Source organism: Nyctereutes procyonoides, unplaced genomic scaffold, assembly GCF_905146905.1.
Source record: "Nyctereutes procyonoides isolate TBG_1078 unplaced genomic scaffold, NYPRO_anot_genome, whole genome shotgun sequence".
Taxonomy (NCBI): Eukaryota; Metazoa; Chordata; class Mammalia; order Carnivora; family Canidae; genus Nyctereutes; species Nyctereutes procyonoides.
Window position 1 is genome coordinate 37,925,194 of NW_026575082.1, and position 72,089 is coordinate 37,997,282.

Here is a 72,089-nt window from a genome sequence, read left to right on the forward strand (position 1 = left end):
AGTATAAATTAGTCCACCCTACTCAAGCCAATGGTCATTCCTGAAATAGGAATCTATTATTCCCCTCATATTGTGATGTATCCCATGAAAGGATATTGCACTGGACAGTAGGATGGGAGAGTAGTCTCTGAGGAAAAGAAGATCATAGATGGGATTCTTGAAAATCCTGCTCAAATGTGTCCTGTTCAAGAAATAAATTGTCTGGTAAGAATTGTTTTATATTCCCTCAAGTAATTTCTGCTGCTTAATTTTGCAGTTACGGCTCATTTTATCCTATATTATATTTGTTTTCTTGTCAATCTCTCTTAGTTGTCAGTAACCACCGTGAGTGCTAGACTATCTTCTCATTCACTGCCACTTTCCTATTGTACCTAGCCCCTAGACCTGTGCACAGGTATCCAAACAAAGCCAACCCCTGACAATCACTTCCTCTCTGCAGTAACCCCAAGACTTGAGAGTCTTAGTTATTGTGATTATATCCATGAAAATGCTTAATTTGGGAATTGGGGAGATTTTTCAGGTAACTGTGATTAAATAAAACCCCATTTTGAGGTAAGAAAGATCAAAGCTTGTGGAATCAGTCACCCTGTAATGCAGAAAGGCCTTTCTGGTCCTGCTGCCTTCTACCTCCTTGGCTGAGAAATGGCATAGACTGGTAAAGCTGACTTCTAAGCCAAAGGCACACCTATTTACACAGCTGTGGTTATTTATCTGAGTATTACTTTTGCTTCTCCAATGTTTCTCTCTCTTCTCAATAATGTTTTCTCACTGTTCCATGTAAATTCTTCTATTTTTCAAATTACTGATCTGAAAAGGGTAGGAGAGAGGCATGTTGCATGAAAGGAAAAATCAATTGGCATATATGGTTATCTTGAATACCTGACACTTGAGTTAGTTGTTACTCTCCTAAAAATTAAATAATGTCTTTTTATGGCATAAAGCTGGGACTGCTAAAAACTCTGATTTTTAAATAGCCATAGGTATCTGGGCCAGATTTGAATGTATTATTCTTAGCAGGAAATTATTATGTCTTACAGTTCCCTTCAATACTATTGTGCACAAGCCAGCAGATCTCTGTTCTTTTTTGATTGGAAAATGTAAATCATACTTAAGAATTGTTCCAAAAAGAGTCTTGAGCTGAGTCCTTGGACACAAAGTTGCAGCTCACTGCAGATTCTGGTAGTTGAGTTACAACTCACTGAAAATCAGGGGTTTAAAATGGAAGCACTGACAAACCTTCAAGCCAGGGCAGCACAAATGGCGCCTTGATAATTTATAGTCTACAGGCAGCTCTTGGGTTTATTATCACAATGACAAATGCACTGTCATTGTTAATAGGATATTTCCCAGCAAGGACTTCTTGTTATGCAAGCCAGGTTCGGTATGTCATGCAGCATGATAGCAATAAAGTCTACAAGAATTTGTAATGAACTTCAATTACTAATAGATTATGGTTAATGGGAAATATGTGCAGTAAAGATATGGGTTTTTATATGCGCCTTCTGGTATTCTACAAGGCAATGATTTATGCTACAATTTATGTTAACATTTTCTGCTATGAAAAGGCCCAATTTGGTAGAAAGCCACTTCATCCATAACAAATATTCAAGATAATTTTGCACATAATATAAATGAAAGTATAAAATTAGATATTAATCTATTTAATTTTAGCATTTTTATTTTATTTTTTTGAAATGGAGACTTTTTTCTCTCCTGAGTAGTACTGTTGGTTAAAAATTCTTGATATAAAACAAAAGCATGAGATATATTGATGTCTTTCAGTTAAATGTAACATTTTGTATGTTAATTTCTTTGTTTAACTTCCTGTTGTAATTAAGGACCCAGTTAAGATTTGATATATGCTGGTGTCTTGCTTATGTAAGTATTATTTTAAATTAAGAAAACCCACAAGTATTCATGTTAACATGAATTTATAATTCACATCATGGTTCCTCTCAATATTAAGATTGACAGCTGTGATAATAAATGTGGAAGTACATATATAAATGATTTCTATTTGTGTGTATGTGTGTGTGTGCACATGTGTGGCATAAACAGACACAGTCTTATATACATATATATAGAGAGAGAGACAAAAACAGACAAAACTGAAAAATGCAAACCCCAGCTTAGCCAAGTATAGACCCAAAAATGCAATAAAATTAAATTATAAAAAATAAAACAATTCACCAAAAGATTTTGAATTAAATGATAATTAATTTAAAATTTTGAGTGTAGAGTCAACACAGTCTTGGAAACCTACTGAAAACATTTTACCTCTTTAAAATGTGTGTGTATGTGTAAAAGATGACTTTTAAAAAGATGAATTTTTAAAAACCTTGGTCTTTAAACTCAGAACACATATTTTTAATGCTCTTCCTTTTCTTTTAATCCCTGAAATCATTTTTTCCAAAGGTCCTATATGATATCCTGCAAATGACAGGTACACACATAACATTTGTACTCACTACTGTACTTACTTGAATAAATTTTGACTGTGGTTTTTCCCTCTGACCCATGACAGTGCTAAGAATGATGAGCAACCTTAGTGTCCAAGAGTTAAGGTCTTGGACTCTGGAGAAGAGACCCAGTTCTGCCACTTTTTAGCTTAGATTATGTGTAAGTCCATCTAAATCTATCAAACCTCAGTTTTCATCTGAAAAATGAGAATAGTTAGTAAAAAATGCCTTTTTATTTTGAAAATTAAATGAAATAGTGTCAAAGATTTTCATGGTGCCTAACATATAATGAGCACATAATTCATTTTAGATATTATTTTTATTTGCAGTATTTAGTGAAATACTGGTCTAGATATGTCAGTGAGTGATTTAATATTTTTATAATTATTGCTATCATTATCAATATTCTTTGCAAGCTTCCATATCTTATAGCTTTTGAGGCTCTTGTGATCCAGAGGGTCACCTGGTCGATTCATAAAAAGGCTTCTAGGCTTCACACACAAATCTAGGGTAGGACCAAGAAATATGCATATCTAACAAGACTCCCAGGTGAGTCTTCTGCCCAATGAAATTTTAAAAGCAGTGCCGTGGTACAATTTATAGAATTTGTTGGTGTTCATATTTCTGTTACTTGTTGAAACATAACTGAAATACCATGATGACTGACTTGATCATCTGTTAGTTGAGATTTGACATCATGCTGATTAAACATCTAGAATCCAAGTGATTGATAAAATATGTATACTTCTCATCTTGATATTTTGGGCCTATTTGGGAAAAAAATGCTTTTTCCTTAAAAATATCCATCTACTCTCCTAGACCCAATATAACTTGTATTTTTCAAAAAAATTTCTCTTTTCTCAATGTTCTTCTTGGTCTACTTTATAGATTAGAAAAAAGATTCTAAAAACGATGGGAAAGACTTGAATTAGATTAACCTTCTTGTGTTAGGGCATTATCTTACTCCAAATAAGTTAGCATTGTAACACTGAGGGTAGAATGTTGCTTCTTTCTCATGTAACAGTCTGAGGATAGGCAGTACACACACCACATCAAGATTCAGCAACTTCTACCCGTTGCTCTGAATTTCCTATGGCATTGGTGCTCCTTCTGCACAGTCTGAGATAGCACACTCCCACATTCACATTCTAGTCATCCAGAAGGAGAAAAAGGAGAAGAGGAGAACATAATTCTTGCTTTATCAGCATAACCCACAAACTGTGTTGCTTCTTCTCACATCCCCTTGGCTAGAGGGTAGTCATATGACTATATGTAGCTCAAAGGAAGTATCAGAAATGCAGTCTTCATTTGGGGAACCAGTTATATCATTAAAAATTAGACATTATGTTACCAGAGAAGAAGGGGAGAATTGCTATTGGGAAATAGTCTCTGCCACATTCTGTTATAATTCTCCAGCCAGCTGGAGTTAGATAGGCCTTATCATTTGCCATTACCAAGTATCTTTTGTTATGGATACTCAATAACTGATAATATGCTTACTGAAGACCAGAATACTAGATCAATTCACTAGAATTGTCCTCCCCTGCCCAAAAGGGCAGGCCACAGTTATATAGGAGTTGCTTGTTTAAGGTAGTACATTGTAGGATCAAAGTTGACTAAGTCAAACAGGTGCTGTCTTTGTGCCAAAGTCACCAAGTGAGATCAGTCCCCAGGAAATAGAATGAAAATTCGGCATCTAAGAGGTAATTCTTATAATGAAGCTTGGAGAGAGAAAGGAACAGAGAATTAACAAGGATTAACATTAAAGACAGCCAGGATGTGGTGGTTAAGAACATGGTGCCTGGGGTTCATCTGTGTGGGTTGGAATTTTGTTTCCACCAGCTGTGAGAATGTGGGAGAAGTGATACAAGCAGCTTAAACCTCAGCTTCCTTCTTTGTGAAATTGGGATAAAAATAGTTACTAATCCATAAACCTGTTAGGAGGATTAGATTAAATAATATAACACAGTGTCTAATACATCATAACTGCTCGATAAATATTACTATGGAATCCTTATCTTTAAGGTCTGTTTTTTTTTTTTTAAGCAGAGAATCTTTTTCCATGATCAACCCTTTTTCAAGCTGGAAATCTATAAATTAGACACACCAGAGAAAACCCAGGGAGCCAATGTTTACTCCACCATTCCTAGGACACACAGATGGGAAACCCATGGGTTGCCAACCTTGCCCAAATAAATCTGTCCCACGAGGTTTATTCTGAAGCAGTAAGCCCTGGCTAATTTCCTTGTCCTGTTTTCTGGGTATGTTTTGTAAAAAAGAAGAAGAAGAAGGAGGAGGAGAAGGAGAAGGAGAAGGAGAAGGAGAAGGAGAAGGAGAAGGAGAAGGAGAAGGAGAAGGAGAAGGAGAAAGAAGGAGAAGGAGCCCAAAGTCTTTTCCCAGACCTGGAGAAATAAAAATAATAATAATAAAAAACTAATAAAAGTAATAAAGCACAAAAATTGTAAAGCACCTCCCATGAAAAGCTATTGTGAAGTAGGTTAAACTTGGAAAGCATGTAGAATGGTAGCAATATCTTGATAAATAAGCCAAGGCTGCAGTGTGCTTGTGCTGATAATAAGTAGCATGGTAGAACTGTCTCTTCTACAAAACCCTGGGATTTATGTCCAGTCTGCCTGCATTGGAAACTGGAGAATTAACTCATGAAATCCATCTATCAGCACAGGTAGAAAGAAGAATCACAGTATAGAAATGAAATTAGCATGAAATTAGTTAGCTGTAGGACATAAATATAAGTACTGACATTTTCCTGCATCTTCTGTATCAAATGTCTTTGGAGAGCTCACCAAGCTTGGACTGTAGTTGATGGCTCCTATGATTTATTTCAACATTTTCTACCCTAGGCAGGTTGTTTGCAAAGTCCTTCAAGTATCATTAAGACAAATCAGGAAACAGATAATTCCTCAAGAGAAGAATATGATCATGGGAAGACACCACTTATACAGAATATCCACAATGTGTCATTGCAGCCTCCAGAACAACGCATTACTGTATTTATTAATCTATTGCTACAGAGATTACGGCAATCTGACATGGAACCCTAATGAATTTTTGGCACATTTGAAAATTGTGACTGTTGTTGCCCGGGGAGCCTCTTAAATCAACTTCCACCCCTTTACTGCAGTTGCCTTTTTACAGTGTATATCATGTTGAGAAATGGATTACACAACCTGCAGCTTTAACTAACCTGCATTAGTTGATTGTGTACTATGGATGTGTGTGTTGCCTGGCATATGAATCATAGGGGAACTAGGATATGGGTGACAGATAATTTAAACATGAAATTGGTGATGCCTGGGACCTGGTAGGAATAGTGGTAGAGAAATAAAGGCAAAAATCAAGGCAAATGGTTGGGAGAACCCAGGTATTTGGGACTTGATTAAAACAAACTAAATAATAATAATAATAATAATAATAATAATAATAATTTAAAAAAGCAAACTCACTAGTGAAGGATAGTGTTTAGAAAGAGTATTATTTTACCATTCAAAGAAGTGAGTTAATACTACCCTTTGGCCCTCTGATGCTTCTTCTCTTCTATGATAGGATCAACTTCCTTCGATTTGCAGATGGAACTTTGGGGCAAAAGGAATTTCGTTCTATGAAGTCTTACCTTTTAAGACAAGCTACATCTAAGATGAAAGAGCATCATTAACTTAATTTTCCCACTGTACAGACATATAGCGTAAAGTCAGAAGATATAGAGTCTTGCTTACACCCTGTTACAAACTTGCTTTGAGAATTGGGCTAAATCATTTAACTTATTAGTACCTTAGCCTCCTCACCTCCAAAGTGGGATAATGATAACCAATCTTTCAAATTAAGTAAGAATCAAGTGAAATGTTTTATGCTGTTCTATCTAGGACATCTGAGTTGCAAGAGGCAGATATGCCCTAGGATACTGCAAGGTAAATGGTATTTGTTTTCAGGATAGACATAGACAGAGATTGGAAATGGCAAGGGGCATTACTTAAGACAGCCAAAGCTCATCTCCCATTCAAATGCCATGTGGTTTTACACTCCTGGTATCTCTCATTCCTGTATATGCCCCATTCCTGTCTTTCTAACTAACATCTTGAGGTCCTGCATATGGTCTACAGTAGCTACTCTGGATTGACTCTGTCTTAAGACCTTTCATCTCATCTACTACAGAGTGCCACCTAGCCTCCTGACAGTCCTTTGAATATGTCAAGCTCATTCTCACATCAGGGCCTTTGTACTTATAAGTCCTTTCTGAAATGTTCTTCTCCCATCTTTTTGCATGTCTTTCCCTTGCACTTCATTTAAACTTCTGTTCAAATCTCACTTCTTTAAAAAGGACTTCCTTCACAATTCTAACTAATATTATACCCTTTGGTACTCTTTTCTCCTTATCTACTTTTATTTTCTTATTAGTGTCTATCACTATCTGACATATCTATTTTTCTGTCTTCCCTCCCACTGCGTCTAGAAATCACACCAGTAGCATTGGGAACTTTGTTTTCTTTACTGCAGTATCACTCTTGCTAAGAACAATGCCTCACATGATAAATATTATTGAATGTATATTTCATGAGTGACAGTACAAATGCCAAATCTCCCTAGATTTCTAATTTTGTTAAAGATTTTATTTATTTATTTGAGATAGACTGAGTGAGAGCATGAGAAGGGGGGAGGGGCAAAAGGAGAGGAAGAAGCAGGCTCCCCACTGAGCAGGGAATCCTATGTGGGGCTCCATCCTAGGACCCTGAGATCGTGACCTGAACCTAAGGCAAACACTTAACTGACTAAGCCACCCAGGCGCCCCTATAATTTCAAAATTTTTAAGAGAAGAATTAAAAGGATCCATTTGATATTTTTCAAGAGAAATCATTCCAGTCAATTTCTGGCCAACCAGTGAGTTGCCACCTTGTATTAGCTTCCCACCCATTGGTCTGCAGACTAGGTTGAAATGGGGCCACTTCAGACAGTACAGAGCACAGGCACTTACAGCATCAGATGGGCAGGTATCTCAACGTGGGGCTAGAGTGGCCCAACCCTGATGGCACCTTTGGTTTCATGAACCACCAGCTTGGCTCCAGTAGACACAGAAAGCCCACCAGTCTTTGGCTAGAAATATCAAGGTTATGAATTATTAGGTTGACCTCTCTAGGTACCAGCTCTCTGGCCTCAGTCATAATTTTCTTTAATTTTCATTTTTTATCTGCTCTGCATTTTATACTGAATTGTTATAAGCAATTAATAATAAGCATTGCTACTATTTTTGAAATTCCCTGAGTCTGCCATTTTATGAGTGTATTTATGCAGCTTAACTCCTGAAATCCTTATGACCATCTTCTGAGGTAGATACTATGATTATATTCATTTTGAAGGTGAAGAAGTGTGAGAATCAAGAAGAAATCAGTTACCTGAGATCACTTAGTAAGTAACTAACAGACTAGGGTTAACCCAGAAGTCTGGTCTGCCTTTCATCTGACAAGATTATATATATTCATTTCCCTGCAGGGCTTAGCAAGAAGTCCTTATTTTCTCAGAAATAAGGTTCTGATGGGGTAAATACATGTATATATGCCTTTAAAATGACAAAATATTCTGTGTAAGCTACTCCTATTAAGCAAACATTTGAAACATTAAATATACATTCAGGTCTATGCAGTTTCACAGACTTAAGATCTAGTATTCTTTGTGACCTTTGTGTATGTTTTTATGGAGATACACCAGAAATCATTACTATTTTACGTGTGCACAGATTGGCAGAATTTTTTATTAAGAAAATTGCCAATTTTTATAATAAGCAAATATCAGAACCCTGTAATAGTGCACTCCACTTAGCGTTTTCTCTGGATTTTGGCAATACTCCCTAACAACAAAATCAAAAAAGTGTCCGAAATACTTTAAATAAGTTAAGGTTTATATAAATACTAAGGGCAACAAAGAATTTTATTGGGTTCTTGAGTTATACTTTCAGTAAGAATATAAACACACAGGCAGAAAAAAAAAGAATATAAACACATGGTTACAAGATGAATGCTTGAGAAAGAAATCATTCACTAAACACCCATTACTTGGGACCCATATGAATGGCACCATATTAAACACTGGGAAATAATATTTTGTATAAACTAGCATTCCAAATTCATGTTACAGGCTTTTTTTCTGAACCAAAAGAACAAAATCAAAGAGTCAATAGTTTCATTCCTTGTACCTATGTAACTTTCTATCACTGCCTGGTAAGTACTCATGGGGATTTTTGTTTTAAAGGCTCAAGTGTTCCCGTTACCTTAACAAATTGAAGCAGGTGAGAAGTTTTTTTTGTTTTGTTTTTTTTTGTTTGTTTGTTTGTTTGTTTGTTTTTTAGTAAGTGATGTTTTTAGGGATGAGAAAGGCCATTTTTACAAATATCCCTCTATGGAGTACTATTCTTTTCTATCTGTAAGTAGCATATTATTCAGTTCTTGTTTTGTTTTGTATGTGTGCTTTTCAGAAAAGGCCATAATTTGCTCTACAGAGTCTTGATTTCTATCCTTTTGGGGACGTTGTTCAAGGTCGTCATGGCCCATATCCATCAATTATGTCTGCCTCACAGATTTCCTTTGTCAGTAGTACATATCAGTATGATTAATGGTTCAGGGTTCATATTCAGGAAACTGATTGGTTAACTGTCATTTCATTTGTTGTCACTGATAATTCAGAAAACATTGATGAAGTTGTCCAAGAAAAGAGGGCAATGCAAGCCAGTTTTACTCATAATGAACAACAAAGTTTGGTCTTTTGTTAACAAAAATAGGCTGTGCACTCCCGTATACTTCCTGGGCCTCAGCAGGAGATTAGGGAGAGGTGTTAACTCTGTGATTATCCTGCAACGTTAAATGGTAGCTCTGTAATGTGAAAGAGTAAATACCTTCTATGAATACCTTCTACTATGTTGAAGGCTTCATCCCTGGGAGAATGAGGGTCCATGAGCTCTTCAGTAAAATCTAACTGTTGTTCTGTATCTAACAGAAAGTAGTAATTGTTTACTTACTTTAAATATGTCTTTACTTATTAATTATAAATTACTGGATTATTTACTTATTTAAAGAGATGTACTGCTTTTATAAGAATGATAGATGTTCACCATTAAAGATAAAACACATTCAATACTCTCAAAAATCCTCTGAAATCCTGTCCAAGAATGACTTTTGCTCTTAAAAGAGATATTAGAGGAATATAAGAGACTCTAGAGGATTAAAATAGATTCAAGATTTTCTGGAAATTTGATAAGTGATACAGAATGCATTTTAAGTCTGTGGAGTTTCCCTCCCTCCAAGGAAATTGTGTATAGCTACCTATCTTTGTGAGGATAAACAGTTTGTTCTCTTTTTCACTCCTTACACTTATGTAAATTTCCTTTTTTTAAAATTAAGTTTTAAAATTTTAATTCCAATATAGTTAGCATACAGTGTTACATTAGTTCAGGTGTACACTATAGTAAGTCAGCAGTTCTATACATTACTCAGGGCTCATCATGATAAGTGTACTCTTTAATCCTCATCAGTTTGTTCTCTATACTTAAAAGTCTGTTTCTTAGTTTATGTCTCTCTTTCTCTTTTTTCTTTTTCTTTGTTCCTTTGTTTTGTTTCTTAAATTCCACAAAGGATTGAAATCATTTGATATTTGTCTTTCTCTGACTTATTTCACTAGCATTATACTCTCTAGCCCCATCCATGTTGTTGCAAGTGGCAAGATTTCATTCTTTTTTATGGCAATAATATTCCATTATATAATGGAATAAATATATAAAATCACTTCTTTATCCATTCATTAATCAATGGACACTTGGGTTGCTGTCATATCTCGACTATTGTAAACAATACTTCAATAAACCTAGTAGTACATATATCTCTTTAACTTTTTGAGGAATCTCCATACCGTATTCCACAATGAGTACAGCAGTTTGCAGTCCCACCAAGGGTGCTCTAGGGTTCCTTTTTCTCTACATCCAGTCAACACTTGTTTTTTATGTTTTTTTATTTTTATTTATTTTTTTATTTTAGCTGTTCTGACAGGTGTGAGGAATATTTTTTGTAGTTTTGATTTGCATTTCCCTCATGATGGGGGATGTTGAACATTTTTTAATGTGTTGGTCATATGTGTTTTCTTTGGAGAAATATCTGTTCATATCTTCTCATTTGTTAAGTGAATTTTTTTGGTGTGCGGTTGTAAAATTTTTTATATATTTTGGATACTAACCCCTTATTGGGTATATCATTTGCAAATATATTCTCCCATTCAGTATGTTGTCTTTTAATCTTGTTGGTTGTTTTTAACCAGTTTTGCTGTTCAGAAGTGTTTTATTTTAATATAATCCCAAGTTTTTTTTTAATAATAAATTTATTTTTTATTGGTGTTCAATTTACTAACATACAAAATAACACCCAGTGCTCATCCCGTCAAGTGCAAGTTTGTTTTCGCTTTTATTTTCCTTGCCTCAGGAGGCATATCTAGAAAAATGTTTCTGAAGCTGAAGTTAGAGAAATTACTGGCTGTGTTATGTTTTAGGATATTTATAGTATCAGGTCTCACACTTAGGTTCTTAATGCATTTTGAGTTTATTTTTATGGTAGAAGAAAATGGTCCAGTTTCATTCTTTTGTATGTTGTCTGGTTTTCCCAACACAATTTATTGAAGAAACTGCCTTTTTCACATTGCATAGTCTTGCCTCCTTTGCCAAAGATTAATTGACCATATACTTATGGATTGATTTCTGGGTGTTCTGTTCCATTGATCTATATGTGTCTGTTTTTATGTCAGTATCATACTGTTTTGGTCTATGCTTTGTAATATAACTCAAGGTCCAGAACTGTGATGCCTCCATTTTTGTTTTTCCTTTTGAAGATTGCTTTGGCTATTTGGGGTCTTGTCTGGTTCCATATAAGTTTTAGAATAGTTTGTTTTAGTTCTTTGAAAAATGCTGTTGGTATTTTGATGGGGATTGCATAAATGTGTAGATTGCTTTGGGTATACGGACATTTTAATATTTGTTCTTCCAATTCATGCACATGGAATGTCTTTCCATTTATTTGTGTCATCTTCAATTTCTTTCATTAATATTTTATAATTTTCAGAGTACAGGTCTTTCACCTCTTTGGTTAGGTTCATTCCTAGGTATTTTATTGGTTTTAGTGCAGTTGTAAATGGGATAGTTTCCTTAATTTCTCTTTTGCTGCATAATTATTAGCATATAAAAATGCAATAGATTTCTGTACATTGATTTTGTATCCTGCAACTTTACTGAATTTATTTATCAGTTCTAGTATTTTTTTGTGGAATCTTTAGGGTTATATATAGTATCATGTCATATGCAGTAGCCCCTTTTAACAGGGACTGTTAAAGGCTGGTTTGGCGGTCATGAAGTTCTTTAGTTTTTGTCTGAGAAATTCCTTATTCTTCCTCCTATTCTGACTGCTAGCCTTTCTGGATAAAGTATTCTTGATTGTACATTTTTCCCATTCAGCACTTTGCATATATGCCATTCCCTTCTGGCCTTAAAAGTTTTTGCTAAATAATCCACTGATAGCCTTATGGAATTTCCCTTGTAAATTATTGTCTTTTCTCTTTCTGCTTTAATTTTTTTGTCTTTATTACATCTTTTTGCCATTTTAAGTATTGTCTGTCTTTGTGTGGACCTCTTTGGGTTGATTTTATTGGGGAATATCTGTGCCTCCTGGATCTGGGTTTTTGTTTCTTTCCCAAGATTCAGGAAGTTTCAGTTATTATTCCTTCAAATAAATTTTCTGCTCCCTTTTCTTTCTCTTCTTAGGGATCCCTATATTGCAAATGTTATTATCCTTGATGCAGTCACTAAATTCTCATTTTGTATATTTTCTTTCTTTTACCTCCTCAGCTTGTTTGCTTTCCATTACTGTCTTCCAAGTCATTAATTTTTTCTTCTCTTTCCTCTAACCTATTTATTCCATCTAGTGTATTTTTAATTTCATTTATTGTATTTTTCATCTGTGATTGGTTCTTTTTTTATCACTTTGTTAAGGGTCTCTTGATGCCTCCACTCATTTCTCAAGTCCAGTGTCTGTCTTTTGATCATTAAATTCTCTATCAGGCATATTACTTATATTTGTATTGCTTAGGTCTCTTCCTATGGTTTTGTTCTCTTCTTTCATTTGGAACATATTCCTCTGTCTCCTTATTTTGTCTAACCTTCCATGTCTATTTTTATGTGTTAGGAAAGTCAGCCACATCTCCTGCTCTTGAAAGTAGTGGGTGGAGCACACACTTTTAACAAGGTGGTGCTAGTTCTCTTCCATAGGGTACATGAAGTTGCTGTGAAGACCAGAGCTGGCCAGTGCTGCTCTGCAAAGGCCACGTGGGCAGGGAGTGCAATTTTAACCAGGTGTATGTGGAGGTCACCTGTTGCTTGGAATAAGGCCCCCAAAACACACAGGACTCTCTGTTTTGGCAGGTATTTTTCAAACTACTACTTCTTTGCTGTATTTACATGGGCTATTTGTTGTGCTGTTCTTTAAGGGCAGGAACTCAGTTTCTTATAATACATTGGACTTACCCAGAGCTAAGCCTGCTAATTTTTAAAATTTCAGGCTTTACATATTGCTGATTGTAAGAACTCATGAAATTCAGCCCCTTTCACTTTCAAAGGCGAATGTCTTGGGGATTCTTCTTCCCCATGGAGGCTCCCTGATGTAACTGTTTCTCATCCTTCTCCATGCCTTTGGTTCCCTCTCAACTGCAGACAGCCAAGGGTCTTTTGGCTCCCCACCTCATATTCACCCTTCCTATCCAATTACATGTGGCCTCTCCTTTACCTTTAGTTGTGGGGTTTTTCTCTGCCAGTCTTTGGGGTATTTTCTGAGTTATTTTATGCTGATATGAGTTACTGTGGGACTAGGTGATCTTAGAGCCCTTCTACTCGGCCATCTTCTCAGACTTCTACACTTAGGTAAATTTCAAACATAACCAAAGATTTATTTTTTTAAAGTGAAACTATAACTTTTTATAATAAAATATGTAAATATTCTAAAGCCTTGTTTTAAAAAGGCCTTTAAAAATGTGTCAGAAGCCCAGAAATTAAAAAAGAAAAAAAAAACTTAAAATGTGACTGAATAAAATAGAAAAATAATTCAGTATATCAAAAAACAAAATCTATAAAGTCAAAGATAAAAGATAATAAAGAGAAAAGAGAAAATAAAATGGAAGCAAATGGAACACATGACAATGAATTTTCTAATATCCTAAGGTGCTTACATCTAGTAATCAATAAAAACAAGATAGAAACTACTAGAGGAAAGTACACAGGCAAATAATTCTTAATAAAAGAAGAAAAAATCAATAAACATATACTTTTTCATATATATCAACAAGTACATACTTTTTAGTATTTAAAGAATCCATGGTACATGTTTTATTAATATTTTGGGAAATTCCAGTATAATCAACAAATGGAAAAGATTTTCTTGTCAATAAGCCAGTGAAACTAGTTGTCTCATTTCTCTAGCTTATGTGGTATTTAACCTGAATGTGGCCTTTTGATAGGGAGAATGGATAGGATAAGACAAAGAGTATCCTATAGGATTCTGCATGGAAATCTGAGAATGTCTTGGAATTTTCTAGATTTTATATATAAGAGACAATGTTCTACTTATACCAAGATGTGTTTGTAATTTTAATACAGAAATAAATGATCAACATTATTCAAAATATAATTTTTGAGTACACTCTCATGATTGATATTTATGCCTCAACCACTATGAAACTCAGATTATTATTAAAAAGAACCTTTCCCTCTTTCTTTACACTGAATTCAGACTCTTGCAGATCTTTCATAATTTCTGCTTTGAGATCAGGTGGTGCTGTTGTGTTAAAGTTGCAGGTTTCTGTCAAAAAATCACAAAGCAGTTCTCCATTTTCATTGCCATCAGTAAAACAATCAGATATGTCCATGGTGGACAGAAGGTCATAACACTCATACTTAATCCCCAATTTGTCCAGCATCTGCGTGAGGTCAGACGATGTGACATACTGGCAGAGGTCATCCTGAGGTAAGCGGGTTCCATACTTTTTCCATAGCTTGTCCCAGCCACTGTTTCCTATGAGATAAAACAAAGTTCATGCTTTTACTTATTCTTCTTTTCATTTTCCTACTCTGCCAGGAAGTATACTAGATGTTTAGATTAAAACAGTCGGTAAAGAAATATTCTTGCCTTTGGGTAGCTTAGTTTAAGGAGTGTACAGCAGGGGGAAAGTTAAAAACAGAAGTAAATAAATCACATATCAGATGGTGCTAGATCCTAATGAAAAACAAATCAGAGCAAGGAATAAGGAGGGTCCAAGAGCTGGATGTGTTGCTGTTTTATATAGGGTGGTCACAGAAAGTCTCTGTAATAATGTGACATTTGAGCAGAGATATGACAAACCATGTAGGTATCAGAGAGAAAATGACCTTAAGTAGAGAGAATAGGAACTACAAAGGACCTGAGGCAGGAACATGCTTTTGGCATGTTAAGAACTAGCCAGGAAATCAATGAGATTGGAATTCAATGAGCAAAGGGGAGAGTAGAAGATGAAGTTTGATGAGTGGTGGGGGAAGTGGATAGGGTGCCATATCATGTGGGGTGAGATAGGAAGTCATTGTAATGGTGTCTGAAAGAACTTTCTGGATTGATGGACATATTTTATATCCACATTGTCCAATATGGATGATAGCCACTAACTATCTGTGGCTAAGAAGCATTTGAACTGTGGTTAGTATGACCAAGGAAATAAATTATAAGTTTTACTTCATTGCAACTCATTTAAATACCAATTTCAATAGCCAAATCTAGCTTTCATATTAGACAATGCAACATTGAAGTGACTTAACCTAATTTACATTTTAATAAAGTTATTTGGTCGCACAGATGAGAATAGACTATGGGGCATTAGGGCAGAAATAGAACAGTAAAGAGGTTATGGCAATAATCTGGGTGCCAGGTGATGGTAATTGGAACAATTAGCTTTTGGAAGTGAGAAGTGGTTAGATTTTTTTTTTAATCTATTATGTTCCTAGATCTAGTGAGATTTGCCAACAATTTGGATATTGGGTGTGAGTAAAAACAGAGTCAGTGTCCCCCATGATTTTGGCCCAACCATCTGAAAAAAGAGAATTGTCATTATTGGAAAATGGAAGAAAAAAGGCACCTGGGTGGCTCCATGGTTCAGCAGATGTCTGCCTTTGGCTCAGGTCATGATCCCAGGGTCCTGGGTTCAAGTCCCTGCAGGGAGTCTACTGCTCCCTCTGCCTGTCTCTGCCTCTCTCTGTGTCTCTCATGAATAAATAAATAAAATCTTTTAAAAAAAGGAAGTGGGAATAATAAGGAAGATAAGTTTTAAGAGTGTCATCAGGTGTCAAGTTTTGGAAATGTAAATGTGAGATGTCTATTGATACGTATCTCTTGGATATTCCAACAGTGATAGGAAGAAGGCAGTTGTTTACATGAGTCTTGAGTTCAGAGGAGAGGATCTAAGAGTAAGAATTGAAATAGAAAGAGCATAATAAATACAATGCTGATTTTCTCAAACAAAAAATGGGGTAGCCTTTCATGTCTCCACTTATGCTGCCTTGCACTGCCAATAACTAGGCTGATTCTTACAAATTTTGTCCCCAGCTTTAGAAGATATTTTAGCAATGTCTATTGTATTTAATTGAAAACTCAGCCCAGTGTAGAAGCTAAGAGATGCAACCTCTAAGTGAGAGAGACACAGGTTGGAATGTACTTTTGACACTTCAAGAATAATATGAGGTTTGTTATAAATTTCTCAGAACCTCAGTTTTCTCATCTATAAAGTGGAATAACCATGTTTACCTCAAATGCAACTGCAAGTATTAAATAAGATAATTTAAGTGAATTATTGCACAATGCTAAGCACATGGCAGATGGGTAAAAAGTACTTAAAAAATAAATGAACATACTGTGGAATTAGTTTGATAATGTATTTTCATTGGTTGTAATCTTGAGGCTGGAAAAGCAAACTTGCTATTCAGAAATCTGTAATACTGATACAGCAATACAAATGAGCATCTACTTGTGGATCCTCTAATACCTGCATATAATAATGGGATGTTATATACACAATTGATACAGTGTAGTAATTAAGAGGGTCTTTAAAGACAACCGCCTAAGTACAAAGCCTGCCTTTTCTTCTGACTAGCTTTATGAAACTGCCTCAGTTTAATCATCAGCAATACAGGGATAACAATAGAATTTATGCATAGGATTGGGGCAAGAAAAAGTAAAGGAACTAAAAAAAACCATGACTGGCACACACAGTAAATAAATATTGTTGACATATTAGGGAATTAATTTGGACTTGGCAAAACAATGCAAGTGAGAACCTATATTTTCTATGAGCTTCCGGGATTAATAGTGAAGATTTCAAAGTTTAAGTTTTTTTTGTTGTTGTTGTTCCCAAACCTCTTTTACAGTCTAATGAAGTAATTAACTTTCCAGGAAAGTACACAAACAATAAATACCCATATTATTAATTATGCATATAATTATTAGATGCTCAAAGACCCCTGGCCCTCATCCATGGATTGGGCTAAAATGTTATGATTGAACTCAACAAAAGAGACTATCTAAGGCAGAAAATGATAAAATTTAAAAGCTTAGATAATTGACATTCCACTAATATTTCAGAAGAGGGAGCAATAACTGCAGGGTGTGCTCTAGAAGGTAAATTGGAATGAGGCAGTAAAAAACAAAACCTCAGTCCAGTGAAAAAAAATTAAGATCATGACTATGTATTAAAAAAATCTTTAATTACAAAGATAGTGATTACTCAAATAAGGATATGCCTACAAATAAGACTTTATAAGAAAATAAATATTTCAATGGTTGAGGAGAAGCTGTATTATCATTCTTATTTTTATTTTTAACCTGTCAGAGAAAAAAATAACCAGACACTGATTGCTGGTGTTAGTGTTGTGTGACTTGGTGCCATTTCTGAGCTGAGCAATTATACACTTTCTAACTGATGCATTATCATAATGGCTCTCAGTGGGCACAACATATGGCGTTACTTTTGTTTCCAACATGATATAAACCAGATTCTTTTTCTCTCATTGTATTAAAAATAACACACCATGATTTTCCTCCTTCCTTAGGTAAGGAGAGGGAAGGACAAAAACTATTGTCTCCTCTGGCTAAAACCCCCTTAACTAGAAAAGTTGCATTTTAACTAACAACTCTCAAAACTAATGCCTGGCTACTGCATTTTTAGAAAAGCATGCTGCTACTGATATCATTTTAGTGTGAGAATAACTCATTTTAAAAATCTACCTCTTTCTCTTTATTTCTCTTCCTTTTCATCCCCAAATCAAATCTTTTATCTTTATATAATCAGGAACTTCTGCTTGTTCTAATTAAATGAATATTTACTGAGCTGGGCTAGTTCTGTAAGTGATACTTATGATCACAGAGAAAAGTCTCTCTTCCCTCAAGCAACATGTATTCTAACAGTAAATGCTGTCATTTAATTCTGAATTCAATGTCTTTCTTTTCCTAATGAGTTTTGCTTGCCCACCCTTCATCAGTCTTCTCTGCCTGTTCCAGTGTGTGCTCTAGTGTATATGTGTATCTTCTATATTGAATCTTTTACTCCTGTTTATTAAATTTACCTTCAAATCTCCAGAATGATTCCATGCCATCATGTAGTAAATTTTAGCCAAAACATGGTCTCTTTTTTTAGACAGACATTCAGAAGTAGTAAAATATTATAAGGCAGATATAATAAATTATTAAAAAATAACTTACTCAGTTCAATTCAAATATCTATTAAGTGTACTCCAGCTGCCAAAGAGATAAGAAGTAGAACTGCTCTCAAGGAGCTCTCCTAAACTCCTCATGTGCCTCTGACAAGAAACTTAGCACACTGCTCCAAGTGTTTACCTGTCTCAGTCTTCCATTACATAAGAGCCCTTCAAAAGCAGAGGAAAAGTAGTAGTCATCTGCCTCCTTCAGAGCCTAGCAGTGACTGACTGTAGAAGCTCAAGAAAAGCTGAATGAACCAAATCTACACAATAGCTATCCCCTGTGCAGCCAGTATGGGACTGATAGTACAGGCTGTCCACTGTTTTCAGTATAGCTGAACACACATGGCACATATGGAATATATAGCGAACCTCGGTCTCTGCATAATTCTAGAAACTGATCCCATATTTCCTTATACTATGACTAATAAATTGCAAAAGTGAGTGTCCATATGGTACTCAAGTAACAGTAATTCAGTCTATTCAGAGTAATAACTTGTTAATAGATCAGTGTCTGAGATGGACAAGAAACAGTCTTACTCATGTGGCATATTTAAGATGACTCTTTAGAGTAAGACATACCATTATCTGCCTAGATATTAGCTAGATAAGTGTTCTTGGTAATTTAATTTAGTAACTAGTTCTAGGCTTGTCTTAATTGTCTACAATGAGTACCCAATTTTCTGCATTGAAGTGTAGCTGTGGATGACAATACTGCCTTAAAGCAAAGGCTTCTTCTCAAACAGGTTTCTTCACTTCTAGGTAATTATGAAGCAAATTCCACTCAGAAAGTGACTGCAGGGATGCCTGAGCAGCTCAGGGGTTGAGTGTGTCTGCCTTCGGCTCAGGGTGTGATCCTGGAGTTCCATGATCGAGTCCCACATCGAGCTCCCTGCATGGAGCCTGCTTCTCTCTCTCCCTGTCTCTGCCTTCTCTCTGTGTCTCTCATGAATAAATAAATAAGATCTTTAAAAGAAAAGAAAAAAGAAAATGACTACAAAAGTCTTGATAATAACATAACTTACTCTGAACCATTTTGATATATGTGTTCCAAATTTTAAGGCAATATTCAAGCTTAAGGAATGTTTTCATGAGTCAAATATGGAGAAGATGGTTTCAAGAATTATAGTTTGGGCCAAGAAGGCAGGTTAGAGCAATGGCTTTTATACAGAGGTGAAGGGGGAAGTTGTTCAGGCACCTCATGTGACCCAGCGAGCATTCTCAAACTTGGTTGCTATCTATAGATTGGTCTGAGTAGATAGGGATTTGAAGCGATATCATCAAATGAAAAAATCACCAATAAAAATGTGGATCAATCCTATACATGTTAATTGACAAGAATATAAGGCAAATCTGATTGCAAATTTCTTGTGATTAAATTTGCTTTCACTACTGGAAACTGGCCATGATCTATTTTTTTTTAATTTTTATTTATTTATTTATGATAGAGAGAGAGAGAGAGAGAGAGAGAGAGAGAGAGAGAGAGAGAGGCGCAGAGACATAGGCAGAGGGAGAAGCAGGCTCCATGCACCGGGAGCCCGATGTGGAATTCGATCCTGGGTCTCCAGGATCGCGCCCTGGGCCAAAGGCGCGACCCAGGGATCCCCATGATCTATTTTTCTAAAAGCTGACTCATATATTTGTATTGCCTTGGTTCATGCAACAAAGAAGTTATTGTTATTTTTTTAAAAAAAGATACTACAGCCACTTCCATACACTGAGGGGCAATACAGTTTATCCTAGAGATATATTCTATGGTTAAGACAGGTTTATAGGTGCACAGGTTTATCCATGAGAGAGATAGAGCAAAAGGGCATTAAACTGCACCATGTAACAAAAGGGATGCAAGAGGAAAGTAAGGAGTGGGTATCTTAGGAAGAGTAGTCAGCTACAAGGATATGGGTGAGGTCTGGGAGAAGTTATGAGTAGGTGCAAGGGAGAAGGGTACCAATGAGCAGGAGAACAGCTAGAAAAAGAGTGGCTGTGGGCCTTTGTGCTAAATTCTGTTTCTGTTGTTCTTCCATCCATCAATATTGCCATCTCCCCAAATCAAAGAATGGTGCTTTGGAGAATGAGGGAAGTAGGGCTGTGTTTACATTTGGAGCAAAGCAGAAGAGGATAAGAAAAGGCAGGTGAAGGACTTGCAAGGTTTGGAGATAGGAAATCAAAATTTGAACCAGGAGCAGAAGTTTGGAGCAAACAGTGGTTGGCAACCATCATGAGCATGTAAGCATGACCCCTAGGATCCTCAGGAGTCAGGGGGCAAGGAGTGGGTGATCCAAGTCACTTGGAATAAGGGGTCCCATCATTTTTCTTTTCTGGATTTGTAAGAATTATGAGTGAGCCCTTAAGACTGGGGAATCTGGAGTCATTCAGATTATATTAAATTGGTGACTAGATCAACATATTTGACAATTTTACTTACCTTTTCAAGTAGAATATTTTCTTTACTGAAAAGGAGACTATATTGAACAAGGTTGATTATTTTTTTAATTACATATATTTAATTTATTTACTTAAAACTCTTCTGATAGAAGCAATAAAGCTATAACTTTAACATCAGGATAGAATTGGAAAGTCCAAAATAAAATACCTAAATTTATCTTCTCTTTTGCTAAGTGGTTCTTTAAGAAGAAATATATGTAATGATATTTCTCTTGTAGCTGTGCAAATCTCTTCTAAGAAAGAAATGCATGTGATAAAGGCAGGGAGTCATTAGAATCCCTTTAATAACTGTACTTCTGTTATTTGTGCATTCTTATGTGTAGGAACTATGTTTATGAACAATGTTTTCTTCTTTGGGATACCTGTCTTCCATGCTGGGTACAGTAATAAAGAGTGTTTTACTGCATACAGAAAAAGTGAGCAAATCTTTCCACCATCAAACTACATTGACTGAATAACTTTTGCCTCAAAATACTTTTTTAAAAATATTTTATTTATTTATTCATGAAAGACACACAGAGAGAGAGAGGCAGAGACACAAGCAGAGGGAGAAGCAGGCTCCATGCAGGGAGCCCGACGTGGGACCCAATCCTGGGACTCCAGGATCATGCCCTAGGCCAAAGGCAGGCACTAAACCACTGAGCCACCCAGGGATCTCCTCAAATACTTTTGAAGAAAGAGCTGATATTTGAGTCTTTTCTCCCTTTCTTTGATTTTTCTGTGTTAATGAATGAATACATAGTACATAAGAACCACATATATGCATAGATGAAATGTAGGTATGATTATCTAGAAATAGCCCTTGAATAAGCTAAGACTTATAGACCAAGTTCACAAAGCTAGAAGTGCCTCAGCATTCCTGCTGCATGTATCATCATATATTTCACTGCACCTATTTTGGTTTGCACATTTCTTGATGCCAATGAGCCACGGATTGTATTAATGTATTCATGAAATAGCCAACAGAATACTGTACTCATAAGGGCACTTAGTCGATTATCAGTTGTTTATAACTACTTATACCACTTTCTTAACCTTGGGCTGACTTTTTCCTATTGGTAGAAATATACTCATAGAAAACTGCTTTCTGACTCTGAAATACTTAACTTCTGAAAATATTTAAGAATAGACCAAACAGGGGCACCTGAGTGGCTCAGTGGTTGAGCATCTGCCTTTGGCTCAGGTTGTGATCCCCAGGTCTTGGGATCGAGTCCCACATCAGGCTCCAGGCATGGAGCCTGGTTCTCCCTCCGCCTATGTCTCTGCCTCTCTCTCTCTCTCTCTCTGTGTGTGTGTGTCTCATGGATAAATAAATAAAATCTTAAAAAAAAAAAAGGATAGACCAAATATAGAGTGGATCTTCTATGGATATGAAACATATCCTAAAATCAAACACACATGACTTCTGGATGACTTATTTCTATCTGTAACAGTTTTTCTTTATTATTGATACAGATTATCAAGAATAGAGTGTCCTCACTGGTGACAACCAAGTTTCCCTTTGTATTCCCAAATGTAGTACAATGACTTCACCTAAGTGTTTTAATTTAGATAGAGGTTAGTAGCAAGCGTCTAGTTTGCATAAGTCCTTCTAAATGGGAAGACAGAATTTTCCCACATAAATGAGTATTTTTAATTAACCAGAGATAAAAATAGTGTATCAAAATGTTCCTTGGGGGAAATGTTGTATACAGGAGCTCTCATGTGCAAAACTCCTGCATGAGTCCAAACCTTGGATTACAGGCAACAACCTTGTTTGCCATCCTTGAAGTCATTCCTCATACTTAAGAGTTGATGAATTTTGTGATTTATAGTTTTGAGTATGGAGTGTGCTATAAGCTTAGGAAAATAGAGCTGTTGTATATCTAGAATTAATCTGCCTAGCACTATGTAAACAATCCATGAAGATTGCTGAATGAAAGAAGTGATGAATTAATGAACTCAACAATGCCAGTGTTTCATTGATTAACATGTTTGCTTACATTCTGTAAGTGGTACTTATTATATACTGGAAGCAACATGACATCAAATGCTGTCTTTGGAAAAAAGAGAGTAACATAAAACAAAACAAAATAATAATTTTTGGTAATTATTTGAGAAAATCTATATGAACAATATTGATAATGGCTCTCGAAATACAAATTAATCAAACATGAAAGCTTCTCAAATATTTATACCTTTATTTATGTATTAATAAACATCAGAGAAAGGAAAGAGACATTCCAGAAACAAAATGGAGGTAAATAGAAATATTTACTATTTTTGGTCTCATTAAAAAAAATCCTATTAGCGGTATTTGTTCTGTGTTATTGAGAAAAGGATTTATATATAGACAACAAAGATGAAATTTCCCAAGAGAAAGGAGTATATAGACATTTAATTCCACTAGACTCCCTAAATTGATAGCCACTGTGAAGGACTTTCCTAATACTGTGTTAATTAATTGACTACGATCAGAAGCCAAGTCAAGAATTTCATAATGAAGACAAAATATAGCAGCTGCCTTCAAACACATGATTCTGAGCACATATGCACTATTACTGTTTTAAAATTCAGAGTGAATGTAAATAATTTACCTGACACAAGAATAATGAGCATCTTAGCATTGGTAGCTAGGAGACTATGGAAGAATTTCAGGGTAGCTGGGATATCTTTTACATAATACAGCATCTAGAAATGAAGAAAAAGAAAAATTAGACACTTTTCTATGTCAATGTCTTTGTTAATTGGGCTAGATACTTATTAGAAAGTTTGATTTTCAAATTGAGATTTTTACTCAACAAAACATTTTTAGAATTTAAAAATTAAAGATGTTATATAGAGAAAGAAAATAATAATGTGATAAAATATCTGGGAAAAGGGAAAACTATGGTATATGCTCAATTACAGCCAAATAGTTTTAAATTTACTCTTTCTGGCTTCAATAACAGAGACATTTATAGCTGGAGATACTTAGTCTCCAGTCCACATTGGGGTATTGATTGTATGCTTACTCTATATTTTGTGAATTATAGTTCTTCTGGAAGAAGATAGTACTGGCACCGTAAAAACAGACCCCATTTCATGGAACGTTGCTTTAAAATTAAGCCCTTTGCACTAGCTTTACCATATGCTCACAGATGCTTTCTTTAAATCACAGAAAATATGTCAGGCTTTGATGCTGACAGATTCTCTAGGAAAATGGACTGAATAAAGCATGAGGTTACATGCTTGGTCACAAGGTTCTAGGGGTCAACCCACCCCTTTGTTGTTTTTTTTTTTCTAAACTACCCCTTTTTAATAACTCTGGAACATCTCTGAATTCAGGGGGAGGCCTTTCCACTCAATGCAGGTAGAGCTAAGAAGTATACATTGCCAGTAGAAATTTTTCCCAAAAGGCTTGCATTCCTGGAATCTACCCTCACAGATACTTACTTCTTATATCTTATCTCCATCTCTCTTGGGCAAGAATTCAATATTCTAGGTAGATGCCCATGATACAATTTGTTGCATAAAGCAAATACAACTTAAATTATGCTCCTCTCACATGAATGAATGAAATAAAATGGACCTGCATATGGCCTATGCTGCTTCAGGGCCATATTTAGTATCATGTCACTCCCTGCTGTTCATGACAGGGATAGATACCCAGATACATAATCCATAAGATGGCTAATAATCTATTATGTGATCTGGCTAAAAAAGAGGAGGTGGGCCATAACAGATGCTCTGAAATTTGATCTGATAGACACAGATTCTCTGAGGTTGACTGTGAACATTAAATTGAAAGAATGTCATGAGAATATTAAGACTATAAAGAACAATGAAGAGACAAAGACATAATATGGGAAAAATGCAGAATAGACAGGGAGGAAGAAAGAGGAATAGACTAATAAAGCAGAGGAAACAGAATTGCTCTAAGAAAGAAGGGAGAAAAAGAATGGGATCTAGAGCACAAGTGGAGGGATTGGTTTTTGATAAAAGGAGGCTTCTGTAATAAGACAAAAGAGATGGTGGTTACAGATACAGCTGTGCTTATAAATTTGGAGGGTGAAAGATGACTTTCTATCTGATGATTCCTCTTTGCCATACAGTATAAAGTCAGGGTACCAGTTGGAAATGAGTGGTGGGGGAGGGGTTACAGGAGGTGTAAGGAGAGAGAGAGAGGTATGAAATAGTTACCTGAGGAGAGAGGAGAGCAAGTCTAACAAAGAAACACTGTAGGCTTGCTGGACAATTTAAGTACTCCTTTATAAGTAAATTATTCTGTCACTAGTAGAGCAGAGATATAGGATCACTTGGATATTCTAATGTTAGAGTCATTTCTTCCTTTGATTTCTTATAAGTTTATTCCTTTGGAATGTGCTTATGGACTATAGAAGTTTCTTACTGTTAATATTGATATTTCTAAAATATGCATATTTTCTAATTGTAGCCAGTACCCAAGGTCTATACACCCATATGCTATCCAGAAATATCAGTGATTCTCAGATAACCATCCCTATAACACCTAATGAATAGTCACTGCCTTTCTAAGAAATACACTATCAGTGCTGGATCACGGAAATAAATTCCTACTGAGTGACTGACTGACATAAGTAAAATTTTATTGACCTAAGAAATTATATAACCTGACCTTCTGTCACATGCACACTAGCCAGGTCATCAACAGAAGGGAAAAGCAAGAGGATTCAGAGAAACTCCAGGACATTGGTACATCCATACCATTAGAGCTACTGGAGCGCTGTGCTAGCTAGGATATGTCACACTCAACTGTCCTCAAATCTATGAACTTCCAATCCTACAAAAATTGATTAAGCCAATATTGAAAAAAATATCAATAACTCTAAAGGTGTTTGAGTATAAAGAACTGGCTTTTTTAATTTTACAGAGACTATCCCAGTACTATCAACATATTTATCCTCAGTTTCTGTAGATAATGCTCACTTGTAAAATCAGAAATCAGATTTTCAGTTTTCTTCCTAAAGGTAGAATATTAGACATTCTTCATACATACTTCTAAAAAAAACCTCCTTTCTGAGAATATATAACAATAAATATTTCTTACCTGAATCATATGAATAAAGTCCCACTTCTGAAATTCTTTTTTCTCTCTGATTCTATTTTGATATTCAGATGATGTCTCCTTATGCCAAGCAAACTTTATGTTCTCGAGGTTTGATGTCTTGGCTACAAGCTCTAAAATACAGAAAAGAGATGGCACACCATCAATTTTAATTGCAAATGCAGAATCCATTTCCATTTCGAATTTTAATGCAATCAATGTTATATACATAACAGATATAAAGCACATTTTTCTTTTTTATGTAGCTCTGTAAGACCAGAGAGTTCACCCTGATTTTTTCTAGTATTAAATGAAATTAGAGGTAAAAGAAAGAATCAATAAGAAATAATTATGAGAATGCTGATCAGACATAGGTTGCATTATCTCAATATTAATGGGGAATCAACTGGTGAATTTTATCACTGGAAAACAAGTTGATATGATTCTGTAACCCAGGAGTCAGCCGACCATGGCCCATGGACTATATCTTGCTCACCACCTTATTTCTAAAAAGACTACAAACTAAAAACACACTATTATACTTCCTGACTTTATGCCTGTCTTTCATGTCTCATGTTGTTACACTTTAAAATGATTGAAAAAAATCAAATTAATAGTATTTCATGATATGTGAAAATGATATAAAATTCAAACTTTGGTGTTTATTAATAAAGTTTTATTGGAACATATGAACACTCAGTTTATCAGTATCATCTATGGCTGCCTTGGTGCTATAATAATAGAGCTGATTAATTGTGACAGAGATTGTGAGGCCTTCTATGTCTAAAGTATTTACTGTGTGTGTTTTTTCAGAGAAGTTTAATGACTTCTGCTACAATCCATTAAACACACTCTTTAAGAGCAAGGATTCTGTTTAAATATTTCTGAATGAATTAATGACTGTCTCTAAGAATAAACATCAAAAATAATAGTTGATAACCAGGGAATAGAAGGAGTCAGTAAAAAAAGAAATCTAATTATTCACTGTTTGTATTTCTGAGGTGTTAGTCATGTCTGCCAAGAAAACAAATTAAATATGTTCTTCTCCCAATAAGCTACAAAGAACATACCACAGTAACTGTGTTGTTAATGACTAAGGGAACAAATTTGGGTTGATAAGCCTTTCAGGATAGGATTTGACATAGAGCACCATGGCTTACAGGTACCTTTATACTTGGCAATTTGCTCAGCGCTTGGCTCAACAACTTCATTGTTGATATGAATTCCTGGATATTGAGTCTGCAGTTTGGAAAGAATTTGAAGATCAATTTCACCTAGAAGACAAGCATATGGAACATATATTGTAAACCCAGAAAGAAATGATTAAGAATAATTTGAGGTAGTGTATTATGTCTTACTTGTACTAGGAAAACCCAACATAGATAAAGAATAATGCTCAACTGTTGCCCTGTCACATTGTCTATGATGCAGAACAGCTAGATTATATAAGTAGGAATAATAATATGAATTGAGCAGGGCTGTGTTGCTATTCCTTTCTTCATTTATATAACTTTTATTTATTATCTATTACTGTATTATGTTAAATCTAAGATGCCATTGGTTATAGGACTCAATCAACTCTTCTTTTTATATCACTAGGTCAGAGAAAACACTGTCAATTATAATTTTAAGATTCCATCAGCTGAAGATGTATCCTGAATTCATAGATGTTAAAATATGACAAAAAGTACCTTCAAATTGATAAACTAGGCTAGGCCAGAAGCATATAAAGAAAATATGTTAGGTACAAAATAAAAGATAAAAAAATATGCCAGACATCGACCTTCAAATACATCATGATTGGGATCCCTGGGTGGCGCAGAGGTTTGGCGCCTGCCTTTGGCCCAGGGTGCGATCCTGGAGACCTGGGATCGAATCCCACGTCGGGCTCCTGGTGCATGGAGCCTGCTTCTCCCTCTGCCTATGTCTCTGCCTCTCTCTCTCTCTCTCTCTCTGTGACTATCATAAAATAAAAATAAAAAAAAATTTAAAAAAATAAAGACAGAATATATTGTCTTAAAAAAAAAAACAAAACAAATACATCATGATCTAGTGGGAGACACAGGCATGGAAAGAACCCTGTTGGGTTGGGCCATGGTGGGAAGAGGAACGGAGACAGTGAGGAAGAGGATAGGAGAAGAAGTGAGAGAAATGGAAAGCCTTATGGAGGGAGATCACTCCTGAATTCTTGAGGTAAGTAGAACTTAGCTCAGAGACTTTTGGGAAAATGAGGAATTGCAAGGTCTATAGATAAGACAGCAAGATAGAGACAAAGTCAGGAAACAATGGTATACATGAACTACTGGCAGTTCAGAATTTTGGAATATTTGATAAGGTAAGGTCTCCAAGCAAAAGTTGATTCCAACGAGGTAAAATGGAGAGGGGGTTGTGACAGAATAGATATTTATTCATTAATTCATGCACCAACTATTAATTGCATGCACTAGGCTCTAGCAAGTAATGATAGGAAGAGCATGGAGATACCTACCCTGATGAAAATTTGGCCTGTAAGTGATTGCATGAGAGAGATGGTAATAAGCTTGATGGACTTGCATTCCAAACCTGTCTTTCCCACTTAATAGGTGTATATAACTTTCAACAATTCACTTTTCCTCTCCACACTATATTTCCCTCATCAGAAAAATAGCAATAATGATTGTACTTAATTTATTAATTGTGAGGGTTCGGTGAAGCAATGCATATAAAACTCAGTGTAAAAAAAAATAAAACTCAGTGTAAAATAGACACCCATTAAATGGAAGCTGTTCATTAGTTTTTGTTGTTGTTATGACTGAGTGCCTCTCTTTGAAAATATCTCCTCTGTGTCTATTGCTGATGCCTCCAATGTAAGTTCCACATTTTTATTCTCTAAGGTTATGATGTTGATCTTTACTAAAATAGATGTATGTGCTGGCAAAACTAGCCTATGAAAATGATGTTAGTTTTTAACGTTTTGGCATAAATGACATTAACAGAGCCTCTACAAGGTTAGATATGGCAGGCAACCAAAGTATAAGTCATAAGACTAGAAGGTCTGGAAGAAAGGAAATAAGGAAGATAACTCGGAAACAAAAGATGTTAAACTAGAAAAAAGGGCAAACAGCATCATGAGAGTCCCAAGTACTGGAGTAGAGCTGGTAAGGGTAGGGAGAGGAAGGAGTGGGAAGGAGGCTGAAATGGAGGATAAAAGAGATTATGTGACAATAATCTGGCCTCACCAACAGGAAACCTTTTATACCTTCTGTAATAATTATAGCTGCCACTTATTGGTCATCTACTGTTTGTCAAACACTGTGCTAGGCACTTTACTTAGATTGTCTCACTTAATCCTGACCACAATGTTATCACAAACTCTACAATATTTTTCTAACTGGATAAGGTGATTCGAGTAATTTGACACTCAGGAGATATTAATATGCCTAAAGTTTAAAGCACATTTTTCTGACTCTAAAGTGTTTGTTCTTCTAGAAACCGAATACTAAAAGGGCATAAGGAGTATTTTTTCCTTCTCTGCAGTAACTATTTTTGAAAGATAAAAAATAATAATTACTAGGCCAAAGGCTGATAAGAAAAGCTGTGGACTAATGAGAAATAGATTCCAGATTGCCCATAAGGACCAGAGGTCAATAATTCTATTCTTGCCTCTTTCAACCTAGCTTGCTTGCTTGCTTTTATATATATATATATATCATATATATATATATATATGATATATATATATATATATATCTTATTTAACTTATTTATAGAGTGCATGATGCATGAGCAGGGAGGGGAGAGACAGGAAGAGAGAGAAGGAGTGAATCTTAAGTAGGCTTCATGTCCAGCTCAGAGCCCAGTGTGAAGCTGGAACTCATCACCCTGAGATCATGACCTAAGCTAAAACCAAGAGTCAGACACTTAACCCCCTGAGTCACCCAGGCAACCTAACCTAGTCCTATATTATAAACAAAAATATTCATCAAATCTGAGGGTCCCAGATCCAACATTCTGAAATTCAGAAAGTTGCAGTAATTTTCCCCCTGGGGGAAAAAGATCCCCAACATTTTGTATCTTCCCAAATGTCAAATGTATCCAGCACAGCCCCTGGGTATATTCCTATATTGTTACTTTCCCAACGAGCAGAATATTCTACTACACTCAGAGCCAGCCAGTCACTCTTTTTAGGGCAATGATGGAGGGTACAATATTAGAATAGCAGCTGAGATGTGGAAACCACAGATTTACCTAACAACCTCTAGAGTATGAGTGCATTTGTGGCATAAACCATCTGTGCATTCTCTGCTGCAAATCTAGCAGAAATGAACGAAAAAAAAAGAAGATAATGAAACTATTTCACCAGGAATTCACATGTAGAATCCACTTCTGACTTCATAAATTGAGTAACCATGCTTCCTGTTTGCTAGGGATAGTTCTATTTTATGCTTGTTGTTCTGGTGTCCCGTCTGGTTTTATTCTTATCCTAAGTTTTTTTTAAATTTTTAACCAAATATTATTATTAGAATTTTATTTTTGCAAATAGTTTTTAAAATATTTTATAATTTGATCAATGTAATAAAAACCTGTTTAATAAATATTTATTTAATTTTTTAAATTTTAATAATTTTAATTCTTTACTCACTCCCTACAACTCTCACTAATTTAAAAAATATGTATATTGATTTATCTTAGAGTAAGAGAGTAGGAGGAGAGGCAGAGGGAGAGGGAGAGAGAATCCTAAAGCAGACTCCCCGCTGAGTCCAGAGCTCAACATGGGGCTTGGTCCCAGGACCCTGAGATCATGACCTGAGCCAAAATCAGTCCAATGCTCAACTCACTGATCCATCTAGTTGCCCCTACAACTCCAACTCTTAAAAGTATTCTGGGTTTGACAATAATGCCACCATGTACTTGAGACACTTATTCTCTGTGCTATATTTTTTTTCTGTGCTATATTTTTTATTTATGATGGACTATATTATTTCTTATTGTGATAGATGAGAGAGAGAGAGAGAGAGAGAGAGAGAGAGAGAGAGATGTAGAAATCACCCAAAATATAATACATTCCTTGGTTTCATACCCTATATAGTTTGCTTTCTAGTATCCCTCATAAATAGGAGACATGCATTTAAAAAATGATTTATACGAATGTCTTCCTCTACTAAAAGGGAGTAATGAAGAGGTAGTTCGATGTTCTGTAATATTATGTCCTATAGTATAGCCTAAACACTTAGAATTTAGTTATAAATATATTTTTAATACATCATCTATACTGTTCACTGCCTATCCAGTCTCCCAAGCTTTGCTTCTTGCTTCTTCCTCCTTTTCTAGCCATGTGTAAAATTTCCTGCTAAATTTTTCTTTACTTTTTTCCCATTCCTATTAGCAATCCTTGTTCAGGCCCATATTATCTATATCTTGGAATACTGCAAAAAACCCTGAAAATACCCTACAAATTCTATCTGAACTTTGTGTCCCCCAAAACCATCATGACTACAATCATTCAAAACTCTAAGCCAAGCAAGCCCATCACTTCCCTGCTTAAAACCTTCTGACTAATCAACTAGATAAAAATCCAAGCTCCTAAACTGAGCATAGACAACCCTGCATGCTTCATATTTTCATCTCTCACAGCTTCATATTTTGAAACTTTTGGCTTCAGGAATCTTGAATTTATTGCAGTTTTACCCTTCTTTCTCTCCCCTGCCCTCCACATATACCATGCTCTTCCATGCATTTTGTCCTCTGCCAGGAATCCTCTCCCCTCACTTCCTTACATCACCTAACTCCCACACATCATGAACCACACATTACCTTGGTAGTAATGTTTCCCACAGAGCTTGGAAGTAACATCAAAATCCTTCAGACAGAAACTACCCATCAATTGACTGGAGTTGGCAACACAGATAAAGCCTTGTGTTCCCTGACCTAAATTATTGCTTTACTTCACTTCTTTTATTCACTAGCAAAGGCTTGATTCCAATGAATTTGTTAAAAAGTATCAAGGACTCTAAAATGCTAGATTAAACAACTGAGCAGTTTGATCATCAATCACTGAAAAACATGTGAGGGGTTATTACACCATGTAATACCTGATCCAGCAGTAAAGAAATTCAAAAAAAAAAAAAAAAGAAAGAAAAGAAAAGAAAAGAAAAAGGAAGGAAGGAAGGAAGGAAGGAAGAAGGAACGAAAGAAAGAAAGAAAGAAAAAAGAAAAAAAGAAAAAAGAAAACAAAAGAAAAAGGAAGGAGGCCATTTGTTCTTTTTCAACTGAATCCTCCTGTGTAGGAGCCGTAACATTATGAATGCGTTCCAGTATCAGACATTAAGCATCCTATAAATGCTTTTAGAGAGCACATAAACCAAACTAATGTGCCAAAGGAATGGGAGAAAGTAAACTTGAAATGAATCAATCAAATAATTCAGAAATTCTCAGCAAATTCTCAGGGGGTAAACAAAAGGAATGTGGAAACCAGGACGTTTATTGTATGTTGCAAAGCCTCCTGGGAATTCTACCTTTGAGATCCAAGAAAATAGCATTTAAGGAGAAGGCAATATTTGTTTATCTCAAAGTCAATCTTCTTTTACATATGATCTCTCATTAGTCATTGCTTGATCATAATTCTGACAACTGTAGAGTACTTATATTTAACATCCTAAGCCTTCAGCTACATAATTGCCAATAGTTTTTTGGGTTAACTAGAGCCTTAATATGTGTTTCCCCTTAAAGTTTTGGAACAAAATCTGCAGTTTCCTGTGACAAATGGAAAAATTATAATGATTAAACAGCTCTATTTCAATATACTATCCTTCTTTTGGGGTTTGTGCATTTTATGATGTAACTAATTATCTCAGTTGGTTAATGTGTGAAACTTGAGCAAAGTTGGGAAAATCCAAATGTGTCAAACTGTTGTAGAGTATTTCATTTCTATTTATAGTGTCTAGAAAGATATGCACCAATTTACAATCATTGGTTATCTTGGGTATTGGAATTATAGGTTATTTTTCACACACATGCTCTTTTTTAAATCTTTCATTCCTGTGACTTTTTCATTCCAGAATTGGAATCCTGTACCTCCCACTCACCTTCATCTATTCACCTCCTCTCTGGCAACCACCAATTTGTTCTCTATAGGGGTCTGTTTCTGCTGATTTATTTTTTTAGATTCTACTTATAAGTGAAATCATACAGTATTTGTCTTTCTCTGACGGACTTATTTCACTTGGCATAATACACTCTAAGTCCATCCACCTCATTGAAATGGCAATATTTCATTCTCTTTTATTGTTGAGTAATATTCCTGTGTGTGTGCACACGCATGTGCACCACATCTTCCTTATTCACTCATCAATTGACAGGTTGCATCCAGATCTTCACTACTATAAATAATGCTGCAATGAAAACAGAGATGCATATATTTTTTCAAGTTAGTATTTTTGTTTTCTTTGGATAAATACCCAGAAGTGTAATTACTGGACCTTATGGTATTTCTATTTTTAATTTTTTGAGGAACTTCTATACTGTTTCCCACAATGGCTACACCAGTATACATTTCCACTAACAGTGCATGGAAGTTCCTTTTTCTCTACATCCTTGCCCACACTTGTTATTTCTTGTTTTTTTGATACTGGCCATTCTGACAAGTGTGAGGTGATATCTCATTCAGATCCTCATTTTTAATTGGATTATTTGGGGTTTTTTGGTGTTGAGTTAGGAGTTCTTTTTATATTTTGGATATTAACTACTCCTCAGATATAGGGTTTGTAAATATCTTGTCCCATTCAGTAGGTTGCCTTTTTGTTTTGTTGATTGTTTCTTTCACTGTGCAGAAGTTTTTTGTTTTGGTTATTTTTACTTTTGTTTCCCTTGCCTAAGGACATAGATCCAGAAAAATGTTCCTAAGGCCAGTGTCAAAGAGATTATTGTCAATGTGTTGGTCTAGGAATTTTAGGATTTCAGATGTCACATTTAGGCTTTTAATCCATTTTGAATTCAGTTGTCCAGTTTGTCTACCACCATTTAGTTGAGAGACTGTCTTTTCCCCATTGCATATTCTTGCCTCCTTTGTTGTAGATTAATTAGCCATGTACGTGTAGGTTTATTTTTGGGCTCTCTATTCTATTCCACTGGTCTATGAGTCTGTTTTGTACCAGTACCATACTGTTTTGATCACTGTGCCTTGTAATATAAATTGAAGTCTATAATTGTGATGCCTTCAACTTTACTTTGCTTTTTAAAGCTTGCTTTGGCTATTTGGGGTCTTTTGTGATTCCATCCAAATTTCAGAATTGTCTTTTCTAGTTTGAAAAATAATGTTGGTATTTTAAAAGGTATTGCATTAAATGTGTAGATTGCTTTGGGTACTATGGACATTTTAACAATATTCGTTCTTCCAACCCATGAGCATGGAATGTATTCCATTTCTTTGTGTTGCCTTCAATTTTCTTTCATCAGTATTTTATAGTTTTCAGAGCACAGGCCTTTTACCTCTTTGGTTTGGTTTATTCCTAGATATATTATTATATTTGGTAAAATTGGAAATGGGATTGTTCTCTTAATTTCTCTTTTTGCTGCTTCATTATTAGCATATAGAAATGCAACAAATTTCTGTATATTGATTTCTGTATCCTGTAACTTTACTGAATTCATTTATCAGTTCTAGTAGTTTTTCAGTGGAGTCTTTAGAGTTTTATATAGAGAGTATCATGTCATTTACAAATTGTGAAAGGTTTACTTCTTCCTTACTGATTTAGATGCCTTTCATTTCTCTCTGTTGTCTGATTGCTATGGCTGGGACTTCCATTACTCTGTGGAATAAACATGGTGAGAATGGACATCCTTGTCTTATACCTGACCTTAGGGGAAAAGTTATTTGTTTTTCCTCATTGAGGATGATATTAGCTGTGGGTTTTTCATGCATGACCTTTTTTATTATGTTGAGATGTATTCCCTCTAAACCTACTTTGTGGAGGGTTTTTTATCATAGATGGATGTTATACTTTGTCAGATGCTTTTTTTGCTATCTATTGAAGTGATGATCATATGGTTTATCTTTTATTGATGTGATATATCACATTGATTGATCTGCAAATACTGAACCACTCTTGTACCCCAGGAATAAATCACACTTGATAGTGGTGAATGATTTTTTTAAATCTATTGTTGGATTCTGTTTGCTAGCATTTTGTTGAGGATTCTTGCATCTATATTCATCAGGGATCGTGGTATATAGTTCTTCCTTTTCGTGGTTTCTTTTCTTTCTTTCTTTCTTTCTTTCTTTCTTTCTTTCTTTCTTTCTTTCTTTCTTTTTAAAGATTTATTTATTCATGAGAGACAGAGAGTGAGTGAGAGAGAGAGAGAGAGGCAGAGACACAGACAGAGGGAGAAGCAGGCTCCATGCAGGGAGCCTGATGTGGGACTCAATCCCGGGAGTCCAGGATCATGCCCTGGCCGAAGGCAGGTGCTAAACTGCTGAGTTACCCAGGCATCCCTAAGTGGTGTCTTTCTCTCATTTTGGTATCAGTATAATGCTGGCCTCATAGAACGAATTTGGAATTTTTCCTTTCCTTTTTATTTTTTTTAATAGTTTGAGAAGAATAGGTATTAACTCTTCTTTAAATGTTTGGTAGACTTCACCTGTGAAACCATCTGTCCTGGACATTTGTTTATTGGAAGATTTATTTATTACTGATTGCATTCTTTTGCTACTTTTTGGTCTATTTGAGTTTTCTATTCTTTTGGGAGGTTTTGGTAGTTTAGCGTTTTTAGGAATTTATGCATTTCTTGTAGGTTGTACAATTTGTTAGCATATAGTTTTTTGATATTATTCTCATATAATTGTATTTCTGGGTGTTGATTGTTATTTCTCTTTTGTCATTTATGATTTTATCCATTTGAGTCATTTCTCCCTTTTATTAAGTTTGGCTAGGGGATTATTAATTTTATTGAGTTTTTTCAAAGAATCAGGTCCTGGTTTTATTGATCTGTTCTATTGTGTTTTTAGCTTCTATATCATTTACTTCTGTCTGATCTTTAGTATTTCCTTCATTCTGCTGGTTTTAGGTTTTGTTTGTTCTTTTTCTTGATCTTTTTGGCATAACGTTAGGTTGTTTGAGATTTTTCTTGCTTCTTTGGGTCAGCCTGTATTGTCATAAACTTCCCTCTAAGAACAGCTTTTGCTGCAGGCTTTGGACTGATATGCTTTCATTTTCATTTGTTTCTATGTGATTTTCATTTCTTCTTTGATTTCCTGGTTAACCAATTCATCATTTAGTAGTGTGTATTTAACCTCCATATATTTGTGGTCTTTTTAAATTTTTCCTGTGGTTGACTTCTAATTTCATAGAGTTGTGGTCAGAAAAGGTGAATAGAAACGACTTTGATTTTCTTGAATTTTTTGAAGCTTATCTTGTAGCCTAATATGTGATCTATTCTGGAGAATACTCCATGTGCACTGGAAAAGAATATGTATTATGCTGTTTTAGGATGGAACATCCTGATTATATCTGTTAAATCCATCTGTTTCAGTATGTCATTCAAAGCCATCCTTTCCTTGTTGATCTTCTGTTTACAGTATGTATCGTATCCCCTGATGTAAGTGTGGTATTAAAGTCTTCTACTATTATTGTCTTATTATTGATTAGTTCTTTTATATTTATTATTAACTGTTTTATGTATACAGGTGCGTAAGTAGTTATAATTGCTATATCTTCTTGTTGGATTATCCCTTTTATTATTATATACTGTCTTTGTCTCTTGATAGAGTCTTTGTTCTAAAGTCTATTTTATTCAATATAAGTATTGTTACTCCAACTTTCTTTTGACTTCCATTTGTATTACAAATCCCCTCATTTTCAATCTGCAGGTGTCTCTACATCTAAAATGAGTTTCTTGTAGGGAGCATATAGATGAGTCTTGGTTTTTTTTTATCCATTTTGTCATCCGACATCTTTTGATTGGAGCACTCAGTCCATTTACATTCAAAATAATGTAATGTAGATAGGTATGTAACTATTGTCATTTTATTTGTTTTGTCATTGTTTCTATTTCCTCTGATCCTTTCTTGTTTTTCTCTCTTTTGTGGTGTGCTGATTTTCTTTAGTGATATATTTGGATTTCTTTCTCTTTGTTCTTTACATATTTATTAGAGATTTTGAATATATGGTTACCATTAAGTTTGTATATAACCTTCTTCAGCATATAGTAGTGTTGATATAGTAGTGTGGATATATTAAGTTGATGGTCATTTAAGTTTGAACCCATTCTTTACTCCTCCTCATGTTTTAGGTATATGTTGCCATATTTTGCATTTTTTTTTTACTTTGAGTTCTTTGTCTGATTTTTTTACAGAAATGCTCTTTTTTTTTTACTGCTTTTGTGTTTCCTACCTTTATACTGTCATCTTTGGTCTCCTCTTTCTATTCAAAATTCCCTTTTAAAACATTGCAGAGCTGGTTTAGTAGTCATGAACTCCTTTAGTGTTTGTTTGTCTGGGAACATCTTTATCTCTCCTTGTATTCTGAATGATAGCCTTTCTGGATAGGTATTCTTGGCTGCATACCATTCAGCACTGTGACTTATGCCACTCCCTTCTAGCTTGGAAAGTTTCTACTGAAAAATCTCCTGCTAGCTCTATGGGTTTTCCCTTAAATGTTATTGGATTTTTTTGTCTTGCTGCTTTAAAAATTATCTCCTTATCACTATATTTTGCCAATTTAATTACAACAGATCTTGGTATGGATCTGCCTTTGTTGATTTTGGTGGGAGTTCTCTGTGTTCTTGGATCCGAATATGTTTCCTTTCCCAGATTAGGGATATTTTCAGCTATTATTTCTTTGCATATATTTTCTGCCCCCCTCTCTCTTTCTTCTTCTTGTTATTTTTTGTCACACAAAATATGCTGATCTTGATTTAGAAAGTAAAATTAAAACTAATTTTTAAAAATCCCCCTCATTGCAAATCTCCTTCCTTTGTACCACCTCATCCCTCAAATCAGCCACAACTATAAAATGATTCTCCATGTCTTTTTTGGGGGGTTATGTTGAATCTTTATTTAACTTTTCAGCCAGATAATTTTGTGGTTGTAATATCTTGATTTCATAGGAGCCATATTTTAAATGCATCATGCCTATATTTGAGGGATTATGTATTTGAAATCCCTGGGAATGGAACTTAACAAAAAGTTCAAAAACAAGGAAAGAGAGGATTTCATTCTCTAGACAACTTTTCTCTATTCCCCGAACTTCAGTGGTATATTTAATGAGATATCAGAGAAATGTTGCATTCTTGCTTAAAATTCAAGGTCAGCTGATTAAAAATGGAAAAAAAACATGAAAAGGAAAATTTAGAGGTTATGGATAGATAAAACTGAGCTCAAATTTAGTATTTGCCAGAATTATACAAATTTATTAATATCTCTGCCCTTTAAAGTGCATGTCTATAAATTAAGGATAATGTGGTCTATCCTATTGTAAAGGTCAGCGGCACTATGTGGAGATCTGGTACTTCAATTCATAATTATATAATAATTGTTCAATAAATTGAAGCTATTATACATTAATTCAATGAATATTTCTGGGCACCTACTAAATGCTATGTTCTAGTCACTGGAGATATAGCAATGAATAACACAGACTAAAACATTCAAGTGTTACAGATGGTGATAAGTCTCACAGACAAAACCCAGGCAAAAGGAGCAAGGTGAAGCCATAAAGGGGAGTTTGTGATTTTCAATTGGATGGTCAAGTAGGCTTCACGGAAAAAGTGACATTTAAGAGAAAGTTTAAGGAGACTGGGAATGAGGGAATGAAGTTTTGCCCTTCTAAATGGGCAGTCCCATAATAAGATGAAAACTGAGAAGAGTGCTCATCATGTATTTGTATTGTCTGGGTTGTTCTTATGATTTAGCTTCCATCAAATAAAACACAAATCCCAGCTTAAGAACCCTGGGGCTTCCCAAAATAAGAAAACCTGTAGGTCAAGAAAATGGAAGATTAAAGACTAGAGATATCTCTTGCCATTTGATATCCACCTATTCTTGCTTCATTTCTCATATCAAAATATATGTGAATTCTTTATATTATCAGCAGGAAAAATTTTATTCTATTACATGTTGCATTAAGATTATTATCTTCCTTGCTCTCTCTACTAGAACATAAGGAACACAAAAAATTGTTTGTAAAGAGAAAAATTGCCCAGAAAGCTCTGCGCTTAGTGATGAAAAATAATTTCAGCTATGGGTTTGCAACCAAAGTAAGAATAATCTGATGTTGAGCTGCAGGGGGAAAGATAGAAGATTCCTGACAAGATCATCTCATCTCAATATCTCTCTCTCTCTCTCTCTCTCTCTCTCTCTCTCTCTCTCTGGGTGGCTCAGTATTGAGGCAATTCTGTCAGTATAGAAATATGAGAGTGGAATATTAACAGAGCTATAGGGTCTCAGGAAAGGAATTATAAATTCTGAGTCAAAAGCACATTGCCATTTGCTTTCATGTGTCTTCTGGCTATTTGCCCAGGAACAAAACTGCCTGAATACTTTGCAACTGCAGGAGTCCTAAGAAAAACCGTGCTACCAAAATGTTGTATGAAATATAAACTTAGAGAAAATGTTCCAAAAAGTGCTAAACACTGAAATGTAGATATATTTGATAGATGATTCACATAAAATACAGAATTTTGCCTTAACTTTTAATTTATAGATTTTTAACATATAGATACTTGATTTCTACTTCAGCATATACATAGAAGGAAGTAAATTCTATCCATACAATATTGTAATGTTTAAAAGTTATATTAAGTTACCCTTAATGAAGTGCTTTTTCCTACCTTTCCTTCCTTATACCCAAGGACAGGATTTATAGGATGAAACTCCTTAAAATGGCAAAGGTTGTCCAAAATAATCATGTAGATGGTGTGATTTTATCAACATTGGCAACATGCTCTCTCATGCCTATTCTGTCTCTTAAATAACCTTCACAGGCTCTCATCTGAGCCTGCAATATTAATAACTGTTAAAACACAAATGCTATTGAGGAAAACTATCAGTTATTTAAACCTTCGCATGAATAGAGTCTGAAGACCTACTGTCCTCATGGAATAAAAAGCATTAAACAATAAGTATCCCAAGGAAAACACAGTGAAAAACCAACATCCTTTTGACCACCCTCACCCTCATCATTATGGCTAACATGTACTTGGATCAGCCGTGAGAGAATCTGTGTGCTCTGAAAAAAAGCTCTGCTAAGTTATAACACAGATGGCATGGCTCTTAAAATATTTGTACAGGTATAATGCTGTTGCCAGTGACTCAAAAATGGCCAAAGGAAAATTGTCCCAAAAACATATATGTGGGAACAGTGCTATGGGCATCAGCCACATAGCTAAAGTTGCTGTGAGAAGTCAGTGAGTCTACTCTTTACTATCATCTCTCATCAACTATAAGATTATAGTTTTCACTAGGTTTACTTTTCCTGTCCCTAGTTATAAAATAAAAACTGTAGGAAACCTGAGAAATAGACAAATATATAATGTACAAAATGAAATTAACAGTACTACCAGAGAAAACCAAAGTTAACATTTTGGCTTATTTCCTTCTAAACTTGTCCTTTTTTACTTTCAAACAAATAATTTCCTGTAATCTATCCAGGTGAAATAATCTTGTGTATGAATTATTTTGATTTGCTTACTTGAGGGTTAAACCACGAATATATCAAAATTCACTTAAATGTGTTATTTATGGTGGCAATTCTCTAAAATGGAATAATTGTTTTAATTATTATCTTTGATAATATAATGTAAATGTAATGTAAATTTATATAATTGTATACATTTATATGTGGAAATTTATATGAATATGTATTTATATATAAAAACATATTTTATATATAGTCAGTTGGTATATAGTTATTTTTTTCCTATCATGAAGAACCTGACAACAAACCATGACTTTTTGAGCAAAAATGTTGTTTTCAGATTAATTCCAAGAACCAGAACTAATGTTAGAATGAGCCCCTTGATCTTCGGTGGTATTGAAAATAAAACAAAACAAAACAAAAGACAAAGTTTAAGGATAAGGGTGCCAGATGCTGAGAAAAGATGTAGGCTGAAGAACTATAGTACATTTTTAGAGGCCTCCTCATTGGGCAAGACCAGTCTAATAGCTGAAGCACTTGCAGATGGGGAGCAGAGGTACAGGGGTGGGAGCAGGGATGTCCAGGGGTCCATGAGGAGGGGCTGAAGCAGAAGCTGGGGCTGTCGTGGGACAACAGGGGAGTGGCTAAGTATGTCAGTATTTTTATTGACATATTTATTTATTAAGTATATCAGTATTTTTAGAGCCAGTATGAACAGACCTTTGTGTATTAGATGAATATCAGAACTTTTTCTGATACATTACTTACAGGAACATTTCATTTCATTTCATGCCTTTATCTTTTGTACATGAAAGCTTCCGTATCACTGTTATTTCATTAGTATTATATATTGGCTTTTTAAATCTTCTCAAATTGTTCTCAGTAAAAATTTGAACTTTTCTTCAAATAGGTTGCTTATTTTTGTATTAAATATAATTAATAACCAAACAAATAGGTTCATCATCTGTAAAATGAAGATGACAACAGACCCCTTACACCAAGGTTGCATGAGGATGCATATTAAATCACAAAGTTTTATTTAATAGTAAATGTTAAGTGGAACCTTATTCACTAATTAAGAGTTTGTCCCAAAACTGTCATAAGAACTGACAAGATACAAATTTTTCCTTCAGCAAAATTGCAGATAACCACATGCTAAGGTTTCCAAATACCTTGCAGATACTCAAAACTGTGAATGAAAAACTCATATGTTAACAAAAAAATGTGCATATGTCATATTGCTTTTTATCTGTTTTACCTATATCAAGCCATTACTGCATTCTTATGAATTCTAAGGCTGTGCAACTGAGTTTATTTGCTTTTCTGTGTATACAGTCATTTAATCTACAAATAATGGTAGTTTCTTCTTCACTCTGCTCATTATCCTGTTTTCCTGTTTAAATCCTTATTGAATTAGCCAAAACAGTCTTGTTTACTCTGGTTTTAATGACAATGATTTCAATGTTGTAGCATTATGCTTGTTTCTCTCAAATTGGTAATATATTTGTTGTTAATAATACTTCCACTTCACTTGAAAGTTTTAAATACAATGGAGTAAACTATTTTGTTAAAATTATATGTATTTTAATATCATTATGAATGCCTTTAACAAAACTTTCTGAGACCCCAAACTATGATTACCCAAAGTAGACAGTCCTGAATTCTATAAATTAGTGAATCAGTCTCTAATAATAGAGTAGCTGCTAGCATGCCACACATGAATCTGTAGAGTCCATATACCTCTAATAATAGAGTAACTGCTAGTATGCTGTACATGAGTAAAATAGTATTAACTCATTTCAAGTTATAAGCAATTAGAATACAGACTAAAATTTACATACATATCTAGAAGTCCCATTTGAATTCCACTTCCTTAGTATAGGCAAACATGGTGTTAGTCATACCACTCTGGAGAAATGGCTACCTCTTTCTAGAAGGTTAATCATGAGGCCATAGATTTTCTGGAGTAAGAGCACCTTTATTGGCCCCAACATACAAAAAAAAATGTCTAAGTCCTTTCCATAGCATATCTGAAAAGTATTTTTCTAGTCTATGCTGACTCCTAGAGCCTTATCTCTCAAGATGTGTGCTTTCATTTCTGGACAAGTTTGATCAGTGAGTTGTAATATTGACTCAAAAAATCTTTCTCTCTTACAACCATTGGTTCTTTAAGGGTAAATATTCTGTAGTTAGATCAACATGAAATATCTGATGATAGGAATAAGCACTTATATATATTTCCTTTTTTGGTCCAGAAAAAAATATTGAATGTGCTTATTTCTATCATCAGATATTTCATGTTGATATGTATATATACATGTCCCCTAATTAGGGGAACATATATATGTCCCCTAATTCTCTGAATTTTCCCAGTCATTCCCAATTTGCTGATATAAACTGTTAGCTTACTCTGGACCACTGAAAAACATTAACCTTTGCTTCCTACCACCTCCTGGCTTTTAAATTTGACACACTGGCTCTTTCAGTTCCTGCCCTAATTATATTTGCTTCACTTCTATCCAATTAGTTTAGAAAATTAAACTTCTGTGTCACCTTAGCATGTCATTATGAACAGAGACAGAATGAATAATCTAAAAGATTAGATTTTCAAATAGCCGGTTATTACTTAGTATTTAATATCTCCTTTTCCAAGTCACTTATTAACTTTTATATTTGCTTCATACAATCTGTTGAACTGGACTAAAGTCAAGAGGACTGGCTTTTGTTCTGCCTTGGTGGTTCTCAGGCTTCTTTTCTGTAAAATGAGATGTTGATGGTTTCTAAACTCTTTTCTGTTTTCTAATCTTAGTAGGAACACTGATGTCTATATGTTGCAGAACAAGAAAACCACCTAATTGTTCTCACTATATGTGAGCAAAATTATTACCAAAAAGATGTCATGAGAGGGTTCATATTACCTGTATTTCATATGTGAGTTGCTTCAGTTGATTAGGAATTATCTATGAGGGTTCCTGGGTGGCTCAACTGATTATGTGTCTGACTCTTGATTTCACCTCAACTCATGATCTCAGGGTCCTGGAATTGAGCCCTGCATTAGGCTCTGTGCTTAGCAGAGAGTCTACCTGGGAATTTTCTCTCCCTCTCCTTCTATCCCTTCCCCCTGAAATAAATCAATACATTTTTAAAAATTATCTGTAAACCTATATACTATTATATATGTTATGGCAATTGAGTCAGTACACAAAAGGTTAATAAAAATAGACATAGAAAGCTGGATAAAATAAGATTATTTGAGTTATCTTGTCTAATCCTTATAAAACTTTCTGGCATTTGAACATATGAACTGAACAGTATAGCAGATTTCTTTAAGCAGAGCCCGGAGCAAGGAGAGCACATTACCCATTACTGCCTCCTGGAACATTTTTCTGGGCATAAATGCGTGCACTGTAAATTACTACCATTCTCCTTTACCAAAAAGAATATGGATTTGTTTCTTTTAAGATTTATTTATTTATTTATTTATTTATTTATTTATTTATTTATTTATTTATGATAGAAACAGAGAGAGAGAGAGAGAGAGAGAGAGAGAGAGAGAGAGAGAGGCAGAGACACAGGAGGAGGGAGAAGCAGGCTCCATGCAGGGAGCCCGACGCAGGACTCAATCCCGGGACTCCAGGATCATGCCATGGGCCAAAGGCAGGCACCAAACTGCTGAGCCACCCAGAGATCCCACGGATTTCTTTTTATTTATGTACCAGGTAGCATAAAGACAATATTCATTAAACATCAAGTAATAATGAAACCCCATTGGGTGGTTTAATTTTAGGAAGTATCAGTACTGAGGATGAACCAAAAAGCATATTCTATGAGACTTAGAAGACAATGCAATTGTTCTCATTATCTGAAAGCAACTGCTAAAATAAATATAGTACTTCAAGACCTTGAATAAAACAATTCCAGTTGTTTCGTGTTTCATTGAAGCACAAACTCATGCAACACGACACAACTTCACACTTACCAGTCTGAGCTGTATAAAAGCTACATGATGTTTTTCATTGATGTCCTCTCCTTCATTTTTGGGGTCACATATTTATTTCATACATTTTCCTAACATTAAATATATAATATATGGATAGCAGTGCTGTTTATCAATTGTATTTTATTGATGTGTTAGATTAAAGATCACATTAAAAAGTTTGCCATGAGTTTCCTTTTTGAACTGCCCAGAGCCCTAATAATTGTTCAGTTTGTGAACTGAATTGTCAGACACCTTTTTCAAAAGTCTTATATTCTTTTTTAAATGGTGGAATCTCTCTCCACACAAACACCAACCTCTACAGAAAAGAAGCAGAAAACATAAAGGGTGCATTGGTAACCAACCCCCTGCTCATGTTTCTGAGAAGAAATTCAAATAAGCTGACAAAGAACATGAACACTAAGTGATAAAAGCAGCAATTTCATTTAGAGAAGTTTTTAGTTTGTTTGCTTTTGATTTTGTTGTTGTTGTTGTTTTGTTGTTGTTGTAATGGGGAGAAGTGGTAGGTAGCACTATTATGAATGGAGGAAATATTTGCACCAAAGATGTGCAGATAATGATCTGCAGGTGTGGACAACCAGGAGGAGACCATTTACAAGGTGAAACCAAAGAGGTCCATAAGCTAAGAAGGAAGTAGAACTTTGTAAAATATATTATGGGAGCTAAGTGAAAGTACTAGATAGGGCCAATGGCCTAATTTGCCATAGATTGGAGTTCGGTGACTGACTGGAAAGGATACTGAAGTCACAGGATAATGCAAAAACTCTCAGGCATGCTATAGATTATAGAACATGTGGAGAAACCATAAGGCAAAGATAGGGAGTTCCTCATTGTATAGTAATATATTGTTCTTCTTCACAGTGCTTGCTGTTAGGCAATAACAGGTTATCAGATAAGCAAGTCCCAGTTTGTATGTGAGCACCCAAACTGACTAAATGGGGTCCTATTATAAATCACTGCTCTTTCATGCCAGGAATATGTAGACCTACGAATTTCAAATAAATAAATTTTGATTTCATGTAGCTTACTTATTTGAGCAGAGAATGCTAAGTATCTATAGATTGAATTTCCCTTGGAGTTCTTCTTATATTTTTGATCAATTTCTCATGCAGAGTAACCTTAAAGGATACCCATATTCTCTCCAAGGCAGAGCCTGTCATTAATACAATGTTAGGGCTCAGTCAGAAAAATTCCAAGTGTTGCTTCCTTTGTTTTGATAAGTTCTCTATATTAGTTACTATGTGCACCTTTATGTAAGGAATCACTGTGCAGGCCAAATGTTCCTTTCTCTAGATAGCTTATAAGCATCTGGATAAATTTACATTAGAAATTCAATTAACTTTATATTAAAAGGTCAATTAACTTGGCCATGATAGAGATTGTTTTTAATTACTTTTCCTTGTAGGGCTTCTCTTCTTGTCCAAGCACAAATGACACTATCAATGATGGTCTCGTAGTCTGTTGGGTGCCTGAAACTCATATGTAAAACTCACTGGAAAGGACAGTCTTGGTTGAATGAATTTACTTTTATAATTCTTAGGACTTGGAATATCAGTAAGCAATGATAGGATATTTTAGCTTTAACAATCTCTATATTATTCATGACAGTATCCTTCATTATTTGTCCTTTCTGGTTTCTGTTTTCTTGGTGGAAGATGATAATAAGTAAAAATTATTTTAAAGAGTTAGCCCTCATTACATCATGTCACAGTATATTGTATGAAAAAAAAAGAACAAATGATTACATTAAAAACAAGTGATTCTATTCCATTAGAGAGCTCTTAGCTTTGTGTTCACATTTCACATGGGTCACAATTTAACTTGTTCATATGTCATTAGATTCTTATACTTGAGAAACCCAAGCCATTACCACTTGGCATTATAACTAAGCCATCACTCAGTCAAAAGAAAATAATGAAAGAAAGATACAAATATATAAGTAATGTATTGACTATATTTTACATATTAATATTATAACTCAGATCTTCAGATGACTAGCAATTTAAAAATAAAACAAACAGTACTCAGGAGTTTGATACCAGGTGAAATCTGCAGATTAAATTTTTTGTTTTATTTTTGAAGAAGGGACCAGCCTTTACCTTACAGGAGCAGTAACAATGTGCTAAGCATGATATAAATGTTATCTATGTAGTTCTCACTACAACTCTATGAGATATAATTCATTGTTTCCATTTTACTGATGAGCAAACAGAAGTTTATGTTCTGGCCACGGTCACAAATTTTCACACTCTAATGGTAGAGTCAGAAACTACACCCACATCAATCTGCCTTTTCAGATTTCCCATTTTCTTCTAGGGTAAAAACACAGCTCTAAGAGGAGTGAGATCAATGAAGTGCTTATAAAAGTGGGCTTGGGAGTGTGTTGAATGTTTGGAGGGCAGTTTGGGAACTGAATCACAGGAAGGGAATGGTTTGGGTCAGTGTAACTCAAAGAGTGGAGCCACAAGGATATAAATTAACTACGTCATTAAACATATTTTTCCCCCATAGCAATAGTTTCTCAATGAAGGAGCTGTATACTGATTTACATTCTGGTACATGCTTCTTCCCTCCTCCTGGACAATGACAGTTTGCAAACCAGCAAGCAGTCCACACTTCAGTGGCACATGCTTAAGGAATGTCATATGAAATTTTCCTTTACTGTGAAAACTTGAATCATTTTGGATAAAAGTTACCCTCAAAATTACCATATATTTTTCCATTTATGAAAAAGTATTAAAAAGCCACTTCTTATCCATATTTCAGATACAAATAAGGGCTTAAGTCCTAAATGTTATAAAAGTATGGGGGCCCTTAATCTTAGTTGAAATGTTACTACTCTTACTAGTTTTAATAAGCTAATCTCTTCCAAGAGCAAAGAAAAATAGTTTTCTTAAAGAATGAACAATATTGCCATCAAACAGCATGATGTTTCAAATGAAATACAAATTTTAAAAATGTATTATTCATACCTGCACCTCCGCCAATGCTTAGAATCTTAATTTCTGATTTTCTATCACCAATCCTGAAAAAAAAATATGTAGTTTAAGAAAATTGTGCTATGTGCTTTGTAAAATCTGATTATCAAGTCTAGTTAAAGAGAACAAACTAAAATTTTAGTGAACAAAAACTAGGCCAACATGAAAGGTCACACTCATGTTAGTGGTTACACTGCTGTGTTTAGAAATCTTTAGAAAATAGTTCCACTCGTTACTGGTTTTGAACTGGGAGACTTTTAGAAACAGCATTATAAACAGTTCCGAGATAGGAAATGCCATTTGTTTCATGATTAGAAAACAAGATCACAAAAAGTGGGCCTTTGAGTCTAGTGATCTAATAAGCCATTCATTAAAGATGGGAGAAAGGTTAAGGTGATTCATGCTGTATATCTGCCTTCCTTCTTTCTTGCTAACTTCCTTTCAATGAATAAATGTTTATTAAATATTTATTATACATCTATATTTAGCATTGGGGATATAAAAATGAATAAAACACTACTTTGCTCTCAAGTTAAAATGCAAGATAATAAACCCCAGTATTAAGAGAAGGGAAAGGTGGCAGAGTAGAAGAACCCTTAGCTCATCTCCTCCCACAGACACACTGAGACCACAATGACATATAATGCAACTCACCTGAAAACAACCTGAAGAGTAGCAGAACAGATTTTCCACAGCTAAAGACAGAGCCATATCAAGAAGAGTATCTTAGATAGAGATGTAGTAGGAACCAAGGCCCCAGAATGGCAACTATAGGCTGGAAGGATATTAGAGGCATAGAGATCCTGCCTAAGAGGTGAGGGGATGAAGCCCCATCTGAGGCACCCTCTGTCATAGGAACCTGTACCAGAAGACAAACCTTCATAACATGTGGCTTTGAAAATCAGCAGGAACAAACTCTGGGAGAGCCAAGCCACAGGAAACTGAGACTCTGCTCTTAAAAGGCCAGCACACAATATCACTCCATCAGACACCCAGTACAGAAACAAAAGTTTGAAAAGTACCTGGACATATAAGGAGGAAATTTATTGACTTTTTGAACTGGAGGGGCAGGGATCTAAGAAGCTTTCTACAGGAATGGAAATCCTGGAAGACATAATTTTCCTTGCCCTTTTTCAGTCCAGCTAGCTGGATGCTGGTAGGAGTCAATGTTGACACTCTCCATCTACCACTTGCTCTTCTCAGCATGCCCCTGCAAACATACCCCAGCAGGCAGTGCTCCAAAGCAGCTCCTATACCATCACACCCAGAAGACAGTGCTATCTGGAACCAGTGGCCCTTTAAAGTGATTTCTACACTGAAGATACTGAAGAGCAGCCCTAGCCATCAGTATACCTGCAGTAATTCTGGCTGGGCCTTTCTGCCAGCTGTGTTGGGAGCTCACACCACTGATCAGCAAGTTCATAGAGGCTATAGCTTGTTCTTTCAGCTAGCCAGGCTGTGGGCCATCTCCACCCATAGTGTCCATAGCAGTTGCAGCCTGGTCACACCAGGAGGGCACATATGGCCCACACAGGGGACACTCCTGGAGCACTTGGTCCTGGTAAATGGAGACATTGCATTACTGGGCTCCACAGGATGCCTTCTACATAAGACCACTACTTTCAAGACTATAAGACCAACTAATGCAAAGAAATAAACAGAGTCAGATAAAATTAAAAGACACAGGAATATGGTCCAAACAAAAGAACAAGAAAGAACATCAGAAAAAGAACTAAATAAAACAGATAAGCAAGGTACCTGATGAAAAAAAATGAGAGTAATGTTTATAAAGATGCTCACCAGATTTGGAAGAAGAGTGGATGAACTCCATGAGAACTTCAGCGAAGAGACATAAAATGTAAAATAAAAAATATCAGAGCTGATGAATACAATAACTAAAATGAAAAATATAGTAGAGGAAATCAACAGCATGTTAGAGGATGCAGAAGAAAAGATCAGCAATCTGAAGTCAGGATAGTGAAAAGCACCCAAGCTGAAAAGCAAAAAGAATTTTCAAAAAATGAGGATAAGTTAAGGGACTAATATATATTAAATGTACTAACATTTGTATTACAGGAGTGCCAGAAGGAAAAGAAGGGACAGAAAACTTACTTGAAGAAATAATTGCTGAAAATTTCACCAACCTGTAGGAGGAAACAGTTCCAGGAGTCACAGAGAGCCCCAAACAAGATGAATCAGAGGCGATCTATACCAAGACGCATAATAATTAAAATGCCAAAAATTAAAGATAATATGAAAATCCTAAAAGCAGCAAGAGAAAAGAAAACAGTTATGTAAGAGGAAATCCAAAGGCTATAAAACTGATTTGTCACCAGAAACTTTCTAGGCCAGAAAGTAGTGAAATTATATATTCAAAGTGCTGAAGGAAAAAAAAAAACCTACAATCAAGAGTATTCTACCTACAATATTAACATTTAGAATAGAAAGGAGAGATAAAGAGTTTCCCAGAAAAACAGAAATTAAAGCAGTTCATCACCACTAAACTAGACTCACAAGAAATGTTAAAGGGACTTATGTACCTGGAAAAGACAAAGTCATAAGTAAAAGTAAGAAAATTAGGAAAGGAAAAAAAGTGACATCATATACATAAAACATAGAGGGGGAGGTAAAAATGTTTTTATTTTAGAATGTGTTTGAATTTGAGCAACTATAAACTTAATATAGACTGCTATATACATAGGATACTATATAGGAACCTCACAGTAACCACAAACCAAAAACCTATAATAGATACACAAAAAATAAAGAGAAAGGAATCCAAGCATTACACTGAAGAAAAATTAAATCACATCACAATAAAGCTAGAGGAAAAGAAAAGAGAGAAGAACTACAAAAACAATTAATTGTAAATATTAAAAAAAATAATAATAATTGTAAATATTTATTCACCCAATATATAGGCACCTAAATATATAAAGCAAATGTTTTCATACATAAAGAAGTTAACAGTAATATAATAATAGTAGGGAACTTTACATCCCATTTACATCAACGGATAGAACATCCTGGCAGAAAATTAATAAGCAAATAGTGGCTTTGAAAAACACGTTAGATCAGATGGACTTAACAGATATACACAGAACATTCCATTCAAAATCAGAATACACATTTTTTCCAGTGCACACGGACATTCTCTAAGATGGATCATGTTAGGCTGTAAAATTTGTATCAATAAACTTAAGAGAACTGAAATTATATCAAACATCTTTTTTGATCGCAACAATATGAAACTAGATATCAATTACAAGAAAAAAATGGGGGATAAAAACCATGGAGGCTAAACAGCATGCTAGTAAAAATCCAATGGGTCAACTAAAAAATCAAAGAGGAAACAACAACAACAACAAAAAAACAGGAAACAAATAAAAATGGAAACCACCAGTAAAAATGTTTGGGTTGCAATAAATGCAATTTTAAGAGGGAAATTTATAGTGATGTAGGTCTACCTAAGAAACAACAAAAATCTCAAATAATCTAATTATACACCTAAAAGACTGGAAAAAAGAATAAATGAAATTCAAAGTTAGGAGGAGGAAGTCAGTCATAAAGATCAGAGAGGAAATAACTGGATGAAATAAAGACTTAAAAAACAATAGGAAAGATCAGTGAAATGAAGAGCTGGTTCTTTGAAAAGAAACAATTCATAAACTTTTAGTCATATTCATTAAGAAAAGCAGAGAGAGAACTCAAAATTGGAAATGAAAGAGAAGTTAAAACTGACACCATAGAAATACAAAGGCTTATAAGAAACTACTATGAAAAATTATATACTAACAAATTATATACTGAGAAATAGAAGAAATGGATAAATTCCTAGAAAAATACATTCTCCTAAAACTGAATCAGGAATAAATAGAAAAATCTGAATAGGCAGATTACTATTGATAAAATTGAATCAATAATCAAAAAACCTCCAATAAACAAAATTCCAGGACCAGATGGATTCACAGGAGAACTCTACCAAACATTTAAGAAAGAGTTAATACCTATTCTTCCCAAACTATTCCAAAAAATGGAAGAGGAAGTAACACTTCCAAATTCATTCTATGGTGCCAGCATTACTCTGATATCAAAAACAGATAAAGATACAAAAAAAAAATTACAGGGACGCCTGGGTGGCTCAGCAGTTGAGCATCTGCCTTTGGCTCAGGGCGTGATCCTGGTCCTGGGATCAAGTCCCACATTGGACTCCCTCCAAGGAGCCTGCTCTTCCTCTGTCTATGTCTCTGTCTCTCGTGAATAAATAAACAAAATTGTTTAAAAATATTACAGACCAATATCCAACATAGATGTGTAAATTCTCAATGAAATATTAGAAACCAAATTCAACAACACATTAAAAGGATCATTCACCATAATCAGGTAGGATTTATTCTGGGATACAGGATGATTCAATATCTGCTAATCAATGTGATATACCACATTAACAAAATGAAGGACAAAAATCATATGATCATGTCATTAGATGTAAAAAAGCATTTGACAAAATTGAACATCTACAGAATGGGCTTAGAGGGAATATACCTTAACATAACAAAGGCCAAACAGGAAAAGCCAAACCCCACAGCTTGTATCATATTCCTGTGAAAAGCTTTTCCTTTAAGGTCAGGAACAAGACAAGGATGTCCACTCTTACCACTTTTGTTCAACATAGTACTGAAATCCTAGCCAAAGCAATCAGGTAAGAAAAAGAGAAAAAAAGGTGTCCAAATTGGTAAGGAAACTGTCACTATTCATAGAAGACATGATTCTATATGTATAAAACCCTAAAGACTCACTAAAAAACTGTTAAATGTATAAAATCTATTCAGTAAAGTTGCGGATCCAAAATTAATATACAAAAATCTGTTCCATTTCTATACACTAATACACATCTAACAGAGAAATCAAGAAAGCAATCTCATTTACAACTGCATTAAGAAAAATAAAATACCTTGGAATAAATAAAAATAAGGCAGTGAAAGGCCTATCCTCTGAAAACTATAAAACTGATGAAAGAAATTAAAGGAACAAAAATAAATGAAAATCTATGCCATGCTTATGAATTGGAAGAATTAATACTGTTAAAATTTCCATACAACCCAAAGCAATCAATAGATTTAATGTAATTTATATCAAAATACCAATAGTGTTTGTCATAGAACTAGAACAAATTATCCTAAAATCTTTTATGGAACCACAAAAGACTTCAAATAGCCCAAGCAATCTTGAGACAAAAAGAATAAAGCTAGAGTTATCTCAATCCCAGATTTCAAACTATATTACAAAGTGGAAGTCATCAAAAACGTAAGGTACTGGCACAAAAACAGACACATAGATCAATGAACAGAATAGTAAGCCCCAAAATAAACCCAAGCTTATACTGTCAATTAATCTATGACAAAGGAGTCAAGAATATTTAATGAGGGGGTGCCAGGTGGCTTACAGTTAAGCATTTGACTCTTGGTTCAGCTTTGGTCATAATCTCATGGGTTGTGATATTGAGCCCCATTTTGGGTTCCACTGTCAGCAAAGAGCCTGCTTGAAATATTCTCTCCCTCTGCCCCTCTCTCTACTTGCTCATTCTCTCTCTCTCTCTCTCTCTCTCTCTCTCTCTCTCTCTCTCAAACAAATCTTAAAACAAGCAAAAAAAGAATACAAAATGAGAAAAAGACAGTCTCTTCAATAAATGGTGCTGGCAAAACTGGATAACTACATGCAAAAGAATGAAACTGGCCCACATTCTCAAACCATAAATAAGACCTGAATGTGAGACAGGAAACCATAAAAATCCTAAAAGGAAACATAGATAATAAACTCTTGGACATGAGCCTTAGAAAGATATTTTTGGATCTGTCTCCTCAAGCAAGGGAAACAAAGACAAAAATAAACAGCTGAGACTACATGAAACTAAAAGGCTTTTTCATGGCAAAGGAAACCACAACAAAACAAAAGACAACCTAATAAATGGAATAGATATGTGCAAATGATATATCCAATAAAGGGTTAACATCTAAGATATATAAAGAACTCCTACAACTCAACACACACACACACACACACACAGTAAAAAAGAAAATAAAATCCAATTAAAAATGGGCAGAGGACCCGAATAGACATTTTCCCCAAGAGAACATACAGATGACCAACAGACACATGAAAAGATAGTCAACATCACTAAAAAGGCAATGCAAATGAAAATCACAATGAGATATTACTTCACACAAGTCATGATGGGTAGTATTAAGAAGATAAAAAATAGCAAGTGTTGGTGATGGTGCAGAGAAAGGGGGACTCTGGTACACTTTTGGTGAGAATGTAAATTGGTGCAACCCATATGGAAAACAGTGGAAACAGTATGGAAAACAGGTTCCTAAAAAATTAATAGAAATACCACACAATCCAGCAATTCCACTTTTGAATATTTACCCAAAGAGAATAAAAACATAAGATATATGCTTAAACAAAAAGATACATGCCCCCCAAAAAAGATACATGCTCCCCTATGTTTATTGAACCATTATTTATGATAGCCAAGATATAGAAGCAACCTAAGTGTGAAATGGATGAATGGAGAAAGATGTGATATACATACACAGTGGAATATTACTCTCACAAAAAAAATGAGATCTTGCCACTTGTGACAACATGGATGGAGTTAGAGAACATTATTTTAAGTGAAATAAGTCAGACAGAGTAAGATAAATGCCACATGATTTCACAAATATGTCAGATCTAAAAAACAAAACTATCATCATCAACAACAAAAACAGAGACAGATTCATAAATACAGAAAACTGGTGGCTGCCAGAGGGAGGAGGGTGAGGCGATGGGTGAAATAAGCATAGGAGTTTAAAGGGTACAAACATCCAGTTATAAAATAAATAAGCTATGGGGATATATATACAAGATAAGGAATATAGTGAATAATGCTGTAATATTGTATGGTGATAAACAATAACTACACTTACTGTGGTGAGCATTTTGTAGTGTATATGATTGTGGAATCACTATGTTTAACACCTGAAACTATATTGTATATCAAATTTATCAAAAAAATTTTTAAAAATAGAGCCCAGTATTATGGTTCTAGCACTAGAAATGGAATGGGATTGATGGACTGGGAGGTAACAGTAGGACTTGCTTCTGATTGATGTTAATAAAAGGGGGGAGAGTATTAGAAAAAGGAGTGCACAATGAGTGTCTAACTTCCAACTTCGATGACTGCATAAAGTATGGAGAGAAAAAGGAAGCTGGATAATATAGTTTGATGGCAGGTGTGTGTTTTGACAGGGTGTGTTTTGTTTTGTCTTTTTTTTAATAAATCTGAATTCTACAGACATTTGGATATGCAAGATTTAACTTGAGTGGGAGATAGATCAGGGTCAATGATGTATTCTGGAGAATTAGTATCATAAAGTTATGATCAAAACTAGGAGACTAGATTCTATCACCCAAGCATATTGCAAAGAATTAGATGAGCAGTGGGAAGATGATGCAATGCCAAGTTTTAAAAGTCACTGGATTATGAGGAACAGGCAAAGGGGACAGAGAGGAAAACAGCAGAGCTCAGAGAGACAGAATTAGAGAAAGAGAAAGCCATTAGTAGCAGAGTGCACTACCAAAAAATAAAGAGGAATCATCTTCATTGAATTTGAATATGAATATCTTTGATAATAGTTTTAAAGGATAGCTGAGGGCAGAAGTCAGATGGCAGGGGGATTAAAACTGAATAAAGAGGAAGAAGATCTAGAGATTGTTGGAATAGAATGAAAGAGAAGGGAAAAGCAGAAACAGGAACTGAAAGAGTGGTGTTTGTTTATCTGAACTTTAGCTTGTTTTTTTTCTTTTGAAATGAAAAAGCCTGTACAGAGTAGCAGAACAAAGACAGAGATAGAAGCAAAGTTCTTACAGAAACTGGAAAGGATAGAGTCAAGGAAACATAAATGAGTTGCCTTTCTTAGTTCTAATTTTCTTCCCACTCATAATCATACACCCATCCCTATCTATGCTCTTGGTTAATTCTTAAAACTGCTTTTATATTTGTAGATAGTATAGTGAAGCTATGGAGCGCAGCACCAAGATTGAAATCCCAGCCTACCAATATATTACCTTAAGCAAGTTATTTAATTTCTCTGCATCTTTATTACCTATGAAATAGGATAATAATATCACCTACTAGATAGAATTGTAATAATAGTATCTAGTTTAAGGAGGAGTTGTGGGGATCAAATTATTTAATTCATGTATATCTCTTAGAAATGTGTCTGCATATGACAAGCACTCAACATATGTTAGCAATTATTATTATGTCAGCCACAGCTAAGTGATTTGACTCTTTGAGTCTTCACAATTCTTCTATGAATTAGACACTGTTATGATCCCATTTCATATATTATGATTAAGAATTATTGAAAATTTGGGATCCCTGGGTGGCGCAGCGGTTTGGCGCCTGCCTTTGGCCCAGGGCGCGATCCTGGAGACCCCGGATCGAATCCCACGTCGGGCTCCCGGTGCATGGGGCCTGCTTCTCCCTCTACCTATGTCTCTCTCTCTCTCTCTCTCTCTGTGTGTGTGTGACTATCATAAAATAAATAAAAATTTAAAAAAAGAATTATTGAAAATTTACTATTTTCTAGTCAATGATCTAAATGTGTTACATATAACAACAACAAACTTTATTACGTATAGCTATATACTGGAACTCTCTCCATCCCACCCTTCACTTCCAGATGGGGATTGTTTCCCCCAGGGAAACAAACCATCTTGGTGAATAAACTTATACTTTTGATATCTGAGAATCTCCTAACAAACAGCTAAACCCACATCCAATTGCTACAGTGACTCACACACTCAATAACCTTCACTTATATACACAAAGAGGATCTGAACACCTTTTTTGTGTTTCATTATTGATTGGATGGACAATCACATCATATCAGGTAGCTAGGGTGCTCCCCTAACCTGAGAAAGAACAAAAGAAACAGAAAAAGAACACTCAGAAGAAACATGCAGAAAGCAGAGGAAAATTTTATAATAGATAAAAAAGGTATTACATCTGTAAAAGATGAACAAGATGCTATAAAAATTCCTAAAAATTAAAAATATAATAGTAAAAAATAATATAAAGGCCATAAGATAAAATTGTAGAACTTAGATATATATGAAAATTAGAGAATTCGAAAGGTCTGGTGTTTGATGAATAGAAATTCCAGAAAGAGAAAAACAGAAGGAAGGGATGATAAAATAATACCAAAGTTTTCCTGAACTGAAAGGTCTGAATCTTGATTGAAATGGCCCAGGGGACTACACACAAAAATATGTGAAAAAGTCCCTTACCACAACTCATCTTAAATTTCAGAATACTAGATAGAAAATCCTTAAAGCTTGTAAGTAGGGAAAGCAAAAACAAAACCACAAAAACGAAAAAAAAATAAAAAGATCACAAATGAAACATGAGCAATTTGAAGGACACTGGATTTCTCAATAGAAACTCTAATTGCTAAAAGACAATGGAAAAATACCTTTAAATTTCTGATATCATTTCAGGATAGAAATTACTACCTAATAAAAATGACCATAGATTGAAGGCACTCTTAAACATACAAAATCTCAAAAAAGTTTACTTTTCATGCACTCTTTCTTGGGAAGCTCTTTTAAAAATATTTTTTATTTATTTATTCATGAGAGACACAGAGAGAAGGGCAGGGACATAGGCAGGGAGAGAAGCAGGCTCCCCATGGGGAGCCCGACACAGGATTCAATCCTGGGACTCCATCCTGAGGCTCCATCCCAGAATCACACCCTGAGCCAAAGGCAGATGCTCAAGTGCTGAGCCATGCAGGTGTCCCTCTTGGGGAGTCCTTTAAGGGGAAGGAGAATAAAAAGAAGAAGGAGAAGTAGAAGTAGAAGAAAGAGAAGAAGAGAGGAAAGACAAAAGAAGAAGAGGAAGAAAAGTCTAAAGAAACCGAGAAAGCAATAACATGAGATCCAGAATCAGGGAATCCAATACTGCAGAGAGGGAAGAGAATTTCTAGAAGTTGAAATAAATTCTCTTATCAATAATTGTATAGCAAAATAATAATAATAATAATTGTGTAGCAGACCACCAACAAATCACTGCAGACTAGAAAAGATGGACAGAGAGCTCCAGAAAAGATGTACCCATGGGAAGAAATTGACAGATGACTTGATCTGTTGGACTATGTTGAGAGGAGATTAATACTTCTGCTTGGGGTACAAGTAGTGATAGGTATAAGGAAAACTAAGAAAAGAAACTAAAATCAAAACAATAGTTAACTCTAGGAAAAACAAAAAGTACCTGAAAGGAAATGTGAATGTAGCATATAACACATCATTCAATTATGTATATTATGTACACAGGCAAAATGATGAAAACATTCAAATTATTGAACCCAAAATTTTGACATAAATATGCTGACATGATAGGGGAAGAAATGTAGATGCTTATTTAGCTATTTTAATACAGTAAATTAAGAAAGAGAAGAATAACATGTTATTTAGAATTAGGAAAGAAAATTTCATAAGAAGCAACAAAAATATTTCAGAATGTTGAAACTGGTTGCTTCTAAAGAGTAGGAGTCAGTGATGGGATTGACTTGGGCTAGGAGCCCAGGGCATTTGCAGGGCAATGCAAATTTGGTTATGCCTTTGAAAGTTCTTCAGTCTTTCAAAAATTCTACAATTGATATTTCCAAACAGATTGTGTATACCATGAAGGAGATGATATCATTCATTATGTTATATGCATCCATGATGCCTCTTTGAACCACTGATGACTGAAGAAAACCAAGGGTCTGGATAAGCTACAGACATGAACACAGACCTTTAGTACTTCAAAAGACCCAAAGAAGTAAATTACTAGTTCCTGGATAAGAAGTTATCTATATTTGCTGTATGCTTTGATTTTTGGCATCATTGTTTCATTACTTACTATTAATAAATTATATAACACTCTATTTTAAAAAAAATTAAGAAACTAACCATGAAAAATAGAAAAGGAAATAGAATTCCATACACATCCAACAATGCCTGCTTTCATCAGTCAGAGGTACTGTACTGGTGAAAGAATTTCAGGCCTACAATAGAGAAATCCAGCAAAAGATAAAGTATCAGTTTTCTTTGCTGTTGTAAATTGGATCCACAGTCAGTCATTTCTTCCCAGTTTTCTATCATTATTTCCTGAAGCAGAGTAAGTTACAGCAATCCACCCCTAGATAGGTGATTTGATTATCTTTAGCATGTGGAATCTTTTACTCTCGTAATGCTTATCAGCTCTGGCACAAATTGAACACATTAATCACCAAAAAAAAAAAAAAAGGGTCTGCAAGAAGGATAGGAACTAGTGAGTTTCACTGATAATGGGAAAATGCTGCTTCTTTTTTTTAAAGAACCACATTGCTAATATTAAGTTGAAAGGAAAATACTATTTTTTTTGAAAGCGATAACTATAAGGACGGATAAGGAAATGAATTTAAATGGATATTAGGAAAACTGAGAAGCACCCACCCCTCAATCCTCAGGAACAAACAGTAGTTGGCACTTATTTATATTTTGTTCTAAGGACAAGGCTACTAGACTCCGCGTTTGGGACTTTTTTGAGGCGTACAATCTGGAGGGCTGAAAAATCTGAGCTCAAAGATTGGTATCTTTTCCCAAATGAACGTGGATGTGTGCCTTCAAATGGTTAACGCTTATCTTCGCGCAGCTGGAAACGCTGCACAAATCTGAGCCTTTGAACGTGGGAAGCAGGCGTCTCACTAAAGCACCCGGGAGAAGGGGCGCAGGGGGGCGAGCAGGGGGGGCGAGCGGGGGGCGAGCAGGGGGCGGGGGGGGGGGCTGCTGTCTGAAGCTCCTTAGCCGGGGCCCAGCCTGCAGGGTTGGGCTCCCCCATCTATCACTGAGCACAAGCGGGCAGAGGCTTGTCTCTTGGACAAAAACGTCCTTTTTTGTTACCTTGCTGTTATGCCTGGCAGCTTCTTGTCCACGAATTCCTGCATGCACTGGTGTTCCGTGGAACTGTTGAGAAACCTCCGAAAAGATTCAACGTATCTGTTGTGGTCAGAAAACAAGCTCCTCATGGAAGATGCCATGTTTGGCTTTCTGATGGAAGACAGAGAAGGAAGGAAGTTTTAACTTCCCCCTCCTTTTCTTCCCAGTTCCCCTTTTTTTTTTCCTCCTGACTTCCACCAATTCCTATCCTCCCTCCCCTTGCACACACACAAAGAAAGAAAGAAAGAAAGAAAGAAAGAAAGAAAGAAAGACAAGAAACAAAAACCCTGCTTTGAATTTATCAGTCACTCAAGGCTGGTGTGCAAATCTCATTATTACGTCAGTCATTTGTACAGGACTTGGCGCTGCGACTTTAACCCCTACGGTGTTGTTTTGTAAGAACCAGAGGTGGAAAAGTAAAGCCGTAAATCCACTGCTAAAACTTGTTTTTTAAACGCCTGAAGTTCAGAAAGCCGAAAAAAACATTGGATTCTAATCACTTCCTGTTTTGTCAGCAGCAGCCAGAAGTAAATTCCATGTGGGACAGTGGCTGCTTTAAGAGCCGAAGGGGACAATCACGCGGATAAACTCCCATGTAAAAGGCTACAAACCACTGTCAGAAGTCTACCCCTGCAGAAACCTTTAGACTGTCCTCTGCCTCCAGGCTTTCTACAGGAGAATTTCTTGCCTTCACCCTTCTCTACCTGAACTTTACACTCATCCACTGCATCTCTTCAAATGCTGATTGGTTTGTTGTGATTCAGGAAGTCTCTTTAGCATATTACGGCACAAACGCAGTAGAAAGGGTAAAAGCCGAATCTGTAGCAATCATCCCTAATTGCTTCTGAACAAGGGATCTTAGATACTTAGGGTTGGATGAGCCTGAGGTGGCCTAGTGTTGTCACCTGTCAAAGACCCAAAATGTTAGAATATCCATCCACCTGCTGGACCTTTTACCTGGGAATTGGTGTTAAACAAGACCACTCCTCCAGCATAGGGTGTGTTTTTTGTTTGTTTGTTTGTTTGTTTGTTTGTTTGCTTTTTGCATAGGGTGTTAATAACTGTATCCAACTTCTGGAAGAGTTATAAGAATTAGTGAGTTATACATACACGTCTCTTAGAGGTGTGTCTGCCCAAGCCATTCCCTTCCGCTGATTCAGTTCCCAAACTGCCCTCCAAACATTCAACATACTCCCAAACCCTCTTTTTTAAGTACATCATGATCCCACTACTCTTAAGATCTGTGCTTTTACCATAGGAGAATGTGGGAAATCTGGCAAAGCAGACTGATGTGGGCGTAAGTGTGACACTGTGTGACCTTGGCTGAAACATGACCTTCTTTTTGCTCATCAGTAAAATGGCAACAATGAATTAACTCTCATAGGGTTGTAGTGAGAATTCCGTAGATAACATTGATGTGATGCTTAGCACGTTGTTAGCGCTCCTATAATGGGCAGGCTGGTTCCCTCTGTAATAAGAAAATAATAAAAAGGTTATCAGTTTTATTTACAGACACTGAAAATTGAGTTTCATTTCATTTTCACAGGTCATGAAATGTTAATCTTCTTTGGATTTTCTCTAGTCATTGAAAGATGTAACAATTATTCTTAGCGCAGGGGCTGCACAAAAACAAGGTGCTGGGCTGGATTTGGCCCACAGGTCCTAACTCAGCCCCTAGACCTACATACATACAGACAGAAAGACAGACACAGGCTACTTAACTCCTGTGTCCATCCAACCAGCGTTGTCTTCTCAAACTGACTCTCACAAGGTTCTGGTTCTTCATTACCATCTCCCGGTCTTCCCTTTAGAACTCAGTCCAAATCATTCATGTATTCATCCGCCGTCATCCATTTAGTAAGGGTGCACTGTGTGAAGAAATGGCATTGACCTGCTCTTCAAAAGTTCCTACTAAAACCTACTTAACTAAAACTCACTCTCACGTGAGACCAGCACATGCTCGTTGTCAAATCTTCCCTAACAGGCCACTCTTCATTTATGTCTCATTAGGGATTTCCTCCGTGTTCTCATTGCCTCTTATTCTACTTGAACTTCTCCTTTAAAAACTTTTTTTTTTCCTTCTAAGCTATATTCATACTGACCTTCCTGTTTTAGGAGAGCCAATTGTATTGCCACCACCAGATTCAGTTTTCTAAAGCACGGTAATGATGAAGTCACTCCTCTCCCTTCAGATGTGTCCTATCCCTCCCCAGGTTAAATCCAAGACTCATTCTCTGACTCTCCTACCCCATATCATCCAGGCTTCGGTTTCATTGTCCGTTAAGTCTGGGCAGTGCGTCCCTTCCAACTGCGCTGCTTCTCTGGATATATCCCTGTGCTTTCCTGCCTACAGCTTCTCCACGTGGTAGTCCCCCCGGAGTGATGCTCTGCTTCTCTCCCCGCCCCACTGAAAACCATGAAGCCTTCCGTATTTCCCTCAAAAGGTTTAGCATTTGTGCTCTTAGTTTCTGAGGTTCTTACAGCATTGATGGCATTTGTCCTTGTGTTAAGGTTTGTTAATACACTTGCCCCATCACAGGAGAGGAGGGTAAGACGGTGGAGGGGTGGGGGTCCTCAGCTCACCTGGCCCCACCAACTTACCTGGATAATTTTCTTTCTTTTTTTTTTTTAAGATTTTATTTATTTATTCAAGAGAGAGGGGGGGGGCAGAGACACAGGCAGAGGGGCAGAGACACGGGCTCCATGCAGGGAACCCGATATGGGACTCGATCCCGGGTCTCCAGGATCACGCCCCGGGCTGAAGGCGGCGCTAAACCGCTGAGCCACCCGGGCTGCCACCTGGATAACTTTCAAACCATCCTAAAAACCTTGAACTCTACCTGAGATGTAAAGAGAGCACAGCTGGAACGCTCCAGAGGGAAGGGTTTTTGCTTCTAACAAGGCGGGAAGGTGGGAAAAAAAAAAAAAGACTCAAGAGGGGAGGGCCCCGTGGGGAGCCGGGCTAAGGGGGGCGGGAGAGCCTGGGGACAGGAAGGCCCAGCCCCCAGGAAGCGGGAACTTTCCACCCCGCCCTCCTCTCCCCGAGGGAAAGGCCTCCAGGGCGTCGGCAGGGGGTCGGGCAGGCCGGCAGGAGGGCGGGGGAGCCTCAGGTCCCGGGGTCACGAGCAGAGGAGGGCGCTGGGGGAGAGCGCACCCCCACCGCGGCCCATCTGGGGCAGGGCTGGAGCGCACCCCGGGGCCTCGGGGGAAGCCGGGGGTCGGGCGGGGACCGGGGAGGGGGCTGCGCCCTGCTGCCTTCGGGGGCTCCCGGGAGCGATCCCAGGGGGACACGGGCCTGGGGGGCACCTGGCGGGGGCGGGGCATCCCCCAGGGGCGCACTCCTGAGACGCAGCACAGCAGGCCCCGCCCCCGGGAGACCAGCTGGAAGGACAGGGGGAGGGCGAGCTCCGGACCCAGCAGGCTGGGAAGCTCCAGGGGAAGTCCACGGACTTAGAGTATATAGAACCAGAGGATACTCCTTTTTTTTTTTTTTCTTCCTTTTTCCAGTACAAAGCGTTTTTATATCAGACTGTAAATTTCCAGGTTTTTTTCTCTTTTCCAACCTTAACTACAATAATTCACCACCTCCTCATTTTTAAGTTTATTCCTTTTTGACTTTCATATTTCTACAACTACAAGTCTTAGATATATTTTCCACTTCTAGATTCCCTTCCACATACTCAATTTTGGGAGATATATAAGATATGGGGGTTTTTTGTTTGTTTTGTGTTTTTCTGTTTGTTTGTTTGTTTGTATTCTCTGCCTCATTTTGTTCTATAATGGCAAAAGTTAATACCTTCTAAACCATGACCAGCATGCACCCAGAACCAACTGCTATGCCATGCTGGTTCATTCTGTGAGATTCCTCATTCCCATTCTGTCCCCCTCTTTTATTTCATTTATGTTTTGGTGGTCAATCTTGGGGCCCACTACAAGTATTTCTCTAAAAGTATTGGTTTATATAAATTTGGGACTGAGCATATTCTAACATACAGAACTTAATAACTCAGAACCAAGAGGATCACTCTCTAGTACCCCTCAGGTAGACTATATTCTCCCTCCACTACAACATTATCGCCACCACCATCTCCCAGTACCCCCCTCCCCCTTTTTATACTTCTCCTTTTTCTTTTTCTCTTATTCTTTAGGATTCTTGGCCTTTTATTTTTTATTAATTTGTTTTAAAATTTGATTTTCACTTTAGTGGACCTTTTGTTTTATTTTGCTCTGATCTTTGTTTTCAATTTCTGGTCTCTGACCTCAGCAGAATCATCTAAGGTGAAATTTACTCAGGTCATGGTTGATATTCTTGACTCGGCCCACTCATACAGCCATTCTGCACTAAGCAAAATGACTAGAAAGAAGAACTCCCCACAAAACAAAGAATCAGAAACAGTACTGTCTGCCACAGAGTTACAGAATTTGGATTACAATTCTATATCAGAAAGCCAATGCAGAAGCACAATTATAAAGCTATTGGTGGCTCTAGAAAAAAGCATAAAGGAATCAAGACACTTCATGACTGCAGAATTTAGATCTAATTAGGCTGAAACTAAAAATCAAATAAATGAGATGCAATCCAAACTGGAGGTCCTAACGATGAGGGTTAATGAGGGAGAAGAAAGAGTGAGTGACATAGAAGATAAATTGATGGCAAGGAAGGAAGCTGAGTTAAAAAGAAAAACAATGAAAAGACCACGAGGAAAGGTTAAGGGAAATAAATAACAGCCTCAGAAGGAAAAAAAAAACCTATGTATAATTGGGGTTCCAGAGGGCACCATGAAGGCCAAAGGGCCAGAAAGCATATTTGAACAAATGATAGCTGAGAACTTCGCTAATTTGGGGGAGGGAAACAGGCATTCAGATCCAGGAGATAGAGAGGAGCCCCCAAAAATCAATAAAAACCATTCAATACCTCGACATTTAATAGTGAAACTTGCAAATTCCAAAGATAAAGAGAAAAATCCCTAAAGCAGCAAGAGACAAGAGATCCCTAACTTATATGGGGCAAAATATTAGATTAACAGCAGACCTCTCCACAGAGACCTGGCAGGCCAGAAAGGGCTGGCAGGATATATTCAAGGTACTAAATGAGAAGAACATGTAGCCAAGAATACTTTATCCAGCAAGGCTCTCATTCAAAATAGAAGGAGAGATAAAGAGCTTCCAAGATAGGCAGAGACTAAAAGAATATGTGGCCACCGAACAAGCTCTGCAAGAAATATTAAGAGGGACTCTGTAAAGGAAAGAGGATGGACAAAAAATAATCCACAAAAATGGGGACTGAATAGGTACTACAATGACACTAAATTCATATCTTTCAATAGTAACTCTAAACGTGAATGAGCTAAATGATCCCATCAAAAGACGTAGGGTTTCTAACTGGATAAAAAAGCAAGACTCATCTAGTTGCTGTCTACAAGAGACTCATTTGAGACCTAAGGACACCTGCAGCCTGAAAATGAAAGGCTGAAGAACCATTTACCATTCAAATGGTCCTCAAAAGACAGCAGGGGTAGCAATCCTCATATCAGATAAATTAAAGTTTATCCCAAAGACTGTAGTAAGAGATGAAGAGGGACACTATATCATACTTAAAGGGTCTATCCAACAAAAGGATCTGACAATCATGAATATTTATGCCCCTAATGTGGGAGCTGCCAATTATATCAGTCAATAACCAAAGTAAAGACATACTTAGACAATAATACATTAATACTGGGAGACTTCAACCCGGCATTTTCTGCAAATGACATATCTTCTAAGCACAACATCTCCAAAGAAACAAGGGCTTTAAATGATACACTGGGCCAGATGGATTTCACAGATATTTACAGAACTTTACATCCAAATGCAACTGAATACACATTCTTCTTAAGTGCACATGGAACTTTCTCCAGAATAGACCACATACTGGGCCACAAATCAGGTCTCAACTGATACCAAAAGATTGGGATTGTCCTCTGTGTATTTTTAGACCACAATGCTTTGAAACTAGAACTCAATCACAAGAAGAAATTTGGAGGAAACTCAAACACGTGGAGGTTAAAGAGCATCCTGCTAAAAGATGAATGGGTCAATCAGGAAATTAGAGAAGAATTTAAAAGATTCATGGAAACTAATGAAAATGAAGATATAACCGTTCAAAATATTTGGGATACAGCAAAAGCAGTCCTAAGAGGGAAATACACTGCAATACAAGCATCCCTCAAAAAGTTGGGAAAAACTCACATACACAAGCTAACCTTGCACCTAAAGTAACTGGAGAAAGAATAGCAAATAAAACCTACACCCATCAGAAGAGAGTTAATACAGATTCAAGCAGAACTCAATGAAATAGAGACCAGAAAAACTATAGAACAGATCAACAAAACCAGGAATTGGTTCTTTGAAGAATTAATAAAATAGATAAACCACTAGCCAGCCTTATTAAAAAGAAAAAAGACTCAATAAAATCACAAATGAAAAAGGAGAGATCACAACCAATACTAAGGAAATATGAATGATTTTAGAACCATATTATGAGCAGCTATATACCAATAAATTAGACAATCTAGAAGAAATGGACGCATTTTCTGGAAAACCACAAATTACCAAAACTGGAACACGAAGGAATAGAAAACCGAACAGGGCAATAACCGGGGAGGGAATTGAAGCAGGCATCAAAAACTCCCAAGACACAAAAGTCCAGGGCCAGATGGCTTCCCAGGGGAATTTCTATCAAATGTTTAAAGAAGAAACAATCGCTATTCTAGTAGAGCTGTTCCAAAAGATAGAAACGGATGGAATACTTCCAAACTTGTTCTATGAGGCCAGCATCACCTTAATTCCAAAACCAGACAAAGACCCCACCAAAAAGGATAATTATAGACAATATCCCTGATGAACACGGATGCAAAAATTCTCAACAAGATACTAGCCAATAGGATCCAACAGTACATTAAGAAGATTATTCACCATGACCAAGTGGGATTTATCCCTGGGATGCAAGGCTGGTTCAACACTCATATAGCAATAACGTGATAGATCATATCAACAAGAGAAAAAACAAGAACCATATGCTCCTTTCAATAGATGCAGAGAAAGCATTTGACAAAATACAGCATCCATTCCTGATCAAAATTCTTCAGAGTGTAGGGATAGAGGGAACATTCCTCTGCATCTTAAAAGCCATCTAAAAAAGGCCCACAGCAAATATTCTCAATGGGGAAACACTGCGAGCCTTTCCCCTAAGATCAGGAACACGACAGGGATGTCCACTCTCACCACTACTATTCAACATAGTACTAGGAGTCCTAGCCTCAGCAATCAGGCAACAGAAAGAAATAAAAGGCATTCAAATTGGCAAGGAAGAAGTGAAACTCTCCCTTTTCGCAGATGACATGATACTGTACATAGAAAACCCAAAAGACTCTACCCCAAGATTGCCAGAACCCATACAGCAATTCGGCAGTGTAGCAGGATACAAAATCAATGCCCAGAAATCAGTGGCATTTCTATACACTAACAATGAGACTGAAGAGAGAGAAATTAAGGAGTCAATCCCATTTACGATTACACCCAAAAGCATAAGATACCTAGGAATAAACCTAACCAAAGAGGTAAAGGATCCATACCCTAAAAACTACAGAACACTTGTGAAAGAAATTGAGGAAGACACAAAGAGATGGAAAAATGTTCCATGGTCATGGATTGGAAGAATTAATATTGTGAAAATGTCAGTGCTAACCAGGGCAATTTACATTTAATCAAAATACCATGAACTCGGTATTTAGAGAGTTAGAACAAATAATTTTAAGATTTGTGTGGAATCAGAAAAAAAAAGAAGAAAGAAAGAAAAGACCCCAAGTAGCCAGAGGAATATTGAAAAAGAAAACCAGAGCCAGGAGCATCACAATGCCGGATTTCAAGTTGTACTACAAAGCTGTGATCATCAAGACAGTGTGGTACTGGCACAAAAGCAGACACATAGATCAATGGAACAGAATAAATAACCCAGAAATGGGCCCTCAGATGTATGGTCAACTAATATTTGACAAAGCAGGACAGTCTATCCACTGGAAAAAGGACAGTCTCTTCAATAAATGGTGCTGGGAAAATTGGACAGCCATGTGCAGAAGAATGAAACTAGACCATTTTCTTACACCTTACACAAAGATAAACTCAAAATGGATGAAAGATCTAAATGTGAGACAAGAATCCATCAAAATCCTAGAGGAGAACACAGACAATGCCCTTTTTGAACTTGGCCACAGCAACTTCTTGCAAGATCCATCTATTGAAGGCAAGGGAAACAAAAGCAAAAATGAACTATTGGGACTTCATCAAGATAAAAAGCTTCTGCACAGCAAAATAAACAGTCAACAAAACTAAAAGACAACCTACAGAATGGGAGAAGATATTTGCAGTTGACATATCAGATCAAGGGCTAGTATCCAAGATCTATAAAGAACTTACTAAAGTCTGTGTCTTATTCTTGCCATAACTGGAAACCTGTATCTCCCCTTCCCCTTCACTCATTTTTTCTACTTCCATGCCCCTCCCTTTTGGCAATCATCAGTTAGTTTTCTGTATTTGTAGGTATGATTCTGGTTTTTGTTTATTTCTCTTTATTCTTATTGCCTTGTATGTGCTATACCAAAAAACAAATAAACAAAAAGAAGAAGAAACAATAGCAAAATCCTAATACTGTGAAAATGTTGAGGTTTAGGAGCAAATGGTCAAGAAAGAATTCTTGAGGTGTCTTTGGTGCAAATAGACTGGTTTTATTAAAGCATGAGGACCAGACCTCTGGGCAGAAAGAGCTGCACTGAGGTTGCAGGAATTGGATTAGGGAAAGCATAATCTCTAAGGAACTTGGAAGGAAGGTCTACAGGACCTTGAGGGGCTAGCTGTTGTTAGGATAAGGTCATTTACTAATATCTAGTAAGACATTAAGTCATGAGACGTTTCAGATATATATCAATGGGCCATATGCTTGGGGGATGATTGCTAACACAGATCTTGGTAGGAGTAGAGATAAAGGAAGTTTCCAAGGAGATTTTTTTTTATAGGATCCTGAAGGTTGGGCTAATATCAAGCTGAGGTTGCCTTTTGCTTTCAGCAAAGTATTAATATCAAAGCAGCTAAGCTCCTTGAGGAAGATCACTCTGCCTGTCTCAAGTATTTGTCAATGGACTGCAAAGGAATTTTTTTTTCCTCTTAGCTTTCTCCACATCATTCCCCCTGAACAATTTTGACCCCTAAATATTTAAGGTTGCTGAGGGTAGAAAGGCTCATCTTCTAAAACTTTTTCCTGCTGAATAGAGACATAGAGATTTCCCTACCTATGGGTCACCATTGATCACTTGGGGACTTATATGTATAGGAATTATGAAAGGCAGAGACAGCTGAATCCAAAGGAGACCACATGTATGAATTTCCCTGAGTAGAAAGGATCTTCTGTTGGTTTAAAGATAGGGCAGTGAAAGAGTCTGGGCACCAGCTGAAGAGACATAGGAGAAAACAGCAAAACATGATTAGAATAACAAAAAGAAAAAGAAGCACAGAGTCCTTTGATAGTTGACAAAAATCCTCCTCCGATCCATGATTTTAACCAATCATTAAATGAAAGAGAGGGATTATTTAAAGCACCTACCTTTGGGTATCCATATAACCCTGGCATGTTTTTGTGGTAATCTGGAATATATACATAGCACTCAGTTTTAATAAAGCAAAGATTCCCCCTTGAGCTGCAGTCAGGATGTGAAGGGCCATTTGGTTTTGAGGGCCACCTTTTGAATTTGTGGGTGACTGCATGTCTAGCTTAAAGGTGGTCACTGTATGCTTGGCTAAGGCTTCTATTTGCAACTTTATATCATTAGAGGCAGATTCTGGGACAAATATGGTTAAAGGATAAAACCACCAAGAAGCCCTCTTCTTTTGATGTTTAGCCTTAACAATATCCTAATTATGAGAACTCACTGGCAAGTGGAACAAGATTTGTCTGGGTGTATGGGCATCCTCAAATGTAATAATATGATCATAAGGAAAGCGGAGCTGTCCATTACTTCCACAAATCCATAGTTAATCCCACGGAGTGGGGTAGGCTCTGGCTTTTAAGGAGTGATTTTGTCATTTTAGCCAAAAGAATTGCTCAAGGTGCTAGTTATATAATTTTTAGGGAGTCTCCCATTTTTCCAGTTATTCAAATAGTCATATGCCCATGGGATCCTGTTATTATCCTCACAGAATAACAAGGATGAAGGTTATCTAAATGTGAGCTATTATGGCAATTTCTCTAAAGTTTACCTCAAGTTGTTTAGCTTAAGCAAAAACAAACATTCAAAGTCAACCAGAACTAGAATTTAACATCTTCAAAGATACAGTGGTGAAACATAATTTTTCTCCCTAGAATCACCCTTATTTCCAGCGATAGCCAAATGGAGACTAAATTGTTTGTAAAACAAGTTCAATCCTCAACACAGTTGGCTTAATTACTTACATAAGCTCAGCAAGAATAGTAATTGACCATATAGATTTTTCAAATTTGCTTTGCTGGAACTATTCATAAGGAATCTAGATTGAACTTTTAGTAGCCTCTCTAGGACAGAAACATAACTGTAATACTTATAGATTTGGGTAAATTCATCTTTCCAAGGTCCCCAAAGTATCCAGAGGTCCCTGAACCTGCCAGCTAGTGACATTCTCTACTTATCTGGAAAAGCTGCTGGGAACTCTTTAAGCAAAGTATCAGGCCAACATTTCTGAGGGACTTTATGGCTCCATGTTTTATAAAGTCAACCTCAATTATTTAGAGCTGTCTGGTCATATCTGAGTCTATGGATATTTTTCTCAAATATGATATTCCAGTCAAAGCCTTGGTAAAATAACCAATGTTTTAAATGATGTCCTGTTATAAGAAGAACAAATTCTTATTGAATTTATGCAAATAACTATGATTGCCATGAAAGAAAGAATACTTACTGAGACTTTCTGAATTTCAGAGGGTTCAGGTAGGGTGAAAAGTTAAATGCTTAAATTTGTTCAAGAAATTTTTTATCACATTTCTATAAGTCATAGGTATCTTAAGAGAAAGTTTCCTTAATCTGGAAAAGCAAACATGAGAGAACCAGTAGTGTTTCAAACAAGAGTCACAAAACTATAATCATCATCTTTGGTTCACCTAATTCCATGCTACTAATTCTTATTCAGTTTGAATGTGGCTTTCTTGTTAGTTCTGAAATCCTTACTCATTTCAGTTTTAGAAACTTAAAGATACCAAATACCTGTATTTGTCCTAAAAGTCCTTTTTATGAATCTCCTTAAAGATGAAACAACATTTTGCAAGAGCATCAGAACAGTTATAAATGACAAAAACTCAGAAATAGACACTGTTAATGATCTGAGAGTTCATTATGACGTAACTGACAGGAAATTCTGTTATTTTTGTGACAAGTAGCACTTCAATAATCAGGATATCGACAGATGATCTTATACCAGAATGTAAATTATTGAGTAAACAAGCCTAATTAGTTAGAAAACTCATTTAGGATTGAAATCTCAGGAAAGTTTGTTGAAACCTTAGAATATTTTAAAGCACATGCCTAGATAAGATTATAGATCATTAAAGACCTGATAAAGACAAAACATAGAAACTGGTTTTTCTGGGCTGACAAAGAAAAGAGAAAACTTTATTTTTGTTTTCTTATCAAGAGCAGACCAGCAATCCAAGAAAACATTGCCTTTTTAAAAGAGAGAAAGCAGAATTCCAGTTATATAACCAGGGCATTTTAAAATGCATTCATTTTAACCTTAGTCCATCTTGACCACACATAAAATATCTTTCCAAAGATTTCCCTTCACAAACCTTCTACAACTTTCTTTTGCACTCAGATTTTGTCTCAAGCCATTTCTCTCTACACAGTCTCATTTTAGTACAAAATTACTCTTTTTTACCTTCAGCAAAAATGTATTCCTGTTCCTTACATCTTTCTCATACATCCCCTACTTTCCTACATGCAGAGTTGCTTCCCTTATTTCCATCAGTCTTAACTCTTAGGAACCTTAATCTCCAGTAAAAACTAAGTAATAACCAATTATGAACTGTTACACCAGAATTCTTTAGATGGCGATTTTATGCATCACTTAAGCACTAAGCCTATTTTCCAACAGGCCCAATTATCCTAAGTTTCTTTGCAATAAGAAGTCAAAAGCACAAACCTCTGTTCTATAATCAAAACTTTAGCACTTCATCCTATTTGGAAAAGACCAGGACATCCAATAAATTCAATCTGAATCTATCATTCGAGTAAAACTTCAAAGTTTCTGGTTACCAAAGGCTTTGAAAGCTTCTTAAAATTCACCCAAAAAAAAAATTGAGACAGAGAAAATTAACCATCATTTTAAGTCATCTTTTTGTTAACAAACTGCAAAAAAGATAGCGCAGGCTTTTTTGATCTTTAGTAAACCTTGGTAGAATAAAAGTTTCATATTTACTGCTGATTATTCCAAAGACATGTCTATCTTAATTAAACCAACAAACTTAAATTAGTTTAAATACTGAGTTGTGTTCCACCTGGGTCCACTTATAAGTCAATCAGTTTGTTCTCCATTGTTAATGTTACCTGGGGGCACCGGTGGGGAAATCCGAAGTGGGTAGTGTAAGTCCAAGGAGCTCTTTGCTCCTTTATAGCAAGGTTAGGAGGAGAAGGCATCTATGGAGCCAGAGGCACTCAGGCTGGTATAGGAACCAGCTATACAGGTCA

At 35.9% G+C, this 72,089-nt stretch overlaps 1 protein-coding gene across 1 annotated transcript; it reads right to left on the minus strand.

Annotated features, from left to right (window-relative positions):
• Window positions 1-8,378: 8,378 nt before the first annotated feature.
• LOC129514605 (histamine N-methyltransferase) lies at window positions 8,379-59,658 on the minus strand. The gene is made up of 6 exons (XM_055333344.1): window positions 59,308-59,658; window positions 47,326-47,378; window positions 26,914-27,021; window positions 25,751-25,881; window positions 23,280-23,373; window positions 8,379-14,557 (listed from the first exon to the last, which is right to left on the minus strand). Exons 1-6 carry the CDS (start codon window positions 59,442-59,444, stop codon window positions 14,202-14,204), a joined length of 879 nt encoding a protein of 292 aa, XP_055189319.1. The 5' UTR covers window positions 59,445-59,658; the 3' UTR covers window positions 8,379-14,201.
• Window positions 59,659-72,089: the final 12,431 nt, after the last annotated feature.

Excerpts from the sequence above, each read along its gene's own strand:
- LOC129514605 (XM_055333344.1), bottom strand. The coding sequence starts at position 59,444 with ATGGCATCTTCCATGAGGAGCTTGTTTTCTGACCACAACAGATACGTT. Across the intron at positions 47,379-59,307 it reads CTGCCAGGCATAACAGCAAG|GATTGGTGATAGAAAATCAG; the intron begins GTAACAAAAAAG and ends TTTTTTTTTCAG. Across the intron at positions 25,882-26,913 it reads GCAAATTGCCAAGTATAAAG|AGCTTGTAGCCAAGACATCA; the intron begins GTACCTGTAAGC and ends TCTGTATTTTAG.